The sequence below is a fragment of the Rhinatrema bivittatum genome, chromosome 11 (assembly GCF_901001135.1).
Source record: "Rhinatrema bivittatum chromosome 11, aRhiBiv1.1, whole genome shotgun sequence".
Classification (NCBI taxonomy): domain Eukaryota; kingdom Metazoa; phylum Chordata; class Amphibia; order Gymnophiona; family Rhinatrematidae; genus Rhinatrema; species Rhinatrema bivittatum.
Window position 1 is genome coordinate 103,245,341 of NC_042625.1, and position 72,089 is coordinate 103,317,429.

A 72,089-nucleotide genomic window follows, 5' to 3' on the forward strand; every position below is an offset into this window, starting at 1 on the left:
CACCCCAATATTTTGACATCCCAAATTTTTTGACACCCCTTTTTTTACATCCCAAATTTTTTTGACACCCCAATTTTATGACACCCCTTTTTTGACACCCCAATTTTTTCTCACCACAAAATTGTTTGACACCCCAGTTTTTTGATACCTCAACATTTTTTTACACCCCATTTTTTACACCTTTTTTGACACCCTAATTTTTTTACACCCCAATTTTTTTGACAACCCATTTTTTAAAACCCCAAATTTTTTTACACCCCCTTTTTTGACACCACTTTTTTTGATACCCCAACATTTTTTACACCCCATTTTTTACAGTCCTTTTTTGACACCCCTTTTTTGACACCCTTTTTTTGACACCCCAATTATTTGACACCCCAACATTTTTTTGACACTCCATTTTTTTGACAACCCATTTTTTAAAACCCCCAAATTTTTTTACACCCAATTTTTTACTCCCCATTTTTACAACCCTTTTTTTACACCCCTTTTTTGACATCCCCAATTTTTTTGACACCCCAATTTTTGAAACCCAAAATATTTTGACACCCCATTGTTTGACACCCCAATTTTTTTGACACCCCAAAATTTTTAACACCCCAAATTTTTTGACACCCCATTTTTTAAAACCCCAAAATTATTTTACACCCCTATTTTTTACACCCCTTTTTGACATCTTTTTTTTGACACCCCAAAATTTTTTAGCATCCTAAATTTTTGATACCCATAAATTTTTTACTCCCCAAATTTTTTGACACCCCATATTTTACACCCCTTTTTTTGACACCCCTTTTTTGACATCCCAAAATATTTTAGCACCCCAAATTTTTTGACACCCCATTTTTTAAAACCCCAAAAATTTTTTACACCCAATTTTTTACTCCCCATTTTTTACAACCCTTTTTTTACACCCCTTTTTTGACATCCCCAATTTTTTGACACCCCAATTTTTGAAACCCAAAATATTTTGACACCCCATTGTTTGACACCCCAATTTTTTGACACCCCAAAAATTTTTAACACCCCGAATTTTTTGTCACCCCATTTTTTAAACCCCAAAATTATTTTACACCCCATTTTTTACACCCCTTTTTGACACCCTTTTTTTACACCCCAAAAGTTTTTGACACCTCAATTTTTGAAACCCCAAAATGTTTTGACACCCCATTGTTTGACACCCCAATATTTTGACACCCCTTTTATGACACCCCTTTTTTTGACACCCCAAAATTTTTGGACACCACATTTTTTTGACAACCCTTTTTTTGACACTCCCAAATTTTTTGACACCCCATTTTGACACCCCTTTTTTGATACCCCTTTTTTTTACATCCCAAATTTTTTGACACCCCTTTTTTGAGACCCCAATTTTTTGACACCCCTTTTTTGACACCACATTTTTTGACAACCCAAAATTTTTTTACATCCCAAATTTTTGATACCCCAAAATTGTTTGACACCCCATTTTTTGATACCCCAACTTTTTTTACACCCCATTTTTTACACCCCTTTTTTTGACACCCCAAATATTTGACACCCCAAAACTTTTTGACACCCACATTTTTTTGATACCCCCTTTTTTGAGACCCCCCATTTTTGACACCCAAATTTTTTGACACCACAAAATTTTTTGACACCCCAAATTTTTTTACCCCAACATTTTTTTACACCCCATTTTTTACACTCCTTTTTTGACATCCCAAAATGTTTTGAAAACCCAAATTTTTGATATCCCAAAATTGTTTGACACCCCATTTTTTGATACCCCAACATTTTTTTACACCCAATTTTTTACACCCCATTTTTGACACCCCTTTTTTTTGACATCCCAAATTTTTTTTAGACCCTAATTTTTTGATACCCCTTTTTTGAGACCCCCAATTTTTTGACACCCCCTTTTTTGACACCACATTTTTTTCACACCCCCAAAATTTTTTTTACATCCCATTTTTGACACCCTTTTTTTGACATCCCAAAATGTTTTGAGACCCCAATTTTTGACACCCCTTTTTTGACACCCCTTTTTTTGACATCCCAAAATTGTTTGAGACCCCAATATTTTGACACCCCTTTTTAGAGACCCCAATATTTTGACACCACATTTTATTGACAACCCAAAATTTTTTTACATCCCAAATTTTTGACACCCCCTTTTTTCAGACCCCCCAATTTTGACACCCAAATTTTTTGACACCCCAAATTTTTTGACACCCCATTTTTTAAAAACCCCAAATATTTTTACACCCCTTTTTTGACACCCCTATTTTGACTCCCCCATTTTTGACACCCCTGTTTTTGACATCCCAAAATGTTTTGACACCCCTAATTTTTGGTACCCCAAAATTGTTTGACACCCCATTTTTTGATACCCCAACATTTTTTTACACCCCATTTTTTACACTCCTTTTTTTGACACCCCTTTTTTTGACATCCCAAAATTGTTTGAGACCCCAATTTTTTGACACCCCTTTTTTGAGACCCCAATTTTTTGACACCCCTTTTTTGACACCACATTTTTTTGACAACCCAAAATTTTTTTACATCCCAAATTTTTGATACCCCAAAATTGTTTGACACCCCAAAACTTTTTGACACCCACATTTTTTGACACCCCCCTTTTTTTCAGACCCCCCATTTTTGACACCCAAATTTTTTGACACCCCAAATTTTTTGACACCCCATTTTTTTAAAACTCCCAAATATTTTTACACCCCTTTTTTGACACCCCTATTTTGACTCCCCCATTTTGACACCCTGTTTTTGACATCCCAAAATGTTTTGACACCCCTAATTTTTGGTACCCCAAAATTGTTTGACACCCCATTTTTTGATACCCCAACATTTTTTTACACCCCATTTTTTTACACTCCTTTTTTGACACCCCTTTTTTGACACCCCTTTTTTGACATCCCAAAATTTTTGAAACCCCAATTTTTTGACACCCCTTTTTTGACACCCCATTTTTTAAAATCCCAGAATTTTTTTACATCCCATTTTTGACACCCCTTTTTTGACATCCCAAAAATTTTTGACACCCCATTTTTGACACCCTTTTTTGACACCCCTTTTTTGACATCCCAAAATTTTTTGACACCCTAATTTTTTGACACCCCAAAATTATTTAACACCCCAAATTTTTTTACACCCCATTTTTGACACCCCTGTTTTTGACATCCCAAAATTTTTTGAGACCTTAATTTTTTGACACCCCTTTTTTTGAGACCCCCAATTTTTTGACACCCCTTTTTTGACACCCCAAAGTTTTTTTTACCCCAACATTTTTTTACACCCCATATTTTACACCCCTTGTTTTGACACCTATTTTGTTCACACCCTAAAAATTTTTTACATCCCATTTTTGACACCCCAAAAATTTGAGAACCCAATTTTTTGACACCCCTTCTTTGACACCACATTTTGTTCACACCCCAAAAATTTTTTATATCCCTTTTTTGACACCCCCTATTTTGAGATCCCCCATTCTTGACACCCCAATTTTTTGACACCCCAAATTTTTTTACATTCCATTTTTTACACCACTTTTTTTGACATCCCAAAATGTTTTGAAAACCCAAATTTTTGATACCCCAAAATTGTTTGATACCCCATTTTTTCATACCCCTTTTTTTGACACCCCTTTTTTTGACATCCCAAAATTGTTTGAGACCTCAATATTTTGACACCCTTTTTTTGAGACCCCAATATTTTGACACCACATTTTATTGACAACCCAAAATTTTTTTACATCCCAAATTTTGGTACCCCAAAATTGTTTGACACCCCATTTTTTGATACCCCAACATTTTTTTACACCCCATTTTTTACACTTTTTGACACCCCATTTTTGACACTCCTTTTTTGACACCCCTTTTTTGACACCCTTTTTTTTGACATCCCAAAATTGTTTGAGACCCCAATTTTTTGACACACCTTTTTTGAGACCCCAATTTTTTGACACCCCTTTTTTGACACCACATTTTTTTGACACCCCAAAATTTTTTTATATCCCATTTTTGACACTTTTTTTGACATCCCAAAATGTTTTGAGACCCCAAATTTTTCATACCCCAAAATTGTTTGACACCCCATTTTTTGATACCCCAACATTTTTTTACACCCCATTTTTTACACTCCTTCTTGACACCCCATTTTTTACACTCCTTTTTTGACACCCCCTTTTTTGACACCCTTTTTTTTGACATCCCAAAATTGTTTGAGACCCCAATTTTTTGACACCCCAAAATTTTTTTATATCCCATTTTTGACACTTTTTTTGACATCCCAAAATGTTTTGAGACCCCAAATTTTTCATACCCCAATATTGTTTGACACCCCAACATTTTTTTTACACCCCATTTTTTACACTCCTTTTTGACACCCCATTTTTTACACTCCTTTTTTGACACCCTTTTTTTTGACATCCCAAAATTGTTTGAGACCCCAATTTTTTGACACCCCTTTTTTGAGACCCCAATTTTTTGACACCCCTTTTTTGACACCACATTTTTTTCACACCCCAAAATTTTTTTACATCCCATTTTTGACACCCCTGTTTTTGACACCCCATTTTTTGACATCTCAAATTTTTTGAGACCCCAATTTTTGACAAACCTTTTTTGACACCACTTTTTTTTGACACCCCAATTATTTGGCACCCCAAAATGTTTTGCACCCCAAATTTTTTTACCCCCAACATTTTTTTACACCCCATTTTTTAAAACCCCAGATTTTTTTACATCCCATTTTGGACACCCCTTTTTATGACACCCCAAAATTTTTTGACACCCCTGTTTTTGACATCCTAAAATGTTTTGAGACCCCAGATTTTTCATACCCCAAAATTGTTTGACAGCCCATTTTTTGATACTTAACATTTTTTTACACCCCATTTTTTACACTCCTTTTTTGACACCCCTTTTTTGACATCCCAAATTTTTTGAAACCCCAATTTTTTGACACCCCTTTTTTTACACCCCTTTTTTGACATCCCAAAAATTTTTGACACCCCATTTTTTACACCCTTTTTTGACATCCCAAAATTTTTTGACACCCTAATTTTTTGACACCCCAAAATTATTTAACACCCCAAATTTTTTTACACCCCATTTTTGACACCCCTGTTTTTGACATCCCAAAATTTTTTGAGACCCTAATTTTTTGATACCCCTTTTTTGAGACCCCCAATTTTTTGACACCCCTTTTTCACACATTTTTTTCACACCCCCAAAATTTTTTTACATCCCATTTTTGACACCCTTTTTTTGACATCCCAAAATTTTTTGAGACCCCAATTTTTGACACCCCTTTTTTGACACCCCAAATTTTTTTACCCCAACATTTTTTTACACCCCATTTTTTACACCCCTTGTTTTGACACCTATTTTGTTCACACCCCAAAATTTTTTTACATCCCATTTTTTGACACCCCTTTTTTTGACACCCCCTATTTTGAGATCCCCCATTCTTGACACCCCAATTTTTTGACACCCCAAATTTTTTTACATCCCATTTTTTGACACCACTTTTTTTGACATCCCAAAATGTTTTGAAAACCCAAATTTTTGATACCCCAAAATTGTTTGACACCCCATTTTTTCATACCCCTTTTTTTGACACCCCTTTTTTTGACATCCCAAAATTGTTTGAGACCCCAATATTTTGACACCCTTTTTTTGAGACCCCAATATTTTGACACCACATTTTATTGACAACCCAAAATTTTTTTACATCCCAAATTTTGGTACCCCAAAATTGTTTGACACCCCATTTTTTGATACCCCAACATTTTTTTACACCCCATTTTTTACACCCCTTTTTTGGCACCCCTTTTTTTGACATCCAAAAATTGTTTGAGACCCCAATTTCTTGACACCCCTTTTTTGACGCCACATTTTTTGACAACCCAAAATTTTTTTACATCCCAAATTTTTGATACCTCAAAATTGTTTGACACCACATTTTTTGACACCCCAACATTTTTTGACACCCCATTTTTACACCCCTTTTTTGAGACCACAATTTTTTGACACCCCTTTTTTGACACCACAACATTTTTTTATATCCCATTTTTGACACTTTTTTTGACATCCTAAAATGTTTTGAGACCCCAGATTTTTCATACCCCAAAATTGTTTGACACCCCATTTTTTGATACCCCAACATTTTTTTACACCCCATTTTTTACACTCCTTCTTGACACCCCATTTTTTACACTCCTTTTTTGACACCCCTTTTTTGACACCCTTTTTTTTTGACATCCCAAAATTGTTTGAGACCCCAATTTTTTGACACCCCTTTTTTGAGACCCCAAAATTTTTTTATATCCCATTTTTGACACTTTTTTTGACATCCCAAAATGTTTTGAGACCCCAAATTTTTCATACCCCAAAATTGTTTGACACCCCATTTTTTGATACCCCAACATTTTTTTACACCCCATTTTTTACACTCCTTTTTGACACCCCATTTTTTACACTCCTTTTTTGACACCCCTTTTTTGACTCCCTTTTTTTTGACATCCCAAAATTGTTTGAGACCCCAATTTTTTGACACCCCTTTTTTGACACCACTTTTTTTGACACCCCAATTATTTGGCACCCCAAAATGTTTTGCACCCCAAATTTTTTTACCCCAACATTTTTTTACACCCCATTTTTTAAAACCCCAGATTTTTTTACATCCCATTTTGGACACCCCTTTTTATGACACCCCAAAATTTTTTGACACCCCTGTTTTTGACATCCTAAAATGTTTTGAGACCCCAGATTTTTCATACCCCAAAATTGTTTGACAGCCCATTTTTTGATACCCAACATTTTTTTACACCCCATTTTTTACACTCCTTTTTTGACACCCCTTTTTTGACATCCCAAATTTTTTGAAACCCCAATTTTTTGACACCCCTTTTTTTACACCCTTTTTTGACATCCCAAAATTTTTTGACACCCTAATTTTTTGACACCCCAAAATTATTTAACACCCCAAATTTTTTTACACCCCATTTTTGACACCCGTTTTTGACATCCCAAAATTTTTTGAGACCCTAATTTTTTGATACCCCTTTTTTGAGACCCCCAATTTTTTGACACCCCTTTTTCACACCACATTTTTTTCACACCCCCAACATTTTTTTACACCCCATTTTTTACACCCCTTTTTTGGCACCCCTTTTTTTGACATCCAAAAATTGTTTGAGACCCCAATTTTTTGACGCCACTTTTTTTGACAACCCAAAATTTTTTTACATCCCAAATTTTTGATACCTCAAAATTGTTTGACACCCCATTTTTTCATACCCCAACATTTTTTTACACCCCATTTTTTACACCCCTTTTTGGCACCCCTTTTTTTGACATCCAAAAATTGTTTGAGACCCCAATTTTTTGACGCCACTTTTTTTGACACCCCAACATTTTTTGACACCCCATTTTTTAGACCTTCTTTTGACACTCCAAATTTTTTACACCCCTTTTTTGACATCCCATAATTTGACACCCTAATTTTTTGACACTCCAAAATTTTGTAACACCAAATTTTTTGACATCCCATTTTTTAAAAGCCCAAAATTTTTTTACACCCCATTTTTGACACCCCTTTTTTTGACATCCCAATTTTGACACCCCATTGTTTGACACCCCAATTTTTTGACACCCCATTTTTGACACCCCAAAACTTTTTGACACCCCATTTTTGACACTCCCAAATTTTTTTCACCCCATTTTTGACACCCCTTTTTTTTGACATCCCAAATTTTTTGACTCCCATTTTTTTGACACCCAAATATTTTTGGAAACCCCACATATTTTTGACATCCCAAATTTTTGAGACCCCAAAATTTTTTTACTCCCCAAATTTTTTAACACCCCATTTTTTGACACACCCAAATTTTTTTCACCCCATTTTTGACACCCCTTTTTTGACACCCCAATTTTTGAAACCCCATAATTTTTTGACCCCCCCATTTTTGACCCCCCAATTTTGACACCCCTTTTTTGACGTCAAAATTTTTGACATCCTAATTTTTTGACACCTCAAAATTTTTTGACACCCCAAATTTTTGATACCCCAAAATTGTTTGACACCCCATTTTTTGATACCCCAAAATTTTTGGACACCCCATTTTTGGACACCCTAATATTTTTTTGACACCCCAATTCTTTGACACCCCAACATTTTTTGACCTTTTTGAAACCCCATTTTTTACACCTTTTTTGAGACACCCCAAAATCTTTTGACACCCCATTTTGACACCCTAATATATTTGACACCCCCATTTTTTGACACCCCCTTTTTTGACACCCTGAATTTGACACCCAAAAATATTTTGACACCCCAACATTTTTGACACCCCAACATTTTTTTACACCCCTTTTTTTGAAACCCCTTTCTATTCTGTGGAAAATGCTTCCTTCTGGGATCCCATTGAAGCCTGCTGGATATCTGAATGTACATCTTTCGCTCCTTCATTCTTTGTGGATGGTTTATAGTGTGGGTCTTCTATCATTTTGGTGGCCCTTCTTTGTACTGCCTCTTTCTTTTTTAGCTGTGGCCGACAGTTCAAGGTGGAGTCTCACCAGAGCCCTGTAGAGAGAGGCTATGCCTCTCTCTGCTGTCACAACTGCTTTGTCAGATCTACTGGTTATCTTGAAGTCATCAGAGACGACCACCTCTCAACCAGAAGTACTTGAAATGTGGCACCACATCAGGTATTGGAATTTATCATCAGCAGGTCTGTGTGTGTCGGAATTAATCATCAGAAAACTTGCAATCAATAAGTACGATTTTAATAGCAGAAAAAGTTATTTAAAAAAAAAAAAGCTTCAAAAGACAAAAAAAGCCATGATGTCAATGCTTATATTACGGCACAGAGTTTATAGTGTTCACATTTACCATGTACAAGGACCTCTTTAGGATGAAACAGTCCTTAAGCTAAGAGTGGTTTATAGGCCCACACTGTAGGTGTTTTTTCTGTAGTGGTCTCAAGACTCATATACATAGTCTTTTATACTGTATTCTAAGATACCTGGTTCTACTTCTGAAAACACTGCCTCTTAACCAGGTAAATTTTACACAGTAATATAGGCTCTTCCTGTTATATCAGTGTGCACCCAAGTTACAGTTGCTCCAACATCTGCTCACATGTTTTGGAAAGTTCTCCCAATTTAACTCGTGCATAATCTGCACAGTTCAAAGCCATCTGACAATCCTTCCGGGCAGAGTAACTCGAGCCTTCGTGTGGTTGTCCTGTGGCCACCTGTATGAAATACAACCATAACCACATTGTAGTGGAAGTATTTCCATGCACAACAGCACTCAGATACACACATGTAATCAAAGCACACATGCAGTTAGGTTTTTACTTATCAATATGCAAGATTACTGGGCATGTGCAGTGCTATACAGATCTGCATAAGAAAGTCTCTGATCTGTGGAGCTTATAATCTAGTCAAGATAAAGAAACAAAAATGAGGTATTGTTTATTTAATGTTTGTGTATTGCCTTACTGCTTTAAGAAATCACCCCAAGTGATTTACAATATTAAAAACTTATGAGTTAATAAAATAAACCAAACCAAAAATGTAAATAAAAAGATACAATAACTAAAATCACACAAATAAATACTCTCAACATTTAAGACAAAAGACTACTCAGTATTGTATATTACGAGCAAACACAATCAACAAGGTTATAATTAGGGAGAACCCGGGTTTTTAGGAAGGTCTGAAAAAATCCCATATGCCAGGTTATCTCCAATTTGGAGCCAGATACCCAATGGAAGAGATGCCAGGAGGTATCTATTGCTAGCTCCAAGGGTTGATTTGGGGAGGTAGGGTGAGCATAAGTGCTTGAAGATAGGGAGAGAAAATGGATAAATGAGTGTTGAAAGTGAAGGGGTAGCGGGAATGCTTGAAAAGCATGGGGAGGAGCCGGCTGTCGTGGTACATGTGGGCACCAACGACATAGGAAAATGTGGGAGGGAGGTTCTGGAAGCCAAATTTAGGCTCTTAGGTAGAAAGGTTAAATCCAGAACCTCCAGGGTAGCATTCTCTGAAATGCTCCCTGTTCCACGCGCAGGTCACCAGAGGCAGGCAGAGCTCCGGAGTCTCAATGTGTGGATGAGACGATGGTGCAAGGAAGAGGGATTCAGTTTTGTTAGGAACTGGGGAACCTTTTGGGGAAGGGGGAGTCTCTTCCAAAGGGATGGGCTCCACCTTAACCAGGGTGGAACCAGACTGCTGGCGCTAACCTTTAAAAAGGAGATAGAGCAGCTTTTAAACTAGAACAAAGGGGAAAGCCGACAGTCGCTCAGCAGTGCATGGTTCGGAGAGATGTATCTTTAAAGGATACTAATGATGCATTAGAATTAGGGCATCCCGACAGTGAGGTTCCAATAATAAGAAAAGTAGTCCAAGTGCCTGTAACTAAAAACTCACCTGAGCTAAAAAATTCTAACTTATCCCTATCAATTAAAAAGCAGAACGAAAATACAAACAAAAAATAAACTTTGAAATGTTTGTATGCTAATGCCAGAAGTCTAAGAAGTAAGATGGGAGAATTAGAATGTATAGCAGTGAATGATGACATAGACTTAATTGGCATCTCAGAGACATGGTGGAAAGAGGATAACCAATGGGACAGTGCTATACCGGGATACAAATTATATCGCAATGACAGAGAGGAGCACTCAGGAGGAGGTGTGGCGCTTTATGTCCAGGATGGCATAGAGTCCAACAGGATAAACATCCTGCATGAGACTAAATACAAAATTGAATCTTTATGGGTAGAAATCCCTTGTGTGTCGGGGAAGACTATAGTGATAGGGGTATACTACCGTCCACCTGGTCAAGATGGTGAGATGGACAGTGAAATGCTAAGAGAAATCAGGGAAGCTAACCAAATTGGTAGTGCGGTAATAATGGGAGACTTCAATTACCCCAATATTGACTGGGTAAATGTATCATCGGGTCACGCTAGAGAGATAACGTTCCTGGATGGAATAAATGATGGCTTTATGGAGCAATTGGTTCAGGAACCGACGAGAGAGGAAGCAATTTTAGATCTAATTCTCAGTGGAGCACAGGACTTGGTGAGAGAGGTAACGGTGGTGGGGCCGCTTGGCAATAGTGATCATAATATGATCAAATTTGATTTAATGACTGGAAGAGGAACAGTGTGCAAATCCAAGGCTCTCGTGCTAAACTTTCAAAAGGGAAACTTTGATAAAATGAGAAAAATTGTTAGAAAAAAAACTGAAAGGAGCAGCTACAAAAGTAAAAAATGTCCAAGAGGCGTGGTCATTGTTAAAAAATACCATTCTAGAAGCACAGTCCAGATATATTCCACACATTAAGAAAGGTGGAAAGAAGGCAAAACGATTACCGGCATGGTTAAAAGGGGAGGTGAAGGAAGCTATTTTAGCCAAAAGATCTTCATTCAAAAATTGGAAGAAAGATCCAACAGAAGAAAATAGGATAAAGCATAAACATTGGCAAGTTAAATGTAAGACATTGATAAGACAGGCTAAGAGAGAATTTGAAAAGAAGTTGGCCGTAGAGGCAAAAACTCACAGTAAAAGTTTTTAAAATATATCCGAAGCAGAAAGCCTGTGAGGGAGACAGTTGGACCGTTAGATGATCGAGGGGTTAAAGGGGCACTTAGAGAAGATAAGGCCATTGCGGAAAGATTACATGATTTCTTTGCTTCGGTGTTTACTGAAGAGGATGTTGGGGAGGTACCCGTAATGGAGAAGGTTTTCATGGGTAATGATTCAGATGGACTGAATCAAATCACGGTGAACCTAGAAGATGTGGTAGGCCTGATTGATAAACTGAAGAGTAATAAATCACCTGGACCGGATGGTATACACCCCAGAGTTCTGAAGGAACTAAAAAATGAAATTTCAGACCTATTAGTAAAAATTTGTAACCTATCATTAAAATCATCCATTGTACCTGAAGACTGGAGGATAGCAAATGTAACCCCAATATTTAAAAAGGGCTCCAGGGGCGATCCGGGAAACTACAGACCGGTTAGCCTGACTTCAGTGCCAGGAAAAATAGTGGAAAGTGTTCTAAACATCAAACTCACAGAACATATAGAAAGACATGGTTTAATGGAACAAAGTCAGCATGGCTTTACCAAAGGCAAGTCTTGCCTCACAAATCTGCTTCACTTTTTTGAAGGAGTTAATAAACATGTGGATAAAGGTGAACCGGTAGATATAGTATACTTGGATTTTCAGAAGGCGTTTGACAAAGTTCCTCATGAGAGGCTTCTAGGAAAAGTAAAAAGTCATGGGATAGGTGGCGATGTCCTTTCGTGGATTGCAAACTGGCTGAAAGACAGGAAACAGAGAGTAGGATTAAATGGGCAATTTTCTCAGTGGAAGGGAGTGGACAGTGGAGTGCCTCAGGGATCTGTATTGGGACCCTTACTTTTTAATATATTTATAAATGATCTGGAAAGAAATACGATGAGTGAGATAATCAAATTTGCAGATGACACAAAATTGTTCAGAGTAATTAAATTACAAGCAGATTGTGATAAATTGCAGAAAAACCTTGTGAGACTGGAAAATTGGGCATCAAAATGGCAGATGAAATTTAATGTGGATAAGTGCAAGGTGATGCATATAGGGAAAAATAACCCATGCTATAATTACACAATGTTGGGTTCCACATTAGGTGTTACAACCCAAGAAAGAGATCTAGGCATCATAGTGGATAACACATTGGAATCGTCGGTTCAATGTGCTGCGGCAGTCAAAAAAGCAAACAGAATGTTAGGAATTATTAGGAAGGGAATGGTGAATAAAACAGAAAATGTCATAATGCCTCTGTAACGCTCCATGGTGAGACCGCACCTTGAATACTGTGTACAATTCTGGTCGCCGCATCTCAAAAAAGATATAATTGCGATGGAGAAGGTACAGAGAAGGGCAACCAAAATGATAAAGGGGATGGAACAGCTCCCCTATGAGGAAAGACTAAAGAGGTTAGGACTTTTCAGCTTGGAGAAGAGACGGCTGAGGGGGGATATGATAGAGGTGTTTAAAATCATGAGAGGTCTAGAACGGGTAGATGTGAATCTGTTATTTACTCTTTCGGATAGTAGAAAGACTAGGGGGCACTCCATGAAGTTAGTATGGGGCACATTTAAAACTAATCAGAGAAAGTTCTTTTTTACTCAACGCACAATTAAACTCTGGAATTTGTTGCCAGAGGATATGGTTAGTGCAGTTAGTGTAGCTGTGTTTAAAAAAGGATTGGATACATTCTTGGAGGAGAAGTCCATTACCTGCTATTAAGTTCACTTAGAGAATAGCCACTGCCATTAGCAATGGTAACATGGGATAGACTTAGTGTTTGGGTACTTGCCAGGATCTTATGGCCTGGATTGGCCACTGTTGGAAACAGGAGGCTGGGCTTGATGGACCCTTGGTCTGACCCAGTATGGCATGTTCTTATGTTCTTAAAGGAAAAAGGAAGGAGATGGGAGGAATTGTTGAGAAAAAAGTACAAATAAAAGAAAATTAAAGAAAACTAAAATACATACAAATATGATGAAGGAATTAACAAACAAAGAACAAAAACAAAAAAATCCCTGGCTTCTAAACATTTTTACAGCCTGTGGCCAGAGGAGGAGCATGATGTACTACCTCACGGATGCAGTTCCAGGCACAAGACACAGAGTCAGGAATTAGTGATACGAACGACTTACCTGATGAACAGAGTTCACCAGAAAGGGTGTGGAGGGATATAAGAGGAAAGGTAATGAGGAGCTGCAGAGTCAATACATTTGTAAGTGAAGAGAAGCTTGAGCTGGATGTGAAAGTGGATGCAGAGCCAATGTACTGACTTGAAAAGAGAGATTATATGGTGGTAACAACATTCTCACAAGAAGAAATACTTACAGAGCAACCCTACGTATCTATCGTGAGCAAACCCTCAACGCAAAAAAAATACATGACCTGCAATTTAATGCAAACGCTCTCTTCACGTATGTAACACAAATGAGTCCCACCTGTAATAAAGACGCCCAAAGCAAAAGTGAGAACTTAGCCAAATACTTTCACGAGAAAATAGTTAAAATCATGACACAGTTCCCTGGCAATAATCCCCTGACCGGAACCATCTCACAAGATTCCTTTGCTATATTTAATGCCTTTGAACCCACCACGTCCCTAGAGATTCAAAATACCATTAAAAAAAAATGAAACCTGCCACACATCCAAGTGACACTATACCCAGCAAACATCTTCTCTCTATCCCAGAAATCAGAGCACCCCCAATTGCTAAAATTATCAATTGCTCATTAGCTTCTGGAGAAATCCCTAATATGCTTAAACAAGCTATCATCAAAGCCGATTCCTCTGACCTAACCAATTACAGACCCATTTCCAACCTTCCTTTCATAGCAAAAATCCTTGAAAAAATTGTAAACATGCAGCTTACTGAACACCTAGAAAAATGTGAAATTCTTTCACCATCGCAATTTGGTTTTCGTAAATTTATGAGCTCTGAAACTCTGCTCAACTCTCTAATCAACGCCATACTTACTGGGTTCGACAAGGGACAATCCTTCCTACTAGCCATGCTTGACATTTCCGCAGCCTTTGATACTATTAACCACAACATAGCTAACACCCCACTGCAATGGTTTGAAGCTTTCCTGCAAGGACGGCAATATAACGTCAATTTTGAAAACCATGAATCGCAACCATACAATATAAACCATGGAGTGCCACAAGGATCTGCCCTCTCCTCCACTCTTTTTAATATTTATATCCTCCCACTTTGTCACCTACTTACAGAACTTGGCCTCATGTACTTCATCTATGCGGATGACGTACAAATTGTTATCCCCATCACTGACTCCCTTAATGATGCCCTTAAAACATGGGATGCTGCCCTCACCGCCATTAGTAACCTCCTTACTAGCATCAATCTGGTCATTAACCCTGATAAAACAGAACTTATGGTCATTTCCCCACAGAATCCCAAAAACACTATTGCTGCCACTCACACCTCTTGACATCACTAACAATGTTAAAAACCTTGGAGTCACATTAGACAACCACCTTAATTTTAAAAAACATATCAACACCACCATTAAACATGGGTCCTTCAAACTACACACCCTAAAATAAACTAAGACCATTACTCTACCAACATGACTTCCGTACTGTACTGCAATCCCTCATTTTTTCAAAAGTCGACTATTGTAATGCCCTTCTCCTAGGCCTCCCCAAAACTACCATTCTACCATTACAAATGCTTCAGAATGCAGCAGCACGCATACTCACCAACACCAGAAAATCGGGACATATTACTCCCATACTCAGAGATCTGCACTGGCTCCCCATTGCGCAGAGAATCATGTTCAAAACCTTATCTCTAATACACAAGACCCTACACAATGAAAACATGACATGGTTCAATAATGATCTTTACTTCCACAAACACTCCAGAACCCCTAGAACACAACAAGCTGCCACCCTACACACCCCCACACATAAAACCACCACCCTCGAGTCAACTAGGAAGCATGCGATAACCATAGCTGGGCCGAGCTGTTGGAATAATTTGACACCGGAGTTACGGCAAGAAACATGCCCAATAAAATTTAAACAAAAACTGAAAACATGGCTTTTCCTCCAGGCTTATACTTAATCTATACGCTCTCCTCTCTCCCTTATCCCTACAGCTTTGCACACTAATTTACTGAAGAGTACAACCCTGGTTCTCTCTCACCACACCTAACTTTGTTTTGGTATCTATTCCTATCTTTGGATATAAGATTTCTACCCTAACTCTTCCTCCCCTACCTATCTTTTCTCTTTCCCAATTTTGTATTAAAAATTCATCCGATTTATTTATAGATTTATAAGTTCAGTAATATAACAATTTGCTTTGTACCACTATTTTATTTTTCCCTTTCTTTGTTCCTCCCCCCCGGTTATCAAGTTAATTGTAAAGCACTGTTGCAAATGTTCGTTTTATTTAGCACAGCTGCAATGTTTCTGTTGACTGTGAACCGATGTGAGGTTACTAAACAAATGTCGGTATATAAAAACTGCAAATAAATAAATAAAGGTGGGTAAAGGTGAGCCAGGTGATACAGTGTATCTGGATTTCCAGAAAGCATTTGACAAAGTCCTCCATGAGCGACATTTTAGGAAAGTAAAAAGTCATAGGATAGGGGGCAGTGTCCTACTGTGCATTACCAAATAGTTAAAAAGAGAAAACAGAGTAAGAATAAATGGTAAATTTTCCCAGTGAAGAAAGGTGAATTTTGGAGTGTCTCAGGAACCTATTATGGGACGGATGCTTTTTAATATATTTACAAATGACCAGGAAATGGGAACAAGTGAGGTGATCAAATTTGCTGATTACACAAAATTATTCAAAGTTGTTAAATCACAAGAGGATTGTAAGAAATTGCAAGAGGACATTGCAAAACTGCAAGACTGGGAATGAAAATGGCAAATGAAATTTAATGTGGACAAGTGCAAAGTGATGCATTTAGAGAAGAGTAACCTAAATTATAGCTACAAAATGCAAGGTTCCACATTAGGAGTCACCACGCAGGAAAAGGATCTTGGCGTCACCACATCTCAAGAAAGATATCGCAGAATTAGAAGAGGTACAGAGAAGGGTGACCAAGATGATAAAGGGGATGGAACAGCTCCCCTATGGGACTCTTCAGCTTGGAGAGATATGATAGAGGTCTAAACAATAATGAGTGGAGTGGAAGAAGTAAACGTTAATCAGTTTACTCTTTCAAAAAGTACAAAGAACAGGGGACACACAATGAAGTTACTGAGTAATACATTTAAAACTAATAAGAGAAAATTGTTAGGATTCGTGGACCCTTGAGCCGCCTGTGACAGATGTTGGCCAACTGTGGGAAGGAGCACCGTGGAGGTCAGAGCCTGGAGGCGGCACCACATAGGAGACCAGAAGAATCTTCACCCCAGGAGGAGCCCGTGAGGACCTGAGCCGCTTGGACTTGGGGCAAGAAGCTGAAGAGGAGTCCCGGAATCGTGGGGGAGGAGGAACCGAGGCCAGGAGGCCTACAGGAGTTTCACCACTGGAAGCCCACAGTCCCCCCGGGAGGAGCCCGTGAGGACCTGAGCCGCTTGGACTTAGACGGGACCTCCTGAAGAAGCGGATCCGGATACCTGGGGTGAGCCGAAGTCAGAAGCCAACTACTAACTCTGGGAAGAGTGAACCTCGTTGCAACGCCAGGAGTGGAGCCAGTTACAGTGTTAAATACCCTGGGAGCATCTCACGTTACCTCAGGGCAGTGCTTCATTCTCCTGGCCCCTTTAAATGTAGAGCCCCTGTGCGCGTGCGCCGAGGCCAGCCACAGAGTATCGGTGGCATCTCCCTCGAGGAGGGAGCATCGCGGGCAGGAGCCAGGTAGGCTTGTAGAGGCCGAAAAGACGCCACAGCGGCCCGAACCGTCCCCGAAGTAGGTGGAGAGACCAGGGCACGGCCCGGGACCGCAACAAAAATATTTTTTTACTCAATGCAGAATTAAACTCTGGACTTCACTGCTAGAGGAAGTGGTGAAAGCTATTAATGTAGCTGCATTTAAAAAAGGTTTAGACAAATTCATGGAGAAAAAGCCATTAACCATTATTAAGCTGGAGTTGCGGAAATCCACTGCTTATTCTTGGGATAAGCAGCTTGGAATCTCTCTACCCCTTAGGATCCTGCCAAGTACTTGGGAGCTGGATTGGCCACTGCTGGAAACAGGATACTGAGCTTAATGGACCTTTGGTCTGACCCAGTACGGCAAGCCTTATTTTCTTATGTAAGATATTTTTATTTTATTTATGTCATAGAGATGAAGATTTTCCAGTGCAATCTATTCAGAGATAGTTCAGTGGGAGACCACTGAGAAGCAGATTACAGTAGCCTGTGGGAGGTGATGTGAGAGTAGATAAGAGTTTTGGTACTATGTTGACAAAAGAAGAGCAGATTCTGGAACGATATAGAGAAAAATGCATGTTTTACCAGTGTTTTGGATGTGTGCACAAATTGAGAAAGAAGAATCCGAGTTTTCCAGTAAGGATGGATGGCATTCTGGGTGCATTTTGAGACAGTTAGGAGTACTGACTATCAGTCCAAGAGATGTTAAGATGTTATGTGACTAACTGTATTTTCATTTTTATGTATGTTTTCATTGTGATCATAAAATGTTCACCTTGTAAATTTAAGAGCTTTAGCAGTTTTACCAGTTTCCAAAGATTGAAGCTCTTTCCCAGTAGCCTCTAAAATTCTTAGTGTTCGGGGTGAGCAATTTTGCTTGTATAGGCATTACCGGGCCTGAATTTTAACAAGAAGGCCTTCAATTTGTTTTTTCTGTTTGTTGCAACGGAAACTGGCAAAGCCTATTATCCTTACAGGCTTCCCAACGCAGAATAGGGTCATAATCAGTTTCAGGATTAGGAGTACCGTATTTCCCCCGAAAATAAGACCTAACCTAGCATGATTTTTCAGGATGCTTGTAATATAAGCCCTACCCCAAAAATAAGCCCCAGTTAGGATAGTTAGCCAGACGGAATCATTTAGTATGTCTGTTGCAACACATGACGGACGTATTGAATTGTAAAATAATAATATTAATATTTAAGTAAATATAAATAAATATTGACATTAATACTTAAATAAATGATAATATAAATTACAAGTAAGTATTTGTAAATACCCAAATGGGCACCTTTAGACGAGGTAAACTCCCACACACACACACACACAAGATCTCACCCAGGCAACCATTCACACCCACACACACCAGCTCTCACCGCCAAACCTCTTCTTCCTTCACTGCAGGGATGGGCTCCAGTTCCACCATGGCTTTACTCTGGTGGGCCTTCTTTTTTGCTGCCACGGGGATGGGCTCTGTGGCGGCCTTGCTTCGTCGGGATTCGACACTGCCATTCCTCCCATTCCACCCCTGGGCTATGTGATGCCTGCCTCACTGGCCAATCAAAGGCTTCCTCCTCCTTCCTACTCCCACTGGCAGGTAGAAGGCTTCTGATAAGCAGAATGAAGAAGTCTTCCCATTGGGCAGTGGGGGCAAGAAGAAAGGATGCTTCCCACTGGCCCGCGGGATCTGGAAAAAGGGAGATTTTTGTATATGAATAAATGTAGATTGTTGTTCATGAAAAAAATAAAACATCCCCTGAAAATAAGCCCTAATGCGTCTTTTGGAACAAAAATTAATATAAGACCCAGTCTTATTTTAGGGGAAATACGGTATGTATCTCAGCCTTCTCAAAGGAGTGTAGGGAGACAAAAGCCAAAGCCCCAATAAGTTACGACTACTTTGAATATCCGCAGCCAAGCAGTTGGGAGAAGTATACAGACCAGCTGTAATGTCGCCATACATGTACACAGAAGAATATAAAGGTTTCTATAGAACTTGCCAGCCTTTTCATTATAACATCACATCTTTATGCCTTCCAGAGTCCCGCACAGTAGGATTTTCAGCTTACCCCAGGTCAAGCAAAGAGGCTGATCCAGTCCTAGTTTTGCCCTGTTGTATACACTGATTTGTAGTTCTGAATATTTAAATCAGTGATTCCCAAACCTGTGCTGGGGGCCCCCGACCAGTCAGGATATCTGCAATGAATATGAATAAGAAATCTGTATGCAATGGTGGCAGAGTATTGCAATTTCTCTCAGGCATATTCATTGCAGATATCCTGACTATTCAACTGGTCGGGGAGCCCCCAGCACAGGTTTAGGTATTACTGATTTAAGGAAAATCAATAGGACGTTCACAACTGCACTTCCATGCAATGAGAGAAAACAGTGGACCTGGAATGAGCTGGCAACCTCACCGCAGGGCTCAACTGCAGAAAGTGCTACCTCTCACCTGAGTCAGGTAGCGAATCTGGCTGGACAGCTCCGATTCCACCTTTTGCACAGAAGCCGCAAACTGTGCTGCCTGACGATCCAGCAAACGCTCGTTGGGTTTCTCCTTCGAGAGCTCGAGCGTCACATTCCCTGCCCACAAAAACACATGTTTAGCAGAGAAGGGTCCGAAGCACGGAGAAAAGGGCAGAAGTCGCAGGTAATAGACTAGGAGTAGGAGGTCACTGGCGTGAATGCAGAGGACAGGGATCATAGGCAGGAAGAAACTTAAGAGGTCGGGGGGGCGGGCAGCGGTTATAGACAGAGGAGGCCTCGGGAGGAACTCAGGGGCTGGAAGGCAGGGATGGTTAAGAGGTCGCACTTCCGGGACTGAGGAAGGAGAGACCATGAGGTCCGTTACCGGCGCTTTGCAGCACGGCCGCGATCTCCTTCTCGATCTCCTCCAGGGTTCGCAACCGCTCACTCGCCAATCCGTGCGTCGCCATCTTGAACTGCAGAGGCTCACGGACCGGAAGTGACGCGCACTGCGTGTCGCAATTCGTGACGGACGGAGGGCAAACTGGCGCCAGGCAGAATTGTCAGATTGAGCTACTTGCCATCCCCTCAATAGTGCAGGGAAAATATTTTTGTGCGGATTGGGTTAGTTTTTGGTTGGGCAGCTGACTGCTGGTAGCAACCCTCTGTCTGAGGCGCAGGGTGATGACTCATCGACAGCATCAGCCAATCAGAGTAGACCGGAAGAGCCGGGAAGTAGAAAACAGCAGCCCGGAGGTAAAGTTCTTCGCGCCGCCTTTGTAGTTTACATAGGATTTGCCATAGTAGTTCAATAACCAAACTTGGCAAGCTTTCTCCTTTCACTCTCTGAAGCCTCACTTCCCCGCTTTACCTTGCTGAGAACTCCTAACCCAGCTGATGCGCTTTTTTTTTTTTGCTTGCTTGAGGATTAGCTTCCTGGGAAAAGGGGAAATAAAGTAGCACTGTAGAAGAGGTGGAGGACAAGAAGGGGGGGGTAAAAAGGGGGTTCAAGGGAAGAGAGGATGTTGAATACCACAAAAAGAGTGCACATACAGAAGGTCGAGTGTGGCAATGCTGGTGCACTGTTAAGGGTGGAGGCAGGAAGGAAAGACTGGCGAGGGGCAAAGAAGAGTGGGAAGCAGACGGATGGGGTGATTTGGTAGGCGGAGAGAGGATAAAGAGTGATGGAGCAGGGCTGCTGGTAGCTTTTTTGCTACTCTTTGGGAACAATGACTGTTTCTCTCTTCTACCTACGATTCATTCAGTCTCTTTCCCGGCTCTGGAAAGAAAAAAAAAAGCCCAGATCTTTCCAGCGATCTACACTTTAAAAAAAAGGTCTTGGCTTATTGGAAAAATATTGATTGTCTATATTTTACTGTTGTTGTACTGCTATGTCAATTAGATCCGTCTTTAAGGACTTCCTGTCAGAATTTATTTTCTACTTTTAATGTATTCCAGTTTATTTTTTATATTTTTGAATTATGCTGTCTTTTCTTCAGTTGCATTTGTAATGCTGTTGTAAAGAATATTTTTTAAAAACATGATACTGCCAACCTATGATTGGAGGGAAGGGGCACAAAATTTCTTCTCTCTCATATACATACATATTCATTTTCTCACTCACACCCATTCTCTTACAGATATGCTCTTGCACCTAAACACATTCCTTCTCTCATTTACTCACATGCTTTCTTCCTCTCTCTAATTTTAATAAAATGTGGTATATCAGCAAATCTCAAACATGCTTTCTTCACTCTCTCTCCCTCACTCTTGCACTTACACGCTCTGTCATTCACAGACACACAGGCACCACAGGATGAGATTCATTGTTATACTGCTTCCTATTTACCTGCTGCACCTCTTCCTCATTTCTGTTAGAATACTGCAGTAGAGCAAGAAGTCTGACCCACACTTCATCTTCTCTCCCTCCCACACACACACCCAGGCTCTCTCTCACACCCACATACTGTAAGGGCTTCCCCTTCTCTTTGGACCGTGGCAGGATGGAGTCTGCCATGGCCCCATTGAGCCCCTTATTGGGCTGCAGTGACCCTGCCTGGCCTCTCTTTGGACTCCAGCAGGAAGAGCTCCACCGCCACTGGGCCTCCTTTCTGGCTGTGGGCTGGGTGATACTGGCAATACTTATGGTAGGAATCTGATGCCGGATGGGTGGAGCAATCAGATAGGAGTTAGCAATCTGTAATGAATCTGTATTGCAGGCTCTTGAAGAGGGAGGAGCTAGCATTCTTGTTCGGAATGCTCTATGTAGAGCTGGGAGTAGCAATCTGTAATTCTGATATAGTAGTGGGTGGATCCCTGGGCCTGTGGCAGATGACCACTCCCCCGGGAGGATATCCCAAGAGGGACCACAGGCTAGACTTGAGTATGGAGACAGACACACATTAGTTCTTTTATTAAACAGGTTTTTGAAACCACCAGAGGTGGCAGTAGTGAGCTGATATGCCATGCCGGGCGGTAGTCCCTCAGGTACTGGAACAGCGATCCAGGATGGCTGAGCTGTTGAGAAACCGTAGAAAGTGAGTAGGCAGAGTTCATAAACAGAACTAGATGACAAAACTCACATAAAGTCTCAAGGAAGCTCAAGAGCTGGAAAGGTTTAGGCCCTCGAGGAGCGAGTACCTGGTTCCAGGGAAAGCTCTGAGAGAGCGATGGTAACTCACAATTATTTGTAGCAGCGATTGCTTCCAGGCAGTAGAGAATCTTCAGAGTGTTCAGGAACATGGGCCCTCGAGGAGCGAGTACAGGTTCCTATCTGCAATCTGAAATAAAGAAAAGAGAGCGAGGCCCCTGAGGAGTGGGTACCTCTGGTAAGTCCGAGGAGGCAGAGTAGCTTGGATAACCAAAGCAAGTCCTTAGTGAATCCTCATGGCGAATCCTTGCTAACTCAGTTTGTTAGCAATATCAGAGACCTTTAAATATTGGAAGCAGATGACATCATTTCAAGGGGACACACCTGAGGTTTGCGCTCTTGCTGGTACTTCAATCAGAGCGCGCGCCCTAAGTCTTCAGGCAACATGGCGGATCTGCAATGTCGAGCCAGTCCGGGGACGCCGGAGGGAGACGGCATGGAGACGCCGCGGCAGCCAGCCGTCCATCAGACCCGGAGGGAGTCACCACAAAGGTAAAGCAGGCGGAGTGAGGGCGTCGAGCAGCGACGGTTGCAACAACTTAGTGCACTTTTCAGCTCACAGAACACTAAATGACTACCCAGCTCACAAGAACAGCTTTGCTTTTAACCGTGTGTACTTCGGGGAAGGAAAAATACACAGATAAATTGCATTTTTAACTCTGCATCATTTTCAGTGAAGAATTACCCCATAAAAGCAGGTGGAAATGTTCATGGATACTTTGTACCTGTTTTTGCTTTGAAACCTACTGCACTGTCTTTGGGTACCTTGTCCCAGTGCAGTTTGATTTCACAGAAAAAAATACAAATTATAATAATGTGTTTATGTGAGCATGCATTTATTTCATTCATTTGTTCAGTTTTAAGAAAGATTTATTATAAATTTCACAGACCCCCCCCCCCCCCACACACACACACACACACACACACACCAGGAGGTGACCTCTCTTCGGTAATTTGAAATACAGTAATCCTGTGTGTACCTCTCAGCTCTCTTACATTGTTCCCCTCCTCTGTGTATGCATTTACATTATTCCCTTCCTCTGTATATGTACCCCTCAATTGTTTCATTGTTCCCTTCCTCTGTGTACCCCTCTGCTCTCTTACACTCTTCCCTTCCTGTGTGTCTATCTCTTATCACTGTTCCCTTCCTCTGTGTGTACCTCTCAGCTCTAATCCTGTTAAGAAAATAAGAACATGCCACACTGGGTCAGACCAAGGGTTGATCAAGCCCAGCATCCTGTTTCTACCAGTGGCCAAGGCAGGCTACAAGTATCTAGCAAGTACCCAAAAACTAAGAAGATCCCATGCTACTGATGCAATTAATTTTCTAAGTCAACTTAATTAATAGCAGGTTATGGACTTCTCCTCCAAGAACTTATCCAAACTTTTTTAAACCCAGTTACACTAACTGCACTAACTTCATCCCCTGGCAACAAATTCCAGAGTTTAATTGCGCGTTGAGTGAAAAATAATTTTTTCCAATTAGTTTTAAATGTGCCACATGCTAACTTCATGGAGTGCACCTTAGTCCTTCTATTATCTGAAAGAGTAAATAACCAATTCACATTTGAGAATCATGAGAGGTCTCATTCTAGACCTCTCATGATCTTAAAGACCTCTATCATATGCCCCCCTCAGCCGTCTCTTCTCCAAGCTGAACAACCCTAACCTCTTAGTCTTTCCTCATAGGGGAGCAGTTCCATCCCCTTTATCATTTTGGTCACCCTTCTCTGTACCTTCTCCATCTCAACTATATCTTTTTTGAGATGCGGCGACCAGAATTGTACACAGTATTCAAGGTGCGGTCTCACCATGGAGCGATACAGAGGCATTATGACATTTTCCGTTTTATTCACCATTCCCTTTCTAATAATTCCTAACATTCTGTTTGATGCAGCACACTGAACTGACTATTTCAAAATATTATCCACTATGATGCCTAGATCTTTTTCCTGGGTGGTAGCTCCTAATATAGAACCTAACCGTGTAACTGCAGCAAGGGTTATTTTTCCCTATATGCAACACCTTGCATATGTCCACATTAAATTTCATCTGCCATTTGGTTGCCCAATCTTCCAGTTTCGCAAGGTCCTCCTGCAATGTATCCCAATCTGCTTGTGATTTACCTACTCTGAATAATTTTGTATCATCCGCAAATTTGATTACCTCACTCGTCATATTCCTTTCCAGATCATTTATATATATATTGAAAAGCACTGGTCCAAGTACAGATCCCTGAGGCACTCCACTGTTTACCCTTTTCCACTGAGAAAATTGACCATTTAATCCTACTCTCTGTTTCCTGTCTTTTAGCCAGTTTGTAATCCATGAAAGGACATCGCCTCCTATCCCATGAGTTTTTAGTTTTCTTAGAAGCCTTTCATGAGGAACTTTGTCAAATGCCTTCTGAAAATCCAAATACTCAACATCTATTGGTTCACCTTTTTCCACATGTTTATTAGCCCCTTCAAAAAAGTGAAGCAGATTTGTGAGGCAAGACTTCCCTTGGGTAAATCCATGTTGACTGTGCTCCATTAAACCATGTCTTTCTATATGCTCTGTGATTTTTATCTTTAGAATAGTTTCCACTATTTTTCCCAGCACTGAAGTCCGGTACACTGCTCTATAGTTTCCCGGATCGCCCCTAGAGCCCTTTTCAAATATTGGGGTTACATTGGCCACCCTCCAGTCTTCACGTACAATGGATGATTTTAATGATAGGTTACAAATTTTAACATCTGACGCAAATAAGAAATCAAGTGTTTTCCATAGCAGGTGCAAAACTCTGGAATTTTCTGCCTCAGGCGTTGCGTATTTTACCAGATGGAAAGAGATTAAAAAATGAATTAAAAACATGGCTGTTCAGGAGCACATATAATTTAACTTAGAGACATCAGACTATACAGACCCACAAAAACAAGAAGGACAAAAGATATTAATTGAACCTTGAAGAATAAATCAAATGATAGAATGCAAGATACTCAAAACAACTCACTGACTAAGACGTGAAAACCATAACTTCGCATTTTCATTATCCAAATTCTCTTCCTTTTGAACTAGATCAAAGTTAATATGTACTAGAAAATTGAATTTTCCTGTACATGCCTGGATCAGTCCATATACCTGGGTTTTGCCTCCCCTCCAGCAGATGGAGACAGAGAAGTTTTTCAAAACAACCCTGCCATATATACCAAGGTGCTACCCCCAGTCCCTCAGTCTTACTCTGTCTCCAGCAGATGGCCGAGGTGCAAAACCCACAGTCTCTTCTGATTTAAAAAAAAAAAAAAAAAGAGTTAGCAAATTAGGGGCTTGTTTTCCTTTATTTGTTAAAAAAAAATACTAAAAACAGAAAGAAGACTAAGGAAGCTCGTAGAGAAGGCCAGTCAGTCTCCCAGGGGGTTGGTCAGGTCCTGAGGGGACCATCCTCCCTGGTCGAGGCAGCTGCTGAAAAGGGTCGAGGGCCCTGTCACGTTGGATTAGCAGCACTGGGATGATACCGGGGAGCCCGGCTCACTCACCCCAGCAGGAGCAGGAGCTGACCAGAACCAAGGACAGCGTGTGGGCAGGTTTTAGTTACTTTTTTTAAATTATTATTATTTATTTATTGGTTTATCATCATACAGACATAGTAATTTTACATTCAATATAACATTGATGCAACTGCTCTTTCCAACAAAAGCTAATAGTGAACTGAAATATAACATCATGTGAAAATTAAATTGTTGGAATAAACTATTAGTTCGTTTAAGTTCTATAGGAGTGTTAATACACACATCTGAGACCAATAGGCAGGAAATACAAAGGAGAAAATACAAAGATAACTTTACATTGAAGGTACCATTTAGCAGCTATTATTACTTTACTTTTGCCTTACACCTTAGGTTGCTACTGGGGAGGAGGTGGCAGGCTCTCTAGCCACCACAAATTGGCTTAGATGGTCAATCTGGGAAAAACAAAAGGATTCATGTCCACGTTTAATTATACATTGACATGGGTATTTCAAGAGAAAAGAAAAACCCAAAGCTATTTCTCTGGGTCTCCAAAGCAAAAATTCTCGTCTTTTACTACACGTGATTGGAGCAAGATCTGGGAAGATTTTTACATCCTGTCCCATATATGAGACTGGAAATTTCTGAAAGTAAAGCTTCATCAGTTTACTAATATCGGTGGTAGTTATGAATGAAACTATTAAGGTGTTTCTATCAATCACCTGTAAGGTGGAATCTTCTAGAAAACTAGTAAGATTTGCAGGGATGGATACAGGCAAATCTGAGGTTCTTTTCTTAACGAAAAAACAAGAATTAACAGAAGGTAAATCATTTTCAGGAAAACCTAATACCTCAGTCAAAAATCTTTAAAAAAAAAAACCAAAAATAGTTTCACCTACTATTTTTGGAAAGTTTACAATCCTTACATTCAGTTTCCTAACATTATTTTCAAGCAATTCTAACCGCTTAGAACAAACAAGCTGATCTTTTATCATCATATTACTCACTGATTGCACAGATTTAATATTCCTCTCAGTTTCCTCCAGTCTAGTAGTAACCCCAATTACTTGTCTCTGAATACCCGAAAGTTGTTGCTGTAAATTACAGGAGACAAGAGTCTATTTTACCTTCCAGCCTGTTCACAGTGGCATTCAGGCCACTCACCAGGTCCCATATAGCTCCTAATGTGACCGTCTCAGGCCTTGATATTAATGGCTGTACATCCTTGGGTGTTTCAGGTTGGAGGGATCTTTGTTGTAGGCCTACAGCAAACTCTGAGGCCTCCTCTGTTGCAGGACTTAAATCCTCAACACCTCTCACACCTGAAGTCAGTACGGAGCTTGCTCCCTCCAAGGCAATCTTTCGCTCTGCCACTTCGGTAGGCGAAATTGCCGCTTCTCCATCTGTCCCTCGCTGGACTGGAGGCGGACGGTGATCAGGACTGAGGGAAGCCTCTTCCTGGGAGGCCACTCGTTCTCCTTCCAAGGGGCCTCCAAAGGATTCACCGGGACCCTCCTTCTCTAACTGCATCATAAAACGATCTATCTCCAATTGCAAAAGGGGGGGTAGGGGTTCTGAGGGAAAAACCCTCACCTTCCCCTTTCTCTTGGCTGGCATAGCACGAAATTTATATTAGAAAACAATGATATTGAGAGAGTCAAAAGTTTTAAGTTGGTACCTGTTATTCCCCAAGGCCTCAGTAGTTGAGTCCAATGCGTAGAGCCTCTCCCTTCTAGGCCGTCTCAGTCCGTCCTAGTCCGGACTAAGCCGGACAAAGCCGTGCGCACCCCTTAGGTGCGCACGGCTTTGGCGGCACGCCGGCGGCTGCGGGGCGCCGCTGACGCAGTGGTCTTATTGTGCGTCTGTCTGGCTCCTCCCACTCCGGTCCGACCTCTCTGGCGATGTCCCAGGCCTGCTCCAGGGGCTCAGCGCGTTGGCCTCCCTGGCTTGGCTCACTTCCGCGCAGATCTTTTGTGCGTCTGTCTGGCTCCTCCCACTCCGGTCCGACCTCTCTGGCGATGTCCCGGGCCTGCTCCAGGGGCTCAGCGTGTTGGCCTCCCTTGGTTTTAGTTACTTAAAAAAAAAAAATAATAATTTTCAACTTTTGCCGCACCAGCTCTCCGGTACTTTCACTTGCCCACCCCTCCCCCCCCCCCCCCCCCGAACTGCGCCGCCGTCTTTATTACTTTTTCGCCAGGATTGGTAGCGTGTTTGGTCTCTTTAGTTTTCCTGGGTCTGATCATGCCTCGGGGCTCCTCCTGCCGCGCGTGCGCTTCTGAGCTCCCTGCTCGCAATGCGGTGAAGGACCCTCTGTTTCTCCTTGGGAGGGTCGGATTCGGGCCCGGACGGGTGGTTCAGAGTCAGCTGAGCCATTCCTGATGAGCGCGGGAACGGCAGCCATTTTGGGATCGCTGCAGGCAATCGTGCGGAACATGCGGGGGGAGGGGATTTTACCCCCTTTGCTATCTCCAAAGCACATGCCTTGGGGGGGGGGGTGCTCCTACAGCTCCAGCCGCTCCTTTAGCTGAGGATACTCCAGAGGGGGCTGCAGATTCCTCATCTGATTCCTCCTTTTCTTCCGAATTCGTGCTGCTGATGGGAGAAGGCAGGCTGCGGAGGAGATTTTGTTCCCCGTCACACAAAAGGTCCCGATGACGCTCTGGATCCAGAGGGGAGGCTGTGTGCGGGGGCCAGTTGAGACGGACATGGACTCTTCTTCTCCAGGGACCCCAGATGCTCAGTCCCAGCCCCCGGGGGGGGTAGACAGAGACCCTGACCCCCAGCCCAATTTAAACCGGGGAGTTCAAGTTCTGGAAGGAGATGATCCAAACGTGGTTCGTCTCTTTAAGAAAGAGGAGTTGAATCCGCTTATCCCGGTCATTCTGGGGGAGTTAGGATTTGAAGCCCCGCAGGCGGAGTCTCGGTTGGGGGCGATGGATCCGGTATTACTGGGTCTCAGGGGTCCTGCAGTTTCTTTTCCTTTCTATTTCTCAGTGGGTCCTCACCTTGATAAGTCAAGGTTATGCTTTACATTTTATACGGCGTCATCGGGACAAGTTCCTGATCTCTCCCTGCGCGTACCAAGAAAAACGAGAGGCTGTACAAGGCACGCTCCAGCGCCTTCTGGACTTGGGGGCTATAATGTAGGTTCCGTCTGCGGAACTACGCAGGGGATGCTACTCCATTTACTTCATAGTCCCAAAAAAGAAAGTAACTTTCTGCCCAATCTTGGATCTCAAAAGAGTCAACCGATATCTTCGAGTACCGCGTTTCCGGATGGAGACTCTTCGGTCCGTCATCGCCTCTGTACGTCAAGGAAAGTTCCTAGCGTCTCTGATCTCATGGAAGCGTATCTCCATATCGGCATCCGTTCATCTCACCAGAGGTTTCTCAGATTCTGCATTCTGGGAAAACACTATCAGTTTTGGGCTTTGCCGTTTGGACTTGCCACCACTCCCAGAACATTCACCAAGGTAATGGTGGTGGTGGCAGCTCAACTCCGGAGGAAGGGCTTCCCAGTGCATCCCTACCTGGACGATTGGCTGATTCGGGCGAAGTCCGAGGCTCTGTGTCAGGCGGCTATCAGCCGGGTGCTACAGCTCTTGCGATCACTCGGCTGGGTGGTCAGCCTTGCCAAGAGTCGTCTAATCCCTTCGCAGTCTCTGTAGTTCCTGGGAACCCTGTTCGACACGGCATGGGGGAGAGTCTTCCTCACCACTGAACGGGTAGTTAAGCTTCAGGGACAGGTGAGGGACTAGTTGTCCATGCGGATGCCCAGGGTGAAAGATTACTTGAGAGTCTTGGGATCCATGATGTCCACTTTGGAATTGGTACCCTGGGCCTTCGCTCATATGCGTCCCTTACAATCAGCATTGCTGTCCCGCTGGAACCCGTTGTCAGAACAGTTTCTTCTACCGCTTCCGCTTACAGGCTCCGCAAGAGTCAGTCTCGACTGGTGGCTTGTCTCGGCACATCTGGAGCGTGGAGTTCCCCGGTCATGCCCAACTGGACGGTCGTCACCACGGATGCCAATCTCTCCGGCTGGGGAGCGGTTTGTCTGGGAAAGTCGGTGCAGGGGCAGTGGTCCAGAGAACAATCTTAGTGGTCAATCAACCATCTGGAGACCAGAGCCGTGGCTCTTGCATTGGAGGCTTTCCTCCCGCTTCTTCGGGGGAAGTCGGTCCTTGTCTTGTCAGATAATGCAACCACGGAGGCCTTTATCAATCGCCAAGGAGGAACCAAGAGTCGTCTGGTGACGACGGAGCCACAACAGTTGATGGTCTGGGCAGAACAGCATCTCGTCAGCATTGCAGCTTCTCACATTGCCGGGGTGGACAACGTACAGGCAGACTTCCTTAGTCGCCACCATCTCGATCCCGGACAGTGGGAGTTGGCCGACGAGGCTTTTCAGCTCATCTGCGAGCGGTGGGGCACGCCATGCATGGATCTGATCGCCACATTCCAGAATGCCAAGGCTCCATGGTTCTACAGTCGGCGCAGAGAGACAGGAGCCGAGGGGGGTCGATGTCCTGGTACTTCCCTGGCCGACAGACATTTTGCTGTACGTGTTTCCTCCCTAGCCGCTGATAGGAAAGGTGATCCGACGAATAGAGCTCCATCTGGCGGAGGTGATTCTAGTGGCTCCGGAGTGGCTGTGGTGTCCCAGGTTTGCAGATGTGCTCAATCTGGCCACCGCGGAACCTCTCAGGTTTCGGGAGTCCACAGCTCTTCTTCATCAAGGCCCCGTCTGTTTGGAAGAGGCAGATTGCTTCTGTCTAGCGGCATGGCTTTTGAGAGGCAATGGTTGAAGAATAAAGGTTATTCAGACGCGGTGGTGGCCACATTGTTGAGATTACGAAAACTGTCTACTTCCCGAGTGTATGTCAGAGTCTGGAAAGTTTTTGAAGCCTGGTTTGTGGATCGCTTGGTGGATCCGATGTGGGCGTCGGTCTCGGACATTCTAGGCTTCCTTCAGACCGGTCTTTCTAAGGGTCTCTCTTGTAGTTCCCTATGGGTACAGATGGCGGTGCTCAGTTGTCTCCGAGGTAAGGTCCAGGGGGTGGCGTTGGCGTTGCACCCTGATGTGATGCGTTTTCTTAGAGGGGAAAAGCATTTACGTCCTCCGCAACGCCATCCGTGTCCTTCCTGGAATCTCAATTTGGTACTTTCGTCCATGTGTGCGCCGCCTTTTGAGCCTCTAAAGTGGATGACGCTGAAGGATCTCATGCTGAAGGTGGTGTTCCTGGTCGCCATCTCATTGGCCTGTCGGGTGTCTGAATTGAAGGCCTCGTCATACAGGGAGCCTTTCTTGCGGATTTCAGATTCAGAGGTGTCCTTGCGGACAGTTCCCTCCTTTCTCCCAAAGGTGGTGTCTTCTTTTCACTTGAATCAGACGATTGAGCTTCCCTTTTTCTCAGAGGTGGACCTCTCGGATCCGGTAGCAAAGGATTTATGGAAAGTGGATGTCCACAGGGCTGTGATCCATTATCTAGAGGTAACAAATCCTTTCCGTGTCTCTTACCATCTCTTTGTGTTGTGGAGTGGTCCAAAAAAGGGTAGTATGGCCTCCAAGACGACGATAGCTCGCTGGCTGAAGGAAGCTATCGGTTCCGTGTATTTGCTGCGTGGTAAGACGATACCGAATGTCATCAGGTCTCGCCCAAGAAATTTGCAGGGCGGCTACTTGGAAATCCTTGCACTCTTTAGCTAGGCATTACAGATTGGATGTTCAAGCTTCCGATTCCAGGGGATTTGGAGAAGGGGTGCTCCGTGCGGGCCTCTCCAGCTCCCACCCTCGGTAAGTTGGCTCTGGTATGTCCCAGGTGTCTGGACTGATCCGGGTATGTACAGGGAAAGGAAAATTAGTTTGTTACCTGATAATTTTCATTCCTGTAGTACCACAGATCAGTCCAGAGCTCCGCCCTATAGCTGTGTACACTTAAGTAACGGAGAGTCCGTTCGTATAAAGTTTTTTTGTCTGGTTGTTTACCATGCATTAAGAACATAAGAACATAAGAAAATGCCATACTGGGTCAGACCAAGCGTCCATCAAGCCCAGCCTCCTGCTTCCAACAGTGGCCAATCCAGGCCACAAGAACCTGGCAAGTACCCAAAAACTAAGTCTATTCCATGTTACCATTGCTAATGGCAGTGGCTATTCTCTAGGTGAACTTAATAGCAGGTAATGGACTTCTCCTCCAAGAACTTATCCAATCCTTTTTTAAACACAGCTATACTAACTGCACTAACCACATCCTCTGGCAACAAATTCCAGAGTTTAATTGTGCGTTGAGTAAAAAAGAACTTTCTCCGATTAGTTTTAAATGTGCCCCATGCTAACTTCATGGAGTGCCCCCTAGTCTTTCTACTATCCGAAAGAGTAAATAACCGATTCACATCTACTCGTTCTAGACCTCTCATGATTTTAAACACCTCTATCATATCCTCCCTCAGTCGTCTCTTCTCCAAGCTGAAAAGTCCTAACCTCTTTAGTCTTTCCTCATAGGGGAGTTGTTCCATACCCCTTATCATTTTGGTAGCCCTTTTCTGTACCTTCTATGAGTTCTGTTCTATGAGTTCTCTTCCCGGTTCTGTTCTATGAGTTCTGTTCCCGGTTGGGGTTTTCAATGAGCCTTATGTTAGGTGTGGAATTGGGTTTTATTCCATTCTGCTTTGACATTACGTAGGACTGAGGGACTGTGGGTAGCACCTTGGTATATATGGCAGGGTTGTTTTGAAAAACTTCTCTGTCTCCATCTGCTGGAGGGGAGGCAAAACCCAGGTATCTGGACTGATCTGTGGTACTACAGGAATGAAAATTATCAGGTAAGAAACTAATTTTCCTTTGATAGATCTGATATATAAATGCCTGCCTTTGCATACCACCTCTGTAACCAATCCATATTTGTCTGTTAATTGTGTTATATTTATGAATGTCACTTTGTGAACCATTGTGATCTATAAATGGAACGACTGTATATAAAAATGTCTAAATAAATAAATACATTAGCAACATGCTATGAATGGAATGTACATCTTACAGAATCCATACATTCTTGCCCTATTTGTAGGCCACTTTGGGCCACCTTAGTGATCCCCCCATGCACATCCTTACCTACCCCTGCTACCCACATTCTACTTACCCCACATGGGTAGGACGTTCCTTTGTTAAAGGCACAACACACCATGCCAGCTTGTTTCTCCAGAGGTTCCTCCAGACACCTGTATTGGAGCAGAAGTCCTGCTCATACTTGACCACCAGGGAAGCTAGGCAGGCAATGTCCTTGGTGATGAAGTTAGGCTGCCTAGTTGGTCGTGGCATTTTCTGTGTACGTGTACATGAAGAACCAGAAGTTCTAAGCTCGCAGAAGCATTCATGTCCTCGTGCATAGTATGTGAAAACATACACAAATGTATACAAATGTGCCTGTGCAACTGGCATCTTACAATTATAAATACTTTGTATTTTATGCATGCATTTGTACGCATCATATAAAATACATGTGAATGCACGTGTGCCCACATATGTGCCTCCGTGTGAATAGCCCATTATTCTGGATACATGCTAAACAGCCTTAGTGTGCACATTAACTTATAGTGTATAGACACAAATAGGCATTGCTATAATACAATCATACTGTACATTCCTATTTAAGAATGCTTTTACATCCACATTTTTTTCTGAAATTGTTGTTCAAAGAAAAAATGCTATTGAATGCTAAAGTGGAAAATATTGTATCCCCCAGAGCTTTAAAAAAACAAACTGTGAATAAATGCAACTTATTTTTCTGAAGAACTCAGCAGCACTTCCACTGAGCAGATTTTAATAGAAATTCATTACTTTTCTTCACTAATTGACTATTTCTGACCATACTGTGCAATCAGTTTAGTAGTTTTCTCATAATCATTTAATGATGTTTATGGTTAGAAGAATTGTTCAACTCTATAAAAGAATTTGCAAAATTAGTGTAGTCATGATTTTCATTTATATGAATTCATTTCTTAAATTTACTATCAATAGAAAAAGAGTACATTTGTGTGTACATGTGACAGTGCTGTATAGAATTCCTGTAATGAGTACTTTTGTGTGTAGAAAACATTAAAGGTTTTTAATACAAGAAACAGAGAGAGTGCTATTTTTATAATCCACTCTGTTATTTTTAATGTTTGCTACATTTATCTGCATATGAAGAAAGGAAGATTTTATACATTCTGCTCTTTAGCTTAGAAAAGTTCTAGGGAGAAAGAATTTCTATTTCTTTTGGTTGGTTTTATTAAAGGTTATTTTGGGGAAATTTTTCAGACTCCCTGGGCTGCCTTCAAACCCACAGGCTCACTTTCAGGAGAAACTCCCCCCACACTACAGTGTCTGTATTCGATGACTTATAAGTTATCCAGCTAAACGCTAACTTTTGAATATTTCCACCATTTATCTGGGTAACATTTAGCCAATAGCATAGGATAATTCTGGGGAAGATTTAAGTTACACAGACAAGTTATCTGGCTAACTCTCGTTGTGCCAAATAAACTTATCTGGCTAATTTTAAAATAGTGTCAAAAATAAGGAGAAACCACACTACGTAATATTATTAAATCAAACCCAACAAAACAACAGTGTCAATACTAAAAACGTTTAAAACACAATTTTTTTTTTTAAATAGCTTTTTTTTATATATATGAAGGCATCAAACCTGGAGCTTCACCAAGAATTTCTTAAGTGAAGAACTCTATCCCATGTTATGGAACTAAAAAATGAAATTTCAGACCTGTTAGTAAAAATTTGTAACCTATCATTAAAATCATCCATTGTACCTGAAGACTGGAGGGTAGCTAATGTAACCCCAATATTTAAAAAGGGCTCCAGGGGCGATCCGGGAAACTACAGACCGGTTAGCCTGACTTCAGTGCCAGGAAAAATAGTGGAAAGTGTTCTAAACATCAAAATCACAGAACATATAGAAAGACATGGTTTAATGGAACAAAGTCAGCATGGCTTTCCCAAGGCAAGTCTTGCCTCACAAATCTGCTTCACTTTTTTGAAGGAGTTAATAAACATGTGGATAAAGGTGAACCGGTAGATGTAGTGTACTTGGATTTTCAGAAGGCATTTGATAAAGTTCCTCATGAGAGGCTTCTAGGAAAAATAAAAAGTCATGGGATAGGTGGCGATGTCCTTTCGTGGATTGCAAACTGGCTAAAAGACAGGAAACAGAGAGTAGGATTAAATGGACAATTTTCTCAATGGAAGCGAGTGGGCAGTGGAATGCCTCAGGGATCTGTATTTGGGACCCTTACTTTTCAATATATTTATAAATGATCTGGAAAGAAATACGACAAGTGAGGTAATCAAATTTGCGGATGATACAAAACTGTTCAGAGTAGTTAAATCAAGTGCAGATTGTTATAAATTTCAGGAAGACCTTGTGAGGCTGGAAAATTGGGCATCAAAATGGCAGATGAAATTTAATGTGGATAAGTGCAAGGTGATGCATATAGGGAAAAATAACCCATGCTATAGTTACACAATGTTAGGTTCCATATTAGGTGCTTCTACCCAAGAAAGAGATCTAGGCGTCATAGTGGATAACACATTGAAATCGTCAGCTCAGTGTGCTGCGGCAGTCAAAAAAGCAAACAGAATGTTAGGAATTATTAGAAAGGGAATGGTGAATAAAACGGAAAATGTCATAATGCCTCTGTATCACTCCATGGTGAAGACCGCACCTTGAATACTGTGTACAATTCTGGTCGCCGCATCTCAAAAAAGATATAATTGCGATGGAGAAGGTACAGAGAAGGGCGACCAAAATGATAAAGGGCATGGAACAGCTCCCTATGAGGAAAGACTAAAGAGGTTAGGACTTTTCAGCTTGGAGAAGAGATGGCTGAGGGGGGCTATGATAGAGGTGTTTAAAATAATGAGAGGTCTAGAACGGGTAGATGTGAATCGGTTATTTACTCTTTTGGATAATAGAAAGCCTAGGGGGCACTCCATGAAGTTAGCATGTGGCGCATTTAAAACTAATCGGAGAAAGTTCTTTTTCACTCAACGCACAATTAAACTCTGGAATTTGTTGCCAGAGGATGTCGTTAGTGCAGTTAGTATAGCTGTCTTTAAAAAAGGATTCTTGGAAGAGAAGTCCATTACCTGCTATTAATTAAGTTGACTTAGATAATAACCACCGGTATTACTAGCAATGGTAACATGGAATAGACTTAGTTTTTGGGTACTTGCCATGTTCTTATGACCTGGATTGGCCACTGTTGGAAACAGGATGCTGGGCTTGATGGACCCTTGGTCTGACCCAGTATGGCATGTTTTTATGTTCTTAAATGCCAGTCTTTTATGATTTTTCAAAATAAATGCAAAAATTTAACTCACAAAAATATTTGAAAAACGTCTAAAAAAAAAAAAATTCTTTATTAAAGAATGTCACTTCTAAAGTCAATAGAATTCACACTAATGCCCAATCCTTCATTCTCAGTTTGATGCTCATGTCAGTCAACAAAAGATTTCTTAACTTCTGCAGAGATTCCAACGTGACTTTAATGTGCAACGAATCCAATAATTAAAGAATGTGTTTACAGGGTAGCAAGTCCCAACATCGATGTTTCGAAATGGATCTTCATCAGGAGACCTGTACCAAGGAATGACAAAAGTAAGAATGAATGTGAAAACCTTTATATAACAAAACATTCAAAAAAGGCGACATCGATCACATGGTTTATGTTGTCCAATAATGGGGCATTTTGTCACAGACATCAAACATACATATTGAAATGAGCTGTAAAGAAGTCCACAAGGGCACATAATTCCAATTACGGAATCACTTCACAAAACATTGGTCTTCTGGAACTCCTGCCTACAAGCCATCAACAACCTTCTGACAAGCCTCAATTTGATTCTCAATCAAAACAAGAAAGAGTATCTACTCATTACCCAAGATGGAAACCACCCACTACCCATTACAAACCTCGCCTCCCAACTAATCCTATCCCCCCAAGTCAGAAACTTGGGAGTCATCCTAGATAACCAAATGAATTACAGATCCTTCATCAACAACACCGTAAAGGATGGATTTTACAAACTACAAGTCTTAAAAAGATTGAGACCCCTCCTTCACTTTCAAGATTTCCGATCAGTTTTACAAGCAATCATTCTCACTAAAATTGACTATTGCAATTCACTGCTACTCGGCCTCCCCGCTAACTCCACAAAACCTTTACAGATGTTGCAAAACGCTACAGCAAGGATTCTAACCAAAACAAACAAAAGTGACCATATAACACCCATTTTAAAGAACCTACATTGGCTACCTATCAAATTCAGAATTCTTTTCAAAGCCCTCTCATCAATCCACAAAGCAATAAATAACATCACCCCACTCAAACTCATGATCCCACTTCAACCTCGCACTTCAGCCAGACCGGTGAGACAATCTACAGGCCCCACCGATCAAGACAGCATTAAGTAAAAGAGCTTTCTCCACTGCCGGTCCTAAACTTTGGAACTCTCTTCCATCAGACCTCAGACTAGTACAATGCCCAACTACATTTAAAAAAAGACTAAAGACCTGGTTGTTCAACCAAGCTTTCTCATAACTTCAGTAGCTTATTAGAACTCCAACCAATGAATCCTCTCATTGGTAACCCCTCCAAGAGAACGTGCTATCTATTTATCTCTATGCAGTCAAATCTTATAAACCTTGTCCTACTCTTAACATCTGTCTTAACTACAGCCTACATTATGCTCCTTAATTATTTTATTCTACGTTGTTATTCCCAGTTATTTGTATCCAAGTTCGAATCATCCTGTTTCTTGTAAGACAACTCCTTGTCATGGTTATTGTTTTGAATGTAAACCGACTTGATTAGTAATTCTGTTACTGGAAAATCGGTATATAAAAATGCTAAATAAATAAATAATGAAATATATTACAGCCATAGATGTACAGTAAAATGTATAATGCAATAGAACAGGCTGTCAGGAAAAAATAATGTAGCACCAATAATGGCTTGATGACACATGGCACACATTCAGTCACATTTAACAAAACCCATGTTATTAACATTCAAAGAATGTGAGAGAGAAATCGCATCATTAGTGATGTATGACCGCACTAAATAATCTTACAAATTTCTGGCACACTTGAATTCAAACATCAGTGGAGTTTTAAATACCGGATGTACGGGAGGGACAGGACAACATTGTAAGGTGATATGATGAATAGCATTGGCTTGAGCAGAAAAACAAACTACACATAATAATCTATCAATTGGTTCCCATGCTTTAGGTAATAACAGCAGATCTTGATTTGTGAAGAAGCCATGCTTTTAGGCTTTTTTTTTTAAACAAGATATAGGATAACATCTCTCCAAAAAATTAGAAGCCATCAATGTTGCTTGATGTTTATAATCAGTAGTTGTTGAACATAATCTCCAAAGTCTGAGAAACTGATTCATTGGTAAGTTAACTTTTAAATGGTGCGGGTGACAACTCTCAAATAAAAAGTAACGTATTATGATCAGTGGATTTTTAAAATATGGAAAATGAAAACTGTCCTTCAGATAAACTGATGTTAATATCCAAAAAAGATATGGTACGGAACTGCATCTGGTAAGTAAACTGCAAACTGAGATCACGTCCATTCAATGAATGGAAAAAGTATTTTAAGGAATCAGCTGACCCAGTCCAAAGGATAAGCACCTCATCTATATAGCACCGCTATAACAATACATGGCGTGCAAAAGGGTGATCGGAAAGAAAGATTTTTTTCAAAGTTTGCCACATACAAGTTTGCAACTGTGGGAGCCATGGCGGGTCCTTTAATTTGTAAGAAAAACTTGTCTCAAAAAGGAAAATAATTCTTTGTTAATGCATGTTCAGGTAGATGACAAATCCAGTAGAGACATTGTTCCAAAGCTTCCCGAATGATGTGTAACACCTTGTCCTGTGGTATGTTAGTGTTCAAAAAACAGATAATAGCTATAACCAAAACAGTATGTAAAGGTACACTCTCTAAATTTTGCAAATCAATGATAATATGGCTTGAAGTTTTGACAAATGATGGAGCTAATGATACAAATGGACTTAAGCAATTTTCAAGAAGTATGGAGAGAGGTTTGAGCAAAGAACCATTCAAAGAAATAATAGGCTGACCAGGAGGATTCATTAAATTTTTATGAATCATGGCAAACAAATTACTGGAATCACAGGATACCGCTCTGTAATTTTTCAAATGAAACCATAGTTAAGTTTGACGAACAGGATAATCACATGTGTATTTTGGGAAGTAAATTACCTACTCTTAATGCCACTAAAACATCAGTACAAAAACACAGCCCGACCCTTTAAAATTAGTTTTCTAGTATCCCCCCCCGGCACCGGCCGTCCATTGCTCCTACCATGTGAAAGAGGCCGGCCAATGGCACGGATACCCTGTCACATGCTAAGGGCAAAGGGCCATCGGCTCCATTTTGTTTACTGGCAGCCGACGGCCCAAGAGCAGGAGAACGCTCCAGGGCCCCCCACTGGACCACCAGGTACTTAAACATTTTGGGAGGGGGTTGGAGTGGTCCGGAGGGTGGGGGGATACTAAAAAACTAATTTTAAAGGGTCGGGCTGTGTTTTTGGGTTATCGGCTCGGCACAGCCGATTTAAAAAAAAGGAAAAAAAAAATTTCCCGATAGTCCATGAAACGCCGCGCATGTCAGCAAAAACGTCTTGGCGTGTCACAGGTTAGCCATCACTGGTATAGGTGAAGGTCCAGTTGGGTCTCCATTTCATCTGCATCTGCCTCCCAATGATGAGGACCTATAGGGGACTCCCTCCTATAGGTGGCACCAACTTTGTCTCGGCTCTGGAGTCCACTCCCGCAACAGTATAAACGGAGATTTTGAAAATGAAATCTGCACACACCCTTTACCTGCCATGACCTAAGCTCACTCCCTCTTTCCATGGGTAAATGTATACATGAGAAGCTTGGGGGTGAGCTCCAAGGTGGTGGCCTGGATTACAAACTAGCTGACGGATAGAAGGCAACGTGCGATGGTAAATGGAACCTATTCTGAAGAGAGAACGGTGTTAAGCAGAGTGCCACAAGGATCAGTGTTGGGACCGGTGCTGTTCAATATCTTTGTAAGCAACATTGCAGAAGGGATAGAAGGTTATTTAAGATAGAAGTTATTTAAGAAGCTTGAAGAGTCGTCGAACATATGGCAGCTGGGATTCAATGCCAAGAAGTGCAGAGTCAAGCATATGGGGTGTGTTAATCCAAAAGAATTGTATGTGATGGGGGGTGAAGGGTTGTTGTGCAAGCGAGGGACCTTGGGGTGATAGTGTTTAGCGATCTGAAGATGATTAAGCAATGTGACAAGGCAATAGCTAAAGCCAGAAGAATGCTGGGCTGCATAGAGAGAGGAATAACCAGTAAGAAAATGGAGGTGATAATCCACTTATACAGGTCCGTAGTAGGCCTCACCTGGATTATTGCGTTCAGTTCTGGTGCCCGTATCTCAAAAGGGACAGAGACAGGATGGAGGCGGTCCAAAGAAGGGCAACAAAAATGGTGGAGGATCTCCATCAAATGACTTATGAGGAGAGGTTGAAGGACCTAAATATGTATATCCTGGAGGAGAGGAGGAGCAGGGGAGATAGGATACAGACCTTCAGATACCAGAAAGGTTTTAATGATGCACAATCGACAAATCTTCTTCATTTGAAAAAAATCAGTAAAACTAGGGGTCACGAATTGAAACTCCAGGGAGGACGACTCAGAACCAATGTCAGGAAATATTTCTTCACAGAAAGGGTGGTGGATGCCTAGAATGCCCTTCCGGAGGAGGTGGTGAAGACAAAAATGGTGAAGGATTTCAAAGGGGCATGGGATAAACACTGTGGATCCCTAAAGGCTAGAGGATGGGAATGAGGAAAAGAGTGCATGGGAGTAATTTGCTGGTGTGGTGGTTACTGCCCTTAACCAATAAGCCTTCATACTGTTGATGCAACTCCATCATTGTTCTCTGCTTTAACAGCAGGGAGAATAGAGGAAAAGGGGAATTGGTTTCAGACAGCAACCAACAAAGACATGAATTTTACAGTCTGGGAAAACAAATAAGCATGAAGATGATGCAAATCCAACATTGTTCTCTGCTTCAATGGCAAGAGATAATGGGGAATTGGACTCAGACAGTAACCAACAAGGGTCTTGACTTTGGCTGTTTGGAAATTAAGTATGGGGGTGACTTTTATGGTGTGTCTAATGCTACCATAAGCTTGCTGGGCAGACTAGATGGATCTTTTGGTCCTTTTCTGCCATTGTTTCTATGTTTCTACAGCATATACACTTTTATACATTCTGAGGAGAAGCAATTTTAAGGGATATTTTTATGTGGCTAAACATTGTCCTATGCTTTATTTAGTCTTTGGGATCAGCAGGACTTCAGCCATCTTGCCGCCTTCTCTCAATTACAGTCATGATATAACCCAAAATGCACCTCCCTCAGTGGTGTCAAAGTGCTGTGTTCTCTGAGATATTCATGAGAAAGCACTACTAGTAGGAGCAGTTCTTTTTCTTATCAAGCTATTTCAAAATAAATGTGGCAGAAGTAACCATTTCACTGAAACAATCCTCAGTTCAACCAGTGTTTTTGGGCTCTGGAGGCAAAAATTTCAAGCTTCAGAAATTGTTGAATAAGAACTGTTATAAAAGGTGATGTTGCAGAGATATTTGTGGTAATGAAAAAAAAAATAGTTTAGGAGCCACCATAGATGCTTCATTAAAACCTTCTCTCTGCTTTTAATTCAATGCTCAGATCTCTCCTTCTCAGAACTGAAATTTTTCCAGAAAGTCTGTGGTTGTAGCCACATGGCTCCTATTATAATCAGTAGGAGCAATATTTTTTCTTCATAGGACAAATAGGAAACTTACCTGGAAATCCCTGTCATTTTAGACTATCATATGATCTTAGAAGAAAATCTTGCTGTCAAATGTTAAATTACCTATACCCCCCTCCTCTCCTCAATTATTTAATCCCTCCTGTCACTTAAGTCATATCTGAATGCCTGCCATGTTATTGGGAACATTGTTACCATGTTATAATGGTACCATGTTATAATGTAATATAGTTATATTTTACCTTGTTACTGTTACCATGTTATAATGTAATTTAGTTCTAGTCTTAATCTACCATGTTATAATGTAAAATAGGGCGGTCCCCGGCCTATCTCTAAGTTTCCTGTGAACCGATGTGATATTTCGATCGAATGTCGGTATATAAAAAATAAATAAAATAAAGAAATAAAGAAAGCCTGCCGTGATCATGAACTGTCTCTAGTTCCTGCTTGCTTTATTTATTTATTTATTTGAAACTTTTATATACCGACAACCGTTTGCACATCGTATCGGTTTACAATTAACTTATAACTATGATAACATAACTATCATTTTGGCAAGGCCTTTACAAAGAACAATTAACAAGAATTTTTTACAAAAGAACATAAACAGATTACTAGTAATAGCAAAATAATATAAAATACTATATACAGGTTATGGTAAAAGGAAAGGAGGGTAATGGGAGAAGAGGAAAAATATAGGGGGGAGGGGGTATAGTGAGGGAAGGAGAGGCTGACAGAGGGGTCATAGGGAAAACGATCAGGAGGGAGATACCGACGGAGAAAGTCTCTCGCATTAAGGTTAAGGAAGAACGACAGGATTATGTCTCGGCAGGGTTCATGAAAATACAGCAGCTACTCAAGGTGAGAGATTGGATATTGCAGGAGGAACAGTTAGCAGTTGTTGATCAGCAGTTGTACAGGGTTATGTGGCAAGTTTTACAGCCATTATACAGAATTATTTCAAATTCTGGGTTCGGGTGTGACCAGCAGTTATTCAATATGAAAGATTTGGTATCACAGGGTGGACAAGAGCAATTGATAGCAGTTATTCAGCATTTATACAGCAAATGTTTAACATTTGGTTATTGAGGTGGGGTAGAGATAGACGGAAAAGCTTGTAGGAATAGCCAGGTTTTAATTTTTTTTTAAATTTGGGTGTGGAGGTTTCAGTGTGTAGATCGGGAGGCATGGAGTTCCAGAGGGAGGGGCCAGCAAGGGAGAAAGCTCTGTTTGTTGTGGCGATGAGTTTGATGGACTTAATTGAGGGAGTGTGGAGAGTCCCTTGGAGGGTAGAGCGGGTTGGCCTTGTGGAAGAAGTGGAGGGTTAATCCAGTGGGAATTCTCTTTTTTGATGCTTTTATGAATGAGGGATAATGTTTTATATAGGATTCGTGATTGTACTGGTAGCCAGTGAAGTTCGATAAGGGTCGGTGTAATGTGATCTCTCATTTTTGAGTTTGTAAGAATACGTGCTGCGGCATTCTGTAGGAGTTGTAATGGTTTAGTGTGGGTAGCAGGGAGGCCTAGAAGAAGAGCGTTGCAGTAATCTAGCTTGGAAAAGATAATGGACTGCAAAGCTTTGCGAAAATCGGTGAAATATAACAGATTGCTTGCTACAGCACACCTTATATTGTATGAATCTAACTTCCAGGCTGTCTCCTCTCAAGCTCAGATTCCACGCTAAGGTGGAATCAACATTTTCTTACTCCTGAATGGTTCAAGTCCTGTCAGACTCTTACCAGCTAGCAGTCTGCATCTATCAGCACTGGATCAACTGATATTTTAGTAACTACATATATTTTTGTTTTCTGTCCCCTTAAACTCATTCACCTGCTGACTCCTATATTTATTTATTTAAAACATTTGTAGTCCACTAATTTGAAATTCTTAGTGGATAAAAATAAACACACATAATAAAATCAGCAAAATACAAACAAAAAAATAACTAAAAGTACAGAACATAAATTAAACATTACAAAAAAATTATGAAAGTAAATTCCAAAGATTAGGTAAAGCAGCCTAGAAACCCACAATAAATCTGCAATGAATCTACCAAATAGAAGGGACAGCACCTGGTGCCCAGACCATGTGGTTCCTAGACATCCCTGACCTGGGAAAGCTTGGGAGAAAAGAGAGGTTTTGAGCTGCCTCCAAAAATGAAGCAGGTCATTTTCTGATCTGAAAATGTCATGGGTAATTCGTTCCATAAGGCTGGCCCTCCCATACCAAAAATTATTTTATGAACCGTGTTTAATCATATTTGTTTTGATTAAACACTGTTCATAAAATAACAGCTGAGAGGAAGAATGTACAGTAGTTGATGACCTGGAATGTATTGTTAAATAGAAGATAAAATAGTGAATGGTAAAAGTCCATGTAAGGCTTTAAAGACCATGGTTAGAACTTTAAATTTCACTCGCAATACAACTGGGCAACAGTGTAAGGTTTCAAGAATTGGGGAAATGCGATCGCACAAGAATGAATCAGAAATCAATCTAGCTGCAGAATTCTGAACTAACTGCAGAGCCTGAAGATGGAACTCAGGCAGGCATAAAAACAAGCTGTAGCAGTAGTCAAGCGAAGATAAGATGAAAGACTGGGTCACAATATGAAAATTGTGAGTGGCTAGGATAGGCTTCAAAGAACAAAGAGTCTGGAGTTTAAAGTAGGCAGACTGAACCACCGAGTTAATGGGTGGATGCGTAGATAGAGAGGAGTTGACTGTGACCCCCAGGTTACAAGCACTTAAAAGAATGATGATGGAAAATCCTTCAAACTGAAAGTTTGCGGGGATATCAGACAGAGCCTCCCAGGAAAGAAACACAATTTCACTTTTTCTTAAATTGAAGGAAAGCCTGTTATCGTGAAGCTAAGTAAACCTTTGCAGGGTGAGATCAAATGAAGAGGTAATTGGAAGGACAAACTGAATATCATCTGCATATATCTTGAAAAGCACACCCAAATTAGAAAGAACTGAACAGAGAAGAATAGAGTAGATATTGAAAAGAAAAGGAGAGAGTGAAGATCCCAGAGGAACACAAGGGGTAGGGAATGCATCCTGGAAGAAGAATTACCAATCACATAAGAGCTGTAAGAAAGGAAGGAAGAAAACCAGGAAAAAATGGTAGATGTGATGCCCAACTCCGTAAGATGGTCCAGTAAGATGTTGTGATTGAGGGTGTCAAACGCAGAGGATAAATCAAGTAGGACCAAAAGATATTGAGAAATAGAATCAAAGCCTAACTGGATGGCGTCAAATGCAGATACTAGTAGTGTTTAAGTACTGTGCCGAGGCCTAAAACTAAACTCTGAACTAGCAAGGAAATTATTGGTATCCAAATATTCCTGTAATTGATTGTAAACCATTTTCTCAGTGATCTTAGCCAACACCAGGAGGGAGAAAATAGGCCGGAAATTCCCTAAATCAAGGGAATCCAGGCCAGGTTTTTTGGGTTTTTTTTAAGCAGCGGATGCACCACTGCTGTTTTTAACTTTTGAGGACCCGAGAGGCATTGATAAGAGAGCCAGTGACAGAGCTTACTTCAGATTGCAGAACCTTAAGCAAAGCACTTGAACAGGAGTTCAAGATGCAGAAACCAATTTACGATGGGCAGGTTATCCACAAAAGGCCAGATAACTTTAGACCTTCTCTGAAGCAGATCTAAAGTTTTCTGGTTATAGCTGAAAATTATCTAAGTTAGCTGGATAACATAACTCCTCTCCAAAACTCTCCCAAAATAGCTCTTTTTAACCCAGCTAAATTCTAGCCAGTTAACTTATCTGCCTATAATTTAGCAGTGGCTGAGTAATGCAAAACTCTCCATTTAGATGGATAACTTGTGATATTAAAAAAAACCCATCTATGTAAGTTAGCCAGATAAGACTTATCCGGCTAAATAATATGGGACATTCAGCATGGTTATGCTGCTGAAGATTGGTAAACAAATTGTTACTTAGCTAAGTTTTGCCTGCTGCAGGTGTAATTTCTCTGGTTAACTTTACTGGATAAGTCAGAATATCAGCACTTATCTGCCTAAGTTAACCGGATAACTAGTGCTGCCCCATTCCTCCCATTGCCCATCCCTGAGTTATCCAACTATTTACTTAGCCAACTAATAGGGACTTTTCGCATGCGATATAATGCTATTTAGGGGAGAGGAGGAGTCGGCGATGTCTTTGCTGCCGGCGAAAACATTACCAATGTTATTGTCGGCAGTAGCGCGCTGAAAAGCAGCACCTTTCACGGTGGTGCTATTCGTTGCAAAAGCTGGCAATGAAGACACCGCGGTGGTGCAAAGGCTGTGGGCTTTCGCAGGCCTGCCCCTCCTTCGTCCCCCTGCCCCCCGTTTTCGCTGGATTCATCATTCAGCAATGAATGATGAATCCAGGCCTAAGTGACTTATCCAGCTAAGTGGTGACCGCTGAATATCTGGCTATGTTCAGCAGCTGCCATTGACTTGGATAAGTATTTATCAGGTATCTTGGGATTGGACAATGGGCAGATCAAGGTGGGGCAACTTATCATAACCAGATAAGTGCCTATATTCAGCCTTATCTGGCTAAGTTAAACAAATAAGTTAGACCAGCTCAATAGCAGGTCTAATGTTATCCGAATATAACTTATCTGGTTAACTTGGACTGGAACAGGCTGTAAGCAGGAATGGAGGCAGGCCCAAGTCAGACTGGCAGCCAGCAGAAGCGGAATCAGGAACAAGCAATGGTCGGAGGCTGGCGGCAGTCAGAGGCAGAGTCAGGAACAGGCTGAGGTCAATGGCAGGCAGAAGCGGAGTCAGGAACAGGCTGAGGTCAATGGCAGGCAGCAGGTAGAAGCGGAGTCAGGGACAAGCAGAGGTCAATGGCAGGCGGCAGGCAGAAGCGGAGTCAGGAACAAGCAGAGGTCAATGGCAGGCGGCAGGCAGAAGCGGAGTCAGGAACAAGCAGAGGTCAGTGGCTGGCGGCAGGCAGAAGCGGAGTCAGGAACAAGCAGAGGTCAACCGGAACGTAGAACAGCAGCAGCGCAACTAAGAACTACAAACAGTAGCGAACCTCGTTGCAAGGCTCAGCACAATGAGCGAAGCAGCCCTATATAGGGCTCAGGCAGGAAATGGACCGTAGGTGGGGCCCAGACACTTCCTGTGTCTGGCCCTTTAAATCCTGTAGAGAGACGCAGCCCCGCGTCTAAGCAGGAGCAGAGCAGGGCTGTGCAGGACCCTGGACAGCGGCCTGCACAGCGTCTGTACGTCGCTGTGAAGGCAGGAGAGAGCCTGAACGCAGGCTCCGACGAGTGCAGCGGCTCCAGCCGCCAGGAAACACCGGGGCTTTTGCGGCCTCCAGCCGCGAAGATCCAGATGACGGCGGGGGCGTTCCCAGCCCCGATGGAAGCCGCGGTTCCGGCCATGGAGGCTGCAGCGAGTCCGGGGCGGCCCTCGGACCGCGTGGGAGGACCGAAGGCAGCGTCTCCAGCGACGAAGGCCGGTACAGTGCGAGTTAAAGGGAGGGGAAGCGGCAGAGACCGCAACATAATACCTCCCTGGAAAACAATGCATGTACTTCTGAAAATGTCAAGTACACCTGTTCTTTCTCTCCTTTATAATAACTACACATTCATGCCCGAGTGATTTTTCCCAGCATTGTTGATCCCAGTAAGTAATTTTAGCCGTGGAATGTCTGGGCAATTTCAGACAACTCGTTGCCCAGGAAAATGGCTTAGGAAAATTGCCCTGACTGTGAAATTTCTTGCATTATTTTTTACAATGGGATATATATATATATAGTTCATGATTTTTATCTTTCGGGAGAAATACAGAAAATGGACCATCATTTATAATGTTCTGAAACAGAATTTCTCTGCTGACAGAAATCAGACATTTAATAATCTTGAAGATACCTAAATAAAAATTGATTTTTTTATTTCAATAGCTTTCAAGTGCTTCTATTTGTGATTATACCCATGGGGTAAGGCTCATTAATAACATCCTCATTGTTTTGCATTCTGCCAAAACAAAGGCTCTGTTTTAAATCTGGTTAGTGAGTGTATGTGACTAGCACCTATGAAATAACTAAGGGTGAAAGAGCACAATAAAATGTCAACCATCTGCTGAAGCAATCCTAAATTGAACACTCGTCTCAACAAAATTTAATCTAGTATCTCTGAGCTGGCAGGTTGAACACAAATTGTTGTTTAATTAGGCCCATACAGAGCAAGTTATGATGTGTGATAAAAACAGATGGCACCCTGTTAAAAAAGTGCCCTTTAGCAACAGGAAACCTTCCAACATTTGCACAGGAAATAACATTTTATGTATCATTGCCTATTATTTGTATTTTCATTTTATCAGCCAGACATAAATAGGAAATACTGTTTGGTAGAAAAGTTAAGCCTATCACATGAAGAGACAGCTTATGAGAAGATAAATCCCAGCTTTCTTTGGAAGATACATATGTGAGAGCAGTAATGAGCAGTGCACTATAGCTTTAATCGGTAAAGTCATGAGACTACTATATAGTATATTTTAAACAGAGACTATAAATATAATTGTCATACAATTGCCATGGACGGGTTGGCACCATTTTGTTGTATGGTAATTATTTAAATTTGGTACTGACCTTGGGTCAACAGACCCCATTTTCTACAATTACATTGCAGACTAGGAATGCCTAGGGAGGGTAAGAGTGGCAAGGCAGGAGCTAAGCAGAAGGAGTCTGGTGATTTTTAACACCACTACTAAACTCTCTTGAACCAGAAAATATAATTGTATATTATCAGTGTAAATGTTTAAAGAAAGCACAGAGCTCTCCATAACCTGACAAAGATCATGGGATGGGATTTCAAGGATTGCTAAGCAGAAATCTGAGCCACTTATCGAAGAAGGGGGTGCAGCATCTTTCAACACAGAATGGCAAATCTACTGAGGAAGGCTTTAAACTGGAATCACCAGGGATGGGTGAACAAAACCCTAAGATAAGTAAAGCAAATATAAGAATGGAAAATATGAGGAAAAGGCAATATTTGTAAAGATATGTACACTACTCCTGATAGTATGGGGAATAAAGTCCCAGATCTAGAAGCTGATTTAGATATAGAGGCCTGGTACCCGAGTGGGATATAGTTAGGCTTATTCAGAATGGACAGGGTAGGAAGGAAGGGAGAAGGTGTGACATTATATATAACGAACAGTATAAAGGAACAGAATTGCTTGGTTTATGAGGTAAGGAGGTGGCACTATTGGTTAATGTGGAAAGAGGGAATGGAGCCATCTATATTGGTGTAATATACAGACCCACAATAAGGGTGGAGAAGCTCAAACCACAAAATAGCAGTAAAAATTGAAGGCAAGGGAGCAAATTTTAATCTCTACAAATTTATGCTTTTCACAAAGGTAATTTATTATAGTTGCAACAAGAGTCAATTCACCATTAGAGAACAAGTTGGCGGGCTCCCAACATGGACCGCATGGATTGGCCACCATTGGAAACAGGATGCTGGGTTTAATGGACCTAAGGAAATGCTATGTAGCTATTCATGTGGTTAGATACAGCTGTTATGACCTGGCCCAGACAGCAGAAAAAAGTGGCTAGGGATATTCCCCCCATGACCCGGAGCCACTTGCCATTAAAATGCAGGCTGGCCAATACTTTGGTGAGACCCGGCACAGTATGGGACCTTTCTGTGACTGGATCCAGATCCCCTTGGATTTCTTCATACAATTCCAGGCTAGCCCAAGAGCTGAGGCACATAATCCTCTGGCATGCCCAGCAATAAGGCTCATGGAGGAAAGGCATGCTCTCTGTATCTCATCCGCCATGGCCACATGTCTGCCAGGCACTGCCGTGGGCCACAACCCTTCCTGCAGGGCCAGTGGCTCAGGCTACAGTGCAAGGACTTCCCTTGCCTAATCTTGTGGTGGTTGTTGTTCCTCTAGCTGTTGTGTGCGGTGAGCATCCAGTATCCCCTAACAAGTAAAATTGCCACAAACATGGGTTTTTATTGGGCCAAGAGTGTCTGTGAGGTATGTTTGATAGAATACATCTTTTTGTTGCAAGCTATGATCACTGCGATCCATGATAATGGCCATGGTCACACAATAAAAAATTGTTTTCCCCTGTAGCACAAAAAACAAAGGTGTAGTTATTTCTGACATTAATTCCCTTGTTAGTGTGTGTTAATCTATCATGGAATGCGGTAGGTCACCCTAATTTGCATTAACCCCTCCCACGTACATCCTAAATTTGAAATTTGCATGCTAGCTTGCGTTGCGCTATTTATTGCAAGTGGAATGCATTTCAGACCCCTATTTAACATGTTCAGACCCTAACGCAATTTGATGAATGACCCAGAAAGTCTGTCACCACCTAGCCAGATAAGACTCAAACAGCTAAGTGGTGCTTTTTAAGTCTTATCTTGCTAAGGTCAAAAAAAGCACTACTTAGCCAAAAAAGTAAGATAGCAGGATAAGTAGCATTTGAAGTCTTATCTGGCTATCTAATGTAGCGGGATAAGTAGCACTTTTTAAGACTTAGACGAATAAATGGTATTTGCACTTTTAATTTGAAACATTTATGTGTAGAGATTTCACGTGTATTTTTATTAGCACTTGTTGGCTTTCATATGTGCAAATATGCACATTTTAAAACCTATGCACATGAAGTTTTACCATATCCACCACCACTTTGCCCAGTAGGGATGTGCATTCAATTCAATTGGATTTCAAAAATACGACAAATAAGGGCAATTCATTTCATTCAGGTGGCCCCAAAACGAAACAAAATGTATTCATTGCATTTGTTTGAAATGAATGCACTGGGCCTAGGCCTAGGCTGGAGGCCAAGGCCTAACCTAGGGCATAGGCTGAGGCCCAAAGCAGAGGCCGTGGCCTGTGTCCTATTGTGATGCTGGTGCCGAGGCCTAGGCCTAAAGCCTGGGCCTTGCCGAGGCCTAATGTAGGGGCCTTGGCTGAGACCCGAACTTATGCATAAGTTCTTACCTGATCCATCGGGTATCCAATGACAAGGCCAGTCCTTGGGTCCTGATGCCTGGGCCTAGGGCGGAGCTCAGGACCAGGCCCAACGTCGTGATCTGGCCCAAAGGCTGGGTCCTCATCCCAAAGCCAGGCCCGACACCGCGACCTGGCATGGAAGCAGAGTCCCGATGCCAGGGCTTCAGTCCGGACCCAGGCCCAATGCTGCAACATGAGTTGGAGGCCAGGTCCCAATACCTGGGCCTAGGCCAGAGCCTGATGCCGCAACCTGACCCAGAGGCCTTGGCCTTTGCCTAGGTTAGAGCCCAGGTCCAATGCCGGGGCCTCAGGCTGGACCCAGGCCTTATGCTATGAACCAACCCAGAGGCAGGTCCTGACACCTGGGCCTCGACCTAAGCTGGAGCCCAGACCCGGGCCCGAAGCTGTGACCTGGCCTAGAAACAGAGTCCTGATGCCAGGGCTTTAATCCAGAGCCAGGCCTGATGCTTATCCTGACCAGGAGGTCTGGTCCCAGTGCCTGGGCCTAGGCTGGAAGCTGGATCCTGGCCTGACACTGCGACCTGACCCGGAGGCCTTGGCCTCTGCCTAGGTTAGAGCCCAGACCCAGGCTCAATGTCGGGGCCTCAGCCTGTAGCCAGGCCCTATGCTGTGAACCAACCTGGAGGCTGTGTCCTGATGCATGGGCCTAGGCCAGAGCCTGGATTCAGGCCTGAGGCCAGAGCCTCAGCCTGGGCCAAGGCCCTGGTATTGGGCCAGGCCTCTGGGCCAGGCCATAGCATCAGGATTGGGTCTGGACTCCGGTCTAAGCCAAAGCCAAGGCATCAATGAGTAGGTTGAGGCTGAGGTCTCGGTGATCCACCAAAGCTGAGGTTTCGGCCTGGGCCTGGGCCTCGCTATCACATCCCCACCGCACCAAGTAAGTGAGGGCTGCAGAGATCCTGGCTTCCGCATTTTTTCTGGGTGGGTGGGAGGCCCCACTTTCATTTTTTGAGCTGTTGTTTGGGATTTGTTTTAAATGTTTGATTCATTTTTTCACACAAATGAAATGAATAAAACGTTCCACAAAGTGAAATTTGTGAAAAAAAAATCCTCCCGAAAATGAACCAAAGAACAAAAATTACTTTTTTTTCCGCCGCACATCCCTTTTGCCCAGTCATTGAGATTCTTCTGGTTCTTCAGCCTGATCTCTCCCCACTTTGCTCAGATCCCTCATCCAGTCAGTATTTGGTAATAAAGATTTTTATTCTCAAGGCGGGATGTGTAAATAGCACAAGGAAGAGTCACTCTGGCAGCTTCTAAGAGTAAATGTTAGCCCAGAATACCCCAAGACCATCCCCTTCTTACACATTAATTTTTGCTTGTGAATTTATTTCTTTTATTTATTTATCGAGTTTTATATACCGTCATTTGGTTTCGCCATCATAACGGTTTACAAAAAATACGATGTTTACAAGGTTAAGGAGGTTAACAAGGTTTTCAAAAAGGTTCAAATGATTGTTAACATAGAGACATCATATCCAAGTTATTTGCTGTTTCACTTCTTTGTTATAATATATACTTGTGTTGAGTTTCAGTTTTCTTAAGGTTAGGCTGGAGGGGGTTGGCTTTGTTTTGTTCATTGGGTGAGTTGGATGCTTTGGTAAACATCCATGTTTTAGATCTTTTTTGAAAGTTTTGAAAGTGCATGACTTGTTACATGTGTATGTTTGGCTTTATTAAATAGGATATACATGAGTCCATACTATTTTACACCTGTAAGTGCTACTTTTACACATTCAGGTGAACTTTCAAAAGAGTTACACATATAAATGTAACATGTTATCACAGCTATTTTGAAAAGCCATTTACTCACATTAAGTGCAGGTAAATCCTATTGAGAATTCAATGGCATATATTGTAGCAATTTTCAAAAGCCCATTTACATGCGTAAAATCGAGTTTTACGCATGTAAATTCTTTTGAAAATTACCCATATTGTGCATACAGGGGCGGATTTTAAAAGCCCTGCTCGCGTAAATCCGCCCGGATTTACGCGAGCAGGGCTTGCGCGCCGGTGTGCCTATTTTACATAGGCCTGCCGGCGCGCGCAGAGCCCCGGGACTTGCGTAAGTCCCGGGGTTTTCCGAGGGGGGGCGTGTCGGGGGCAGGGCCGAGCGGCGCGCCGTTTTCGGGGCGGGACACAGCGTTTCGGGGGCAGACCCGGGGGCGTGGCCGCGCCCTCCAGAACCGCCCCCGGGTTGCGTCTAGGCGCGCCGGGATTTACTTCTCCCTCTGGGAGGCGTAAATCCCCCAACAAAGGTGGGGGGGGGTTTAGACAGGGCCCGGGGGGGGGGTTAGGTAGAGGAAGGGAGGGGAAGGTGAGGGGAGGGCGTTAGCGAATTCCCTCCGAGGCCGCTCCGATTTCGGAGCGGCCTCGGAGGGAACGGGGGTAGGCTGCGTGGCTCGGCGCGCGCCGGCTACACGAAATCGGTAGCCTTGCACGCGCCAATCCAGGATTTTAGTAGATACGCACGGCTCCGCGCGTATCTACTAAAATCCAGCGTACTTTTGTTTGCGCCTGATGCGCCTACAAAAGTACGCGAGGGTGCCCTGTATGAAAATCTACCCCACAGAGTGGATTTTTAAAGGGAAACTGTGCAAAGAGTTTTCATTTGAACATGAGATTCAGTTGCATGGCTACTTTGCACCTTTAGGATTACAAGTGCAGCGGGCAGTGTCAAAATTCCCCTCTTAATGCAATGTGCTGAAACAGTGCTTGTTGCTTCTGCTATTAAAGAACTGCAGAAGAGAGAGGAAAAATAGTTCAGAATCAGTTTTCATTTTTAAATGCTGAATTATTTTATTTTTCTTGCTTAGTAGTTGTTTTTATGTGACATCCATTCCTGCAATGACAGAGCATGTCATACAAAGAATAGTTAAGAACATAAGAACAAGCCATACTGGGTCAGACCAGGGGTCCATCAAGCCCAGCATCCTGTTTCCAACAGAGGCCAATCCAGGCCATAAGAACCTGGCAAGTACCCAAAAACTAAGTCTATTCCATGTAACCATTGCTAATGGCAGTGGCTATTCTCTAAGTGAACTTAATAGCAGGTAATGGACTTCTCCTCCAAGAACTTATCCAATCCTTTTTTAAACACAGCTATACTAACTGCACTAACCACATCCTCTGGCAACAAATTCCAGAGCTTAACTATGCGCTGAGTGAAAAAGAACTTTCTCCGATTAGTTTTAAATGTGCCCCATGCTAACTTCATGGAGTGCCCCCTAGTCTTTCTATTATCTGAAAGAGTAAATAACCGATTCACATCTACCCGTTCTAGACCTCTCATGATCTTAAACACCTCTATCATATCCCCCCTCAGTCGTCTCTTCTCCAAGCTGAACAGCCCTAACCTCTTTAGTCTTTCCTCATAGGGGAGTTGTTCCATTCCCCTTATCATTTTTGTATTTTTATGAATATTAGTTACATTAACCAACATAAATTTACAAAAAAAAGCATTTATAATTTAATTTTAGAAGAGTTTAGGTTGATTGAAAGGTAGATGTAACTGCAAAGAGATGCAGACACCTTGTCTTGTGAAGAACTCGTATATTCCTTTAGTTTATGTAGACAGCTGTAAGAGATCAATGTGGCAGCCCATCAGATGTGTATAGGGAAAACTATAATAGACCCAAACTGCATACCAACACATTCTGCAGAAATTGTGTTTAGTGGGAAATTGGTGGTTTCTGGCAGGAGCTGCTGCTTTAAACTGACAGGGTGATTAAGCTGCTACCTTTTCTCTTTGAAAGAATGCATGCCTGCTGTGCTGAAAAGAAATGGCATAGCATTGATGTTTTTGAAAGGTAGTTTTGGTTTAAAATCTTCTCAAACTGTCTTGTCTCTGCTTGCCATATTGCACTGACACTTCCTAAACAAAAGAAAAATCTTCTAATGTATTGGTGAAAATTAAATGTTTGGTATATGAATGATTCCCTGAGTTTAGTTTTCTAGGAGGCAGAAAATGTTTTATTTTATTTTTTGCATTAATTATCTACCAACAATTGTAGGTTTTACATCCAGTAGTAGAAGGGTTTGTTTAGAGTATTGCTTTTGATTTGCAATATTTTACTTTGGACAGATCTAAAAATGTTGGAGCTCTTTTGATTTATGTTTAGAGACTGGGACAGCTGAGGAATGGGGCTCAATCAAGCAGAAAAGCTGTTTTGTATTATTCATCAAATCTGCTCTGTGTATGAATTCATGTAGTAATAAACCTGGCCCATTCCAAAGCAATAAATTATACCTTAAACCTATTGTTCTAATATCTATAACACCACAGAAACAATTTATATGGTCAGGATGTCAATAAATCAGCATTTGTAAACTTTTATTTCTCAGCACAAACATCGTTTTGAATAGATCTAGAGATATTTATTATGAAAAAATTGCTCTAACTTTCAAAAGTGCTGATGGCTGTGCATGAAGATGTGACATAGAATTAAGTTATAATTTAAAGTAGAAAAATTGGCTTCTACATAATCATGCAAACTTAAATACAGAGCAGCATTGTTGTTCATTATGGATTTTAAGTAATTTTGTATCTTTCCCTGAAGGATTTAACATAATTCAATGAGAAAATTGCACTGAAATCCTGTGGGCTGCTGATACGTGACTGAATTTGATAAGAGAAGAAATACACAATATCTTTACAGAAACAATCCATGTCCCTTATTACATATGGTATTGCTGTACAAATGTCTTTTTTCTATCACAGATCAACGTGAATACCCTCAAATAACTCCAAGAAAGAAGTAATAAATATTGAATGCAAGAAAGGTAATAGTTGGCAGGGTAACAAAGCACAATGTGGCTTTTATGTACCATATTTTCTGTATCACTGTGCTAATGACGGATGTATATTAGATGCTGGTGCAATGTATTTATGTATCTTTCTGCACTTTTCTTATAATAGATGAAACTGCTTATAAATATCTATATATGACTATTTATATATCTTTACTTTACTTACTTATATATGTACCAGAAGTCTTCCAGCAGAAGACCAGACCAACACAACTCCTATCAATTTGCATCAACAGATTTGATACACTAACAGGTATCATGTATGCAGGTAGTTATAAATAAAATAAGAAGGTAATTTTTAAAGCGGTGTGCGGGTGCACATGTGTGAGTGTTCATCGGCCCACGCCCAGGGACGAGTTCATTTTATAACATAGGTGTGTGTAGGCGCACATGTTACAAAATAGCCTGAATGTGCGCCCATATGCGTGCAATTTTAAGTGGACACATAACTGTGTGCGCAAATGCCACTTCTACTGTGTAAGTGGGGAAATTTTAAAAGCTATGCATGCCATTCCATTGCCAGTTTGCCCAGTTCATTCCCAGTTCACCCAGTTAATGGATAGGACTCGCAAATCCCCTAGTTTAATAGCTTCCCTTCTCCCTGTTATCCTCGACCTTTAAAACCCCGCTGATCTACCTAGAAAGTTTTGTTTTACTATTACACATCATCCAAACCAGAAGTAAAGTTGTGTAACAGGGGCCCCAGTGCACCTCAGCCCAGGACCAAGCTTAACACCAGAGGCAGGGTCCTGAGGTGTGGGGCCTCAGCCCATGTCACACTGAGGCCCAGAAGACAGAGTGCAGGCCATGTAGGCCTTCTTCTGTCTTCTTTCTTCTTCAAATGACAGTGTACACTGGGACATCCCAGAGTAAACTAACTCCGGCACATACTCCTCAGGGAAGGGTGCCATTTTGTTGTTTGGCCAGTGTCGGGCATAGTCAGGCCCTTGCCTGGGCCTCTGTGATGGAACCCAGCCTCAGACCTGGCCCCGGCCCCAGCGTCATGTCTGTGCCATGCTCAAAGGGATCTGGCCTTGGACTGGGTCTGTGTTGGATATGGATCATGGCCTGTTTTTCTTTCACACTGATGTCAATAGGGCTTTCCCCCTTTGATTTCAATGTACAATGACAAAACAAATAAAATAAAAAAACAATTTTTTTTGTTTCAAATGAACCTGAGAAATAACTGTGACCTACAACATGTATTAACAAACCAAAACTAATTTTTAGGCACTGCACATCCCCCCCGAGGGGGGGGGGGGGCCGAAGGAGTCGGTGACCAACCTCATGGGCCTCCGCGGCAGTCAGGTCACGGAGGGTGACGACCCTAAAGTGGTCCGCCTGTTCTGTAGGGATGAGCTGGACCCCCTAATTCCTGCAATTCTGGAGGAGTTAGGAATTGCTGCGCCTCCAGAAGAGTCTCGTTTGTGCTCGATGGACCCAGTATTGTTGGGCCTGAGTGGTCCTCCTACAGCTTTTCCATTCCATTTTTCAGCTACGGACCTACTTTTTCGAGAATGGGATACCCCGGATTTGGGATTAAAGGTCACGAAGGCTATGAATAAGCTTTATCCTCTTCCAGAGGATGCTTTGGACATGCTTCGGGTTCCGAAGATGGATGCTACGGTTTCTGCAGTGACAAAAAGGAGTACCATTCCGGTTACGGGGGTCACAGCTCTTAAGGACCTTCAGGATCGTAAACTAGAGGTGCAGTTAAGAAGATCTTTGAAGTCTCCGCCCTAGGGGTCCGGGCTGCGATGTATAGCAATTTTGCCCTGAGAGTGGGGCTTCGCTGGGTGCAACAATTGTTAGCCAATGAGGGCCTTTCCGAAGGCGAAGCTCGTCAGGCTGCCCGCCTCAAAGCGGTAGTGGCCTATAGTGCTGATGCCCTTCATGATCTCCTGCGCACTTCAGCTAGATCCATGGTCTCGGCAGTATTGGCAGGCAGATTGTTGTGGTTGAGAAATTGGTCGGCGGATGGAGCCTCCAAATCCCAATTGGGTTCTTTGCCCTTTAAGGGAAAACTTCTCTTTGGGAAAGAACTGGAGGACATGATTCAGACCCTAGGCAAGGACAGGGCGCGATCCAGGGGATCCTTCTCAGCGCGATCCCGATTTCGAGAGGCTCGCACGAACACTTCTTCCTTTCATCCTGCGGTGACCCGCCAGCAGTCTTGATTGCAACCCTCTCGTGGCCGGTGCTAAGGTATACCTGGTGCCTTCCAGACGACTTCAGGTGGGAATGCTGCACAATGATGTCCGGCCAGTCCATTCCTCAGTCCCAAAGGTAGGGGGCAGATTGTCTCTGTTTTACGAGGAATGGGCCACAATCACGTTGGACCAGTGGGTGCTTTCAGTGATAAAACATGGCTACGCTTTAGATTTTGCACATCGTCCCAGCCCACAATTCTTAATATCCCCGTGCGGGTATGCCAAAAACTACAGGCGGTCAAACACACTTTGCATCGTCTTCTAGATTGGGGGCAATCGTTCCGGTGCCTCCTCCAGAATAGCGAAGGGGATGTTATTCCATATACTTCGTTGTTCCAAAAAAGGAGGGTTCCTTCTGGCCCATACTCGATCTAAAGCGTGTCAACAGATGCCTTCGGATCCCCTGTTTTCGCATGGAGACGTTACAATCGGTCATAGCTTCCATTTGACCAGGAGAGTTTCTGGCTTCTCTAGACCTGACTGAGGCGTATTTGCACATCGGGATCAGAGCGAACCACAAGAAATATATGAGATTTTTCATCCTAGGAAACACTACCAGTTTTAAGCTCTATCCTTCGGTCTTGCGACAGCCCCCAGAACGTTTATCAAGATTATGGTGGTAGTGGCAGCTGAACTTCGCCGGGAGGGCTTGCTGGTGCACCCGTACTTGGACGATTGGTTGATTCGGGCGAAGTCCGAAAGTCTGTGTCAATAGGCAATCCACCGGGTGCTGCAGTTGTTGAAGTCTCTCGGTTGGGTGGTCAACCTAGCCAAAAGTCACCTTGTCCCCTCCCAATCATTGGAGTTTTTGGGAGCTTTGTTCGACACCCGTCAGGGAAGGGTTTATCTTACATCGGATCACAGTCTCAAGCTGCAGGGCCAAGTAGAGGCTTTACTATGGCAACATACCCCAATGGCCTGGGATTACTTACAGGTACTAGGTTCCATGGCTTCAATGATGGAATTGGTCCCGTTGTCATTCGCGCACATGCTGCCCTTACAATTGGCTCTGCTCTCCCATTGGAGTCCCATTTCCGAACAGTTCTACCGTCCCCTGCCATTGACGGAGTCTGCTCGTTCCAGCCTAGTTTGGTGGCTGTGTTCAGACAATCTGCACAGGGGTGTTCCACTGATGGTTCTGGAATGGACGGTGGTCACCATGGATGCCAGCTTTTCCGGTTGTAGATCCGATGTGTAGATCATGTGATATGTGCAGGAAGACCATTGAAGGACTTGTTTGGCAGCATCCAGTCACCGCTCGTGGTAAATCACTTCAGTAAAACCGACTGCAACTCACAGTGTGTAGTGTACCTGCTAGTATGCCCTTGCAAAAGATCTATATGAGATGCACATCCAGAAAAATTAGGAACTGCCTCATTGATCATTGTAGTTGCATAGGTATGCGTGATGAACATGCACCTGTGGTAGCTCAGTGTGTATCATCAGGTCATATTTTTTCTTTTTTTTTATATTTAATCTTTATTGAGTTTTGTTAATTTCATGACATAACTGCCATTATACAATGTGAATGTCTACTTATATAATATTTAACCATATTGAATAAAAGCAATAACCACAATATGTAAAAAATCAAATATAAGGTATATCTGAACATTTAACATCATTTTCTCATAGACATCCTGTTACTATGAAATAGCTGGAAATAAATTTTAAATTGAGCATAAACTAAGTAATAATGTTTAAATATATCTGGATCATTTACCCCATTTCTTAACATTTTTCGAATACCTTTATTCAGAGGTCATTCCGCCCAACAAATTCTTAGCCTCCAAGAACTTTTTTAAATCAGAAGGTTCAAAATAGATATAGCTTTTGTTCTTTAATTTTAACATACATTTACAGGGGTAATAAACTGTCATTTGGGCTCCCACTTTATCTGCTAATTGTCTTAAGGCTAAGAATTCCTTTCTCCTACTTTGAGTAGTTTTTGTTACATCAGGAAAGATCCAAAGTTGCTGATCATAATATTTTACAGCCCTATTTCTCAAAAATAATTTGAGCACCATATCCCTGTCGGAGGGAAAGATAAATCTAACGAGAACTGTCCCTCTCTTATAAACAATCTCTTCATTTGATGTTTCTAACAATTCAGTGATATTTAATGGCTTTAATTGTCCATCTTGTTGTCCATCTTGTTCTCTCAGACCCCTTTCAGGAAGAAAGTAAATTTTTGCCAATGGTGGTAAAGATTCTTTTGGTATTTTTAATACCATGCCCAAATATTGTTTAAATTGCTCCCAAACTGAGATCCCCTCTATTTGGGGAAAGTTGATCACTCTTAAATTTAAATATCTACTCTTCATTATTTCCCTCTTAAGTTATTGAAACCCGTACGTAAGCTACTGGTATCTATTCTTAGGTTATTGACTCCTATATATTTTTTATCTGTACATAGTTTTCCCGCTATTCTTATTTAATTTGTTTTTTACTTCATCTTCCGTCTGCCTTGTCCCCTTCCCTTTCTCTTCCCCTCATATGGTTAACTGTTATTGTTATTTATTATTATTGTTATTAATATTGTTATTGTTATACTGTATTTTCCACCTGAGTTCATTGTAAACCGGCATGATGTGCTTCACGAATGTCGGTAAATAAAAGTTAATAAATAAATAAATAAATAAATCTTAGTTTGTTTTCAATTTTCTCCATCTTCTTTTGCTGTATCATTTCTCCTTGTATTAACCCTGTTTGTATTCTCTCCATTTGTATCACCTTCTGATCCAAGTCCTGCATTCGTGTCTTTTGTGTCTCGTTCTGTTGTTCTATATTTAACATTCTTTTATTTACTTCTGAAACTACATTTGTGAGAGTAGTTATTGATTTTTCTAAAGTCATTACAGCTGACCAGACGTTATCAAGCGTTATTTTCATTGGTTTTTCAAATTTTTGGGTGGTAGTGAGCTCTGATACGGAGGCTCTGGCACTATTCACAATTTTGTGTGTGCAGAGCCTTCTCCTCCATCTTTTGTATAAGGCTCTACACCTCCTCCTTTTTGTAGAGCCTTTTCCCCTAATGGTAACACATTTAAATCAAGAAAAATTGATGTGGATACATTTTCACCAAGGGGAGGTGAAGGAGTATTCGGTGCTCCCGGACCCAAGGCAGGTGATGCAATTTTATGCTCCTTTACTGACATCACAGTGCCTCCTTCAACGGTAGTAACATCTGGTGCTGAGTTGAAGAAACTTTCAATTTTGAGCTGAGAAGGGGTCGCTGGAGAGGATGTAGCCACTACCTCCCTTAGTTTCCCCTTCCGTTTGGTATGTGGCATTTCTCAATACCAGAAAAGAAATAAGTATAGGAAATATAAAGTTGTTCAACTCTGTCCAGTTTCTTAAAATTTTAGTTCCAGCTAGTAGAGGTTTCAGAGAATTAATTTAAAGCATTAGATTAAAGACGAAATCACTTACTATGTGGATGAGAAGTTCTATATTCTTCACGGGGAAAAATTAGGCTTCCAGGCAAAGCCGTGCGCGGCTTGGGCAGCGCACCGGCGTCGACTGTGCGCTGCGGGGGGTGTCAGGTTTTAAAGACCTCGCCGGCTCCGCCCCGATAACATCAGACCCGGAAGTCCCGTTGCTTCGTCGGGCAAGCCACTCTTACCCCTCGGACCAGTTAAACAGTTTTCAAAGAAATTTCTTCTCCTCCACCTCGGGTTAATCGCAGGGGGGGTCAGGTTTTAAAGACCTCGCCGGCTCTGCCAAGATGACATCAGACCCGGAAGTCCCGTTGCTCCGTCGGGCAAGCCACTCTTACCCCTCGGACCAGCCAAACAGTTTTCAAAGAAATTTCTTCTCCTCCACCTCCAGGTCATTTTTTTCTGACCTAAGATAGATTATTTTAGAGCAAGTTTATATCCTGCCCTGGAATAGTGGCATATAAATGCTCTTAACAGACAGGAATTATTTTGAATTTTTACTTTAAATACAGTTTGCTCAGCAGAACTCAACAAAAAGATAGACTGGCACACACTCTAAGTATCATATGATTAGTTACGTATGGACACTGGCTTTCCTGGCTTTCACCAGTTTCTTTTTTTAATTTTCTTTTTTCAAGCATTTTACATACATTCAATAATAATCTTGTACAGTAAAAGAGGTAATACAAAGCAAACGAGATTTAAGCAACCATTTCTTTGACAATCTTATTATATAGTATACCTCTAAGTCTTAAGAAAATAGGGGAAGGGAGCAAGAGAAAATAAAGCGAAAGTAGCTAGGCAAATTATAAAAGGAACAGCTGAGAGATATAGCCAAATTTCCTATATTGCACCGAATACCTTAATTCGATTAAGTGTGAGAATCTAAAAAGGTGCGAAGCTGAGAAGGTTCGAAAAACATGAACTAGCATTTTGAAATTTCATAGAAACATAGAAACATAGAAATGACGGCAGAAGAAGACCAAACGGCCCATCAAGTCTGCCCAGCAAGCTACGCACTTTATCCATTTTTTTTCCCTTTTTCTCTCTCCCACCTATTGGCTTCCAATACCCTCCAGCCCTAATTCCCCTCCACCCAATTTAGAGAGCAGCTCCGTATCTGCATCCAAGTGACATCCAGCTCAATTAGGGGTAGCAACCGCTGTAACAAGCAGGCCACCCCCTTGCCCCATACTCTTACCCACCCCTGTTTTTATTTTTGTTTGTTTTTTTATTTTTATTTTTTTTTTGAGATTTCAAGAAACATTTACACGGGTAAATGCCCCCCTTTAGTAACCACCTCATTACGCATAGCTAAAAATTTCTTACGGTGTTATTGAGTATTTCTAGTGAGATCTGGATATATCCATATCTTTTGACCATAAAACAAAGATAAACAATTAAGGAAATAACACTTCAATACATTCTTTTTATCAGATTGAAATGCAAAATTCACTAGAAGGGAACATCTTTTTTTTTTACTTCAAAAGATTGAGATAATTCCAAAATAGTTGAAATGTCCAATGATTGATCTTGAATTTGAATATCATCTTCTCTATCTTCAACAGCGGATGGCAGATAGTAAGCCTTTACTATTATTGGTAAAGCCTCTTTAGGAATCTTCAATATCTGAATGATGTAATTTTTAAAGAGTTCAATAGGTGAAATCATCCGTATAATTGGAAAGTTTAGAGTTCCTAAATTCAGGCTTCTAGACAAATTTTCCAAGTTTTCCAACTTTTTTTCATGAACTTGTTATGATTGAAGAAGAGTGTTTTGAACATAAGAACATAAGAAAATGCCATACTGGGTCAGACCAACGGTCCATCAAGCCCAGCATCCTCTTTCCAACAGTGGCCAATCCAGGCCATAAGAACCTGGCAAGTACCCAAAAACTAAGTCTATTCCATGTTACCATTGCTAATGGCAGTAGCTATTCTCTAAGTGAACTTAATAGCAGGTAATGGACTTCTCCTCCAAGAACTTATCCAATCCTTTTTTAAACACAGCTACACTAACTGCACTAACCACATCCTCTGGCAACAAATTCCAGAGTTTAATTGTGCGTTGAGTAAAAAAGAACTTTCTCCGATTAGTTTTAAATGTGCCCCATGCTAACTTCATGGAGTGCCCCCTAGTCTTTCTACTATCCGAAAGAGTAAATAACCGATTCACATCTACCCGTTCTAGACCTCTCATGATTTTAAACACCTCTATCATATCCCCCCTCAGTCGTCTCTTCTCCAAGCTGAAAAGTCCTAACCTCTTTAGTCTTTCCTCATAGGGGAGTTGTTCCATTCCCCTTATCATTTTGGTAGCCCTTCTCTGTACTTTCTCCATCGCAATTATATCTTTTTTGAGATGAACTTTTTCTACCATTGATATCCGAGATTCAAAAGATTCCAGATCAGATGAAATTTTATTTATGGAAACTGCATTTACTCGCTTTTGGTTATTTGTATCCAGAAAGGCTTTCATTAGAGAAGTTATATGTTGGATTTGTGGACCCTTGAGCCAGCTGGGACAGATGGACTCACCGTGGAAAGGCCCACAGTGGATGTCAAAGCCAGGAGGCAGCACAGAGCAGGAGACCGAAGGGATCTTCACCACTGGAAGCCCGAGGAACCCCCAAGAGGAGCCCGTGAGGACCTGAGCCGCTTGGACTTACGTGCTGTCTCCTGTGGGTCAGTGTCTGCCGAGGAGTTCCAGAGGATGGAGAAGAGTAAGGCTGACGCCAGGAGGCCAACTGGAACTTCACCACTGGAAGCCCGCAGTCCCCCCGAGAGGAGCTCGTGAGGACCCGAGCCGCTTGGACTTAGGAGAGGCCTCCTGGAAGAAAGCCGGAGTCTGAAGCCAGTGGACGGAAGCCGGAATCAGAAGCCAGTGGACGGAAGCCAGAATCAGAAGCCAGTAGTCGAAAGCTGGAGTCAGAAGCCAGTAGTCGAAAGCAGCAACTAGTAGCTCTCAATAGAGAGTGAACCTCGTTGCAAGGCAAAGCATAGGCCTAGCTGCAGGGTTTAAATAACCCTGCAGCATCTGACGTCATCTGTGGGCTGCTCCCTCTCTTCCTGTGCTGGCCCCTTTAAATCTTGAACCCCTGCGCTCGCGCACCTAGGGGGCGGGGCCAGGCACGGCGGATCGACGGCGTCTCCCTCGATGAGGGAGCGTTGCGGCAGAGGCCGGGATAGGCCTAGCTGGCCGAGAAAGCATTGCAGCAGCCCGGGCCGGCCCCGAGGTAGGTGAAGGGAATGGGGCATGGCCTGGGACCGTAACAGTACCCCCCCTCTTATGCCCCCTTCCCGGAGGCTTGAGCTTGGCGGGATGATCCAAATGGAACTGGCGGAGAAGACCCTTACCCAGGATGTTAGAGGCTGGTTCCCTCGTACTCTCCTCAGGGCCATAACCCTCTCAGGAGAGGAGATACTCCCATTGTTTGAGGTGGAATCGCACATCCAATACCTCTTTCACTTGGTAGACAGTGTCCTCCTGGGCCGCGGGAGCGGCAGGGTCAGGGATCTTGTTGTGGAAAACGGACAAGACCAATGGCTTGAGCAATGAAACGTGAAAAACATTATGAACCCTGAGCGTAGAGGGAAGGCGGAGTCGGTAAGAGACAGCACCCACTCGTTCTATGACTGGAAACAGGCCAATGTACTTCAGAGCCAAGCGCATAGAAGGAATCCGCAGGCAAAGATGTTTGGTACTTAACCATACCTTGTCCTCAGGGTGGAACGTTGTTGCTGGACGTCGCAGACGGTCTGCGTACCTCTTTGCCGTGACTGCCGTGCGCTGACGTTTCTCCCGAGTAGAGCTCCAGAGGTTGCGTAGCTGTTGAGCTGTGAGTTGCACGGCTGGTGACAGAACAGCCAATGGGAAAGGCAAAGGAAGTCGGAGATATCTCCCATAGTCTACCTGGAAGGGAGGCCTACCGGTGGCCGAATGCCTAAGGTGGTTGTAGGAGAATTCTGCCCATGGGAGTAAGGCCACCCAATCATCTTGTAGGTCTCCCATGAAGGCTCAGAGGAAGGCTTTCAAGGACCAGTTTGTGCGCTCCGCTTGGCTATTGCCTTGGGGATGAAAGGCAGTCGTGAAGTCTAACTGGACCCCAAATTTCTTGCAGAGTGCTCTCCAATATTTAGCCGTGAACTGTGAGCCCCGGTCGGAGGCAATATGGAGAGGAAGTCCATGTAGATGAAAGATGTGCTGGGGAAAAGGCTAGCGAGCTTAGGTGCCGTTGGTAGCTTAGTGAGGGGGATGAAGTGGGCCATCTTCAAAAACCTGTCGATCATGACCTATTACTGTTTTCCCTTCTGAAGGTGGCAAGTCCACGACGAAGTCGGTGGACAAATGGGTCCAGGGCTCTGTGGGAATAGGTAACAGCTGAAGGAGCCCCCATGGGCGACCAGTCGGTGTCTTTTGTCGAGCACAGGTCGGGCAGGAGCTGACGTACAGATGAACATCTCTTCTTACCTGAGGCCACCAGTAATATTCAGTCAGCAGATCCAAAGTCCAAGTGACCCCCGAATACCCTGCGGTCAAGGAGTCATGAGCCCAAGACAACACCTTCTTGTGCAGGCGAACGGGTACGACCGTCTTACCCATAGGAACCACCTCTGAAGCTGCAAGAAGGACTTTGGCTGGATCGAGGATATAATGGGGCGGATCCGGGTTATCCTCTGTTTCAGCCGTCCATGAGAGGGCATCCGCTCTAATGTTCTTGGAGGCTGGCCTGTACCGGAGGCTAAAGAAGAGTGACCATCGGGCTTGGCACAAGGATTCCAGGCTCTTGTGATCCATATAGACGATCACAGGGTATTGGGCCCCCTCCAGCCATTGTTGCCACTCCTCCAGTGCGAGCTTGATGGCCAGGAGCTCCTTATCGCTGATTCTATAATTTCTCTCCGCTGGAGAGAATTTTCAGGAGTAATAGGAACATGGTAGGGATTTGCCTTTCGTGGATAACTGGCTCAGGACAGCCCCTACCGCAACATCAGATGCGTCTACCTCCACAATGAACTGATGCTGCGGATTTGGCTGGTGGAGACAGGCATCAAGGAGAAAGGCTTCCTTCAGCCTCTGGAAAGCATCTATTGCCTTCTGGGACCAATTCTTCGCATCGGCACCTCTCTTGGTAAGGGCCATAAACGGTGCCACTATCTGGGAGTAATGGGGTATGAACTGGCGATAGAAATTGGCAAAGCCCAGGAAGCTTTGTAGGGCCTTGACCCCTACCAGCTGTGGCCAATCCCGAATGGCTGCCACTTTATCAGGGTCCATATGGAAGCCCATGGATGAAACTATATATCTGAGGAATGGCAAGGATTCCTGCTTGAACTGGCACTTCTCTAACTTGGCAAAGAGATGATTGTCCCGAAGCTTCTGTAGTACTTGCCGCACTTGTACTCCGTGCGTGGACAAATCCTTAGAGTATATCAACACGTTGTCGAGGTACACTATAACCGAGGTATGCAACATATCCCTCAAAGCCTCATTCATGAGGTTTTGAAAGTCCGCAGGGGTGTTGCAAAAGCCAAAGGGCATGACTAAATATTCATAGTGCCCATCTCTAGTATTGAAGGTGGTCTTCCATTCGTCACCGGGTCGTATCTGTACCAAATTGTAGGCACCCTGGAGGTCCAACTTGGTAAAGACCTTCGCTCCTTGCAGCCGGTCTAGTAACTAGTAACTCTGGAATCAGAGGCAAAGGGTACCTGTCCCATCGCGTGATGGCGTTGAGGCTGTGGTAATCGATGCAGATTCGGAGTGACCCATCCTTCTTGGCCACAAAGAAGAACCCAGCCCTGGCAGGGGAGTTAGAAGGCCGAATGAAACCTCTATCCAAATTCTCTTGAATATATGAAGGCATGGCCCGAGTTTCCGGAAGCGACAAGGGATAAAACCGCCCCCTGAGAGGTGTGGTGCCTGGGACCAAGTTAATGGCACAGTCAAAGAGCCGGTGTTCCGGGAGAAGTTCGGCCTTCTCCTTAGAGAAGACATCTTCAAAGTCTTGGTACTGTGGCGGGAGTGCCATGGGTGTGGTCAAGAGAGGCAGACTGGGATGAGGAATATTCGTCAGGCAGGAGTCAAAACAAGATGAGCCCCAAGATGCGATCTGAAGAGTATCCCAGTGTATGATTGGGGAGTGTTTCTGCAGCCAGGGTAAGCCCAAAATGATGGGATGCATGGATTTCTCCAGTATAAGGAAAGAAATCTCTTCCACATGCAGGAGGTTGGTGCGAAGAACTAAGGGCTTGGTGCAGGTAGTAATGCTCCCTGGAAGGAGAGTTCTGTGAATAGAAGACACCTGGATAGGAGGAATTCAGGGTCGGACACCAATCTGCAACTGCTGGACGAGGTCTGTGAGGATGAAATTCCCTCCGGCTCCGAAGTCTATCAAAACCAGCGTATCAAACGTACACCCAGGGTAGACGAGGGTAACCGGTACAGTACATGAGGAGGTGGAACATGTATTACCATGGTCGGCTCCCCATTGATCCCTAGGTTCTGGCGTATCCCGGCCGCTCACCACATCGGGCTAGGAAGTGCCTCTTGCCACTGCAGTATAGGCACAGACCTTGAGGGCGGCACCGTCTTATCTCTTCCTGCGAGATTGGACCTTGACCCAACTGCATAGGCTCTTCATCTTGGTTCCCGGGAGAGGCAGAGGAGGAGGGTACCGGTCGGGGAAATGTAGGTCCAGAGTTACTGATTTTACGACTGGACCTCCCTTCCCGGAAATGGCGTTGGATATGGCGGTCCACCCATCCAGCCAGATCAATCAGGCTGTGCAGGTCATCCGGGACACCAGCTTGTCTTGGAATCTGGAAGAAATACCTTCCAAGAATATGCCGTGGAGGCTGTCATCCCTCCAGTCTAGCTCAGCTGCCAGGGTACGGAATTCCACCGCATACTCGTCAAGGGGCCGGTTGCCTTGGCGTAGCTGAAGTAACTCAGAGGCGGCAGTGGGCCTGCGAGAAGGCTCATCGAAGATATGTCGGAAGGCAGAGACAAACTGTTCCAGATTCCCCAGAAGGGGATCTTTACACTTCCATAGTGGAGAAGCCCAGGCCAGGGTCTTCCCGTCCAACAAAGAAATAGTATAACTGGTCTTAATCTGATCCGTCGAAAACTGGGAAGGCAGCATATTGAATCGGATGAAACACTGATTGAGGAATCCACGGCAGTAGTTCGCTTCCACCGAGTACCGTGAGGGTGCTGGCAGCTGTGTGGGCGTCGCCGGTCCAGGATCGGCTGCGGCGGTCCAGGATAGGCTGCGGCAACTGGCACAGTGTACCAACAATCCGATTGGCCAGTCTCTCTACAGTCTTCATCAGGGCATCCAGACAGATTTGCTGTTGCTGCAGACGTTGGGCAATTCCGGGGATGGGCTTTAAGCCGGTCACGTCCGCCGGGTCCATGGCCTTGCAAACTGTTGGATTCGTGGACCCTTGAGCCAGCTGGGACAGATGAAGACTCACCGTGGGAAGGCCCACAGTGGATGTCAAAGCTGGGAGGCAGCACAGAGCAGGAGACCGGGAGGGATCTTCACCACTGGAAGCCCAAGGTTCCCCCAGGAGGAGCCCGTGAGGACCCGAGCTGCTTGGACTTAGGAGAGGCCTCCTGGAAGAAAGCCGGAGTCTGAAGTCAGTGGACAGAAGCCAGAATCAGAAGCCAGTGGACGAGCCGAAGTCAGAAGCCAGTAGTCGAAAGCAGTAACTAGTAGCTCTCAATAGAGCGTGAACCTTGTTGCAAGGCAAAGCATAGGCCTAGCTGCAGGGTTTAAATACCCCTGCAGCGTCTGATGTCATCTGTGGGCTGCTCCCTCTCTTCCCACGCTGGCTCCTTTAAATCTTGAACCCCTGCCCTGCGCGCGCGCCTAGGGGCGGGGCCAGGCACGGCGGATCGACGGCGTCTCCCTCAACGAGGGAGCGTCGCGGCAGAGGCAGGGACAGGCCTAGCTGGCCGAGAAAGCGTTGCAGCAGCCCGGGCTGGCCCCGAGGTAGGTGAAGGGACCGGGGCATGGCCCGGGACTGTAACATTATAGAGACCTCTAAAATAACCAAAGCCTCCTAAACCGACTCCAAAGTGATCTCTGCTGGTTTTTTAAGGGGAGGTTTAATCAATGGAGAAATAACTTCCCCCAACTTGCTCGTAACCCTTAAACATTCTCCATTTTCGACCTCTGAGGGATAAGCGCTTGAGGCTGAATAACCATGTTCCAACCATTACTAATGAGGCCAGTCTTCTTACAGTTATTTCATGCCATGTTATAAACATTACCAAAGGGGCCTGTCACTTACAGCTACAGCATGCCATGTTCCAAGCATTACCAATTAGGCCTGTCATTTACCGCTATGGCATGCCATCTTCCAAAAATTGACACTGAAGCCTGTCACTTAGAGATATCCATGCCATGTTCCAACCATTAACAGTGAGGCCTGTCACTTATTGCTATGATATGGCATGTTGCAACCATTACCAATGAGGCCTGTCACTTACAGCTACGGCATTCCATGTTCCAACCATTAACACTGAGGCCTGTCACTTACAGCTACGGCATGCCATGTTCAAACCCTAGCCACTAAGGCCTGTTAGAAACAGCTACGGCATGCCATGTTGAACCCTAGCACTAAGGCCTGTTAGATACAGCTACGCCATGCCATGTTCCAACCATTAAGACTGAGGCTTGTCACTTACAGCTACAGCATGCCATGTTCCAACCATTAACACTGAGGCCTGTCACTTACAGCTACGACATGCCATGTTCAAACCCTAGCCACTAAGGCCTGTTAGATACAGCTACAGCATGCCATGTTCCAACCATTAACACTGAGGCCTGTCACTTACAGCTACGGCATGCCATGTTCAAACCCTAGCCACTAAGGCCTGTTAGATACAGCTACGGCATGCCATGTTCAAACCCTAGCCACTAAGGCCTGTTAGATACAGCTACAGCATGCCATGTTCAAACCCTAGCCACTAAGGCCTGTTAGATATAGCTACGGCATGCCATGTTCAAACCCTAGCCACTAAGGCGTGTTAGATACAGCTACGGCATGCCATGTTCCAACCATTAACACTGAGGCCTGTCACTTACATCTATGGCATGCCATGTTCAACCCTAGCCACTAAGGCCTGTTAGATACAGCTACAGCATGCCATGTTCAACCCTAGCCACTAAGGCCTGTTAGATACAGCTACGGCATGCCATGTTCAACCCTAGCCACTAAGGCCTGTTAGATATAGCTACGGCATGCCATATTCAAACCCTAGCCACTAAGGCCTGTTAGATACAGCTACAGCATGCCATGTTCAAACCCTAGCCACTAAGGCCTGTTAGATATAGCTACGGCATGCCATGTTCAAACCATTAACACTGAGGCCTGTCACTTACATCTACGGCATGCCATGTTCAACCCTAGCCACTAAGACCTGTTAGATACAGCTACGGCATGCCATGTTCAACCCTAGCCACTAAGGCCTGTTAGATATAGCTACGGCATGCCATGTTCAACCCTAGCCACTAAGGCCTGTTAGATACAGCTACAGCATGCCATGTTCAAACCCTAGCCACTAAGGCCTGTTAGATATAGCTACGGCATGCCATGTTCAAACCCTAGTCACTAAGGCCTGTTAGATACAGCTACGGCATGCCATGTTCCAACCATTAACACTGAGGCCTGTCACTTACATCTACGGCATGCCATGTTCAACCCTAGCCACTAAGGCCTGTTAGATACAGCTTCGGCATGCCATGTCCAAACCAATACCACTGAGGCCCTAGCCATAGATTGCATTACAAACTTACTGAAACGCTCCTCAGGATTTTAAGACCATTCTTCATCTATGATATTCACCTTCTTGCCATTTCTTTCTCTTGCCATGGTTATCTATTTTTTTTCACACTTGCAGCACCGCTTCATGAACCATAACAAATTTCACAGACCACTATTCTAGAGCCTATTATAGACTGTAATAATTTTCCCATATGTTTTAATGAAAAACAAATGAAATGAATGAAACGAATAAATTAAAAAAACATTTTTCGGATTAAAACTAATGAAAGAAATATGGGTCCCAACAAAACAAATGAATGAAACAAAAATGAATTTTTTTTGTTCTGCACATTCCTAATAGTTAGATAATAGGTACCCCTTTGGAGGCTGACCGGATGCCAGCGACCTCAATGACCCGCTGCCTGGAAGAGACGGTTCCTGTGCCAGAGACCATTGCATCACAATTGACTGAGCTTGGTTCCCAGATACGTGTGTGCATACACCTATGAAAAGAAATCACACCTCAGGTCTGGCCAGACTAGCAAACTAGCAGAATCTAATTGAGCTCAATAGGAAAGTAACACTAAGGGCCAGACAACACTGAAAGTGGACAGTAAACACGACAAATGGAAAAAAATATATACTTACCATAAGAGGGGCTCTCTGTTTTTTAGAAAAGGAAAAGTACCCACTAAGACTTAATTTCGTATGATACAGATCTGAAGGTTAAACAGAGTAAAGTGAAGACCAACACACAAAAGAATAAAAGTAATATCTGTCTTGGCGTTGAATCCAGTAGAATGTTTCTGGAAACAAAAGAATAGAATTGTTAATTTTATTTTTGCATTGCTTCCATCAAAGAAAAATGTGGAAAGTATTTACAATTTCTGATTGTTGTCT

The 72,089-nt window shown here is 42.8% G+C and overlaps 1 protein-coding gene across 2 annotated transcripts; it reads right to left on the reverse strand.

Moving 5' to 3' along the window:
* Positions 1-8,767: 8,767 nt before the first annotated feature.
* Positions 8,768-20,497, reverse strand: LOC115073350 (mediator of RNA polymerase II transcription subunit 11-like). 2 transcript variants are annotated; one of them, XR_003851993.1, is made up of 4 exons: positions 20,290-20,497; positions 19,891-20,021; positions 18,815-19,125; positions 9,116-9,253 (listed from the first exon to the last, which is right to left on the reverse strand). XR_003851993.1 is itself a non-coding variant. In XM_029571701.1 (3 exons), exons 1-3 carry the CDS (start codon positions 20,372-20,374, stop codon positions 9,113-9,115), a joined length of 357 nt encoding a protein of 118 aa, XP_029427561.1. In that variant the 5' UTR covers positions 20,375-20,448; the 3' UTR covers positions 8,768-9,112. The 2 variants fall into 2 exon arrangements, 1 of the variants encoding a protein (XP_029427561.1); XM_029571701.1 differs by lacking the exon at positions 18,815-19,125 and having other exon boundaries at positions 8,768-9,253; positions 20,290-20,448.
* Between the last annotated feature and the right edge of the window lie 51,592 nt (positions 20,498-72,089).

Excerpts from the sequence above, each read along its gene's own strand:
- LOC115073350 (XM_029571701.1), bottom strand. The coding sequence starts at position 20,374 with ATGGCGACGCACGGATTGGCGAGTGAGCGGTTGCGAACCCTGGAGGAG. Across the intron at positions 20,022-20,289 it reads GGCCGTGCTGCAAAGCGCCG|GGAATGTGACGCTCGAGCTC; the intron begins GTAACGGACCTC and ends TTTTGTGGGCAG. Across the intron at positions 9,254-19,890 it reads AGATTCGCTACCTGACTCAG|GTGGCCACAGGACAACCACA; the intron begins GTGAGAGGTAGC and ends TATTTCATACAG.